The sequence below is a fragment of the Phoca vitulina genome, unplaced genomic scaffold (assembly GCF_004348235.1).
Source record: "Phoca vitulina isolate PV1807 unplaced genomic scaffold, GSC_HSeal_1.0 scaffold54, whole genome shotgun sequence".
NCBI classification, from domain to species: domain Eukaryota; kingdom Metazoa; phylum Chordata; class Mammalia; order Carnivora; family Phocidae; genus Phoca; species Phoca vitulina.
The window spans coordinates 784,704-856,792 of NW_022589757.1; the positions used below are offsets into that span (position 1 = coordinate 784,704).

A 72,089-nucleotide genomic window follows, 5' to 3' on the forward strand; every position below is an offset into this window, starting at 1 on the left:
AGCAAAAGGCTAAACGGACATGTTTTTTGTAGACCACCTCAAATCAAATATCAGAACTTTATATGAAGTTGCTCAAGTTAGAACAGGAGATGGAACTGCTCAGAAACGTTAACAGAGCCTTGAGAGAGGAAAATGTGCTGCTCAAACACTCACTTGAGAAAGCTGGTTCTGCTCAACAAGGTGAGAGGCAACCCAAGTCTTGGTTGTTTACTTTCTAAACTCCTACATCTGAGAGGTGTGTTTGTATTTCTAAGAAATTTACTTTTTAATGAGTTGGCCTAGATCTTGTTTCATTAAAAAATGCAGAATTTTTTTTTCCTTCTGCCGGGTAAGATTTCTCTGGAGGAGTCTCCGTCGGGTGTTTGATAAACGCTGCTGGTGGAATGCCACCAAAGTAAATACACAGACACTTGGAGGAACAGATGATTAAATAAATATTATCTTTTCCCGCTACCTCAGCACAGAAGCCTTCAGATAGCGGGAAGGTCACTCAGATGCCAATACAACTCCCCGCAGCCGGAGAGATTCATCACACGTCCGCTCAGCAAGCCAGCTCTGACAGAGAGTTGGCCAAAGCTCTGAAGGTCTTCTACCAAAGCCTGAATGCGGCAAGAGGACAGTTTCTCAGACTGAGACATTATAAACCTCCTGTGAGTAACCAGAATCCTGGGAGCAAAAGCAATCTTTCTCCATTAAATTCAGGCATTTGAGGGAACGGCATTGCTTGAGCTTGGGGAGGGGTGTGTGTGTTTCAGCAAAAGCAGGGCTGGGGGCCTGAACCGTGTGTCCCCTGCTTTCTTGGGCAGCCATCTTTGCTCTTGCTTTTTTGTTCCAGTGGGACATCTGGCTGCTTCCAGGTATTGGCATTCATTGACTTTGTGATTAACAGAGTATCCCCGAAATGCAAATTGGGTTTATTGTTATAAACCAAATAAGATACTTTAGGAGAAAAATCATGACTAATTCAAGAGATTCAGAAAAAGCATATGATAAAATTCAGCATCTTACCATGATAAAAACTCTTAGCATATTAGGAATAAAATGTGCATTCCTTAATTTGATGAAGGCCATCTTAAACACAGAGCAAGCATGAGGCTGAGTGGCGAATCACTGAATGCTCTCCCTTTTACATCAGGAAGAAGTCCGAGATGCTAGCAAAATTTACTGCTGTTTCCCACTGTACCTGAGGCTCTAGCCAGTGCCACAAGGCAAGAAATATAAGGTAGAAAGATTGAAAAGGGGGAAAAAAGTCATAGGAACAATAGCACATATTTATACATTATTTACTAAGTGCTTTACAGTTACTACCTCAATTCCACAACAACTTGATGCAGTAGGAACTAAGATTAGCCTTATTTTACAGTTCAAGGGTCTCAGGCACAAGAAGGGTTAAGTAACTTGTGTGAGGATACACGACTAGTTAAGTAGCAGGCCCAACCTCCAAACCCAGCAAGGGGCACTTCACAGTCTATATTCCTTCCTTCTACCCCAGGCTGCCTCTGTTTTTATTCCCAGATGATATGTTTATGTAAATTAAAAATCCAGAAGAATCTAGAAATTAACTAATAGAATTGCAAAGTTGCTGGAAAGAAAATCAGTATTTAAAAATTAACTGCAGGGCGCCTGGGTGGCTCAGTTGGTTAAGCGACTGCCTTCGGCTCAGGTCATGATCCTGGAGTCCCTGGATCGAGTCCCGCATCGGGCTCCCTGCTCGGCAGGGAGTCTGCTTCTCCCTCTGACCCTCCCCCCTCTCATGTGCTTGCTCTCTCTCATTCTCTCTCAAATAAATAAATAAATAATAAATAAATAAAAATTAACTGCATTTGAATATAACAGCATCAACCAGAACTGCCTGTATAAGAGATGCCATTTATAATTGTGTCAAATATATAAAGTACTCAGGCCTACAACTAACATAAAACTATGTTTAAAAAGCCCATAAAACTATGGACTTCTATGGAGAGCATTTTAAAACTCGCTTGAGAGATGTTAAGGAAGATCTCAATAAAGGACGAAACATGCCATGTCTGCATGGTTGGGAAGATTTGCTCTTGCAAATCTGTCACGTCTCCCTGAGATTCCATATAATCCCAATCAAATGGAATGGGGTCTGACAAGATGATTCTGTAATTTAGATGGAATCGCAAAAGCAAAGAATGGCCAAGACCAAGACCCCAAAACAGCATGGGAAGATTGGCCACCTAACACCAAGGTCTGTTTTAATGCTACTGTACCAGACGGTAACACATCGGCCCCGATACACATAAAATAACCAAAGGAAAAGGACAGAAGGCCCAGAAATAGATTCACTCAAGACTAGAGACTTGATAGGTGACTGATGAGGAGCCGCAGTGGATGTGGTGAGGATGGATTTTTCAACAAACGGTGCTAGAATACATACACAAAAGGAAAAACGAAACTGGAGTCTCACCTAAGACGATACCCAGAAATCACTTTCAGTTGACAACCAAGGACCCAACCACAGAAGGAAAGAGCCTGGACACACCCATGAGCTCACAGTGGGACAGGACAGGAAAGCAGCCGCTGTCAAGAAAAACACTGATGGACGCACCTACATTAAAATGGTAAACTTTGGCCCAGATACCCAAATAAAGCCAAAAGAAGTTCGGAAGGGTTATTTACAACACATTTAACATACAGCGAACTAATATCCAAAGTAGGGAATTACACAAATCAAAAAGAGAAACAGCCCAGCGGAAACAAGAATAAAAAAAAAAGGGATCAAAAAACCGAAACAGGAACTTCACAAAAGAAACAAAAAAGCCTATAAATATACGGAAAAGTGCTTAACATCATTAGAAGTTCGGAAAACACTACCTGAAACCACAATGAAACAGTACCATAAACCCAACCGTACTGGCAAAATTTAGAAGTCTCAAAACCCCGAGTTGTGGCGATGGTCTGGAAAGAATGGAAATTGGAACGACCACTTAAAACACTTTTTTGTCATTTACCCTATAAAAGTTGAAGCTGCACCTACCCCAGCAGCCTGCCACTCTCCTCGAGTCCGCTGGTCCTGCAGAGGATTCAGCCCCAGTGCCCTGAAGCAGAGGTTCTCAAAGTGTGGTCCCCGGCCAACAGCTCCCGAACCATCGGGGTCTCAGAAATACAAACCCAGGGCCCCTGCCAGCCCTCCTAAACCAGACCCCTGATGTGCAGCCCCAGAGTCTGTGCTTTCACCAGCCCTCCAGGTGACTCTGCCTTAAACAAGTTTGAGAACCATCTCGCGAGGCATTCAATGTATGGAATGAATTCATTTCTCTCCTTCGCGTCCAGAATGGTACTCGTTATGCACCATTCTTGAGAGAATTGAGAAAACAGTCACACAGATCATTTCCTGGTCTGTGGTTCAATGAGGAACCGGCTGAAAAACTCTGCAGACACCCACACCTACACGCACTGGCTGTTCTTACCACCACCCCCAAAGTAGCCCCAAACTGGAAACGTCCCAATGCACACCCAGCGAAGACAGGTAAAGTACCTCACCCTTCATACCATGGAACTCCATCCTGCTGTGAAAGCAAACATGCAACACAGGGAGTCTCAGCCCCGACCATGCTGACCTGCAAGTTACAAAAGGTACCACCCAGTAGGATTCCATAAATGATCAAGAAACAGGCAAAATAGACTGTTTAGGGGTGCATTGCGGGTAGCGAGTCAGGCTAGCAGTTGTGCCTGGGGGGAGAGTAGAGGGTGCGACCAGGAGGGGCTTGAGAGGCAGAGCTCTTTCTGGAGCAGGTGAATTCACTCTAACACATTACAGGTACTTGTGTGTTTATCTCACAATAAAAAGAAAGAAAAGCTTGTAGGTGAAAAGCTAAAAATAAGCCATAGCCTGTTTGTATTATTTCTCATCAAATAGTATTCAGAATATATAAACAAATACCTTTAAGAGAATGAGGTGGTCAGAAAACACATTGGAGAAAATGGCTATGGTACCTGAGCATCCATTTCATGAGTGATCCAGGAGGCAGAAACCGAAAGGCCCTGCAGGGATGGGCTGCGCGCCCACTGCCCCCTCCCATCTCAGCACTGCCACCCTCCAGCCCGCCTGCACCCCGGCAGCCTCTTCTCAGGCACCTGCTTCCCTGGGCGGGGGGACATGGCAGCCCACCCTCCCCTACCCACAGGAGAACCCCCAGCCCCACAGGGTCCTTGGCAGACCTCAGAACTTCTCCAGTATTGGAGGAATGTTGATGATTCCAACCTGAGAAACTTGCATCAGCTCCACATGTCTCCCTATTAGCAGCATCTTCTAGAGGCTGAGTGACTCACCACCTCCACCAGCAGCTCTCAGCCACAGCGCCGGGAGAACTTCCTGGGCACCACACTCACGCCCGCACACGTTTTCACTCTAATCACGTGAGGCGACTGTCCTTTTTTCCCCTTTATTTTCAGGAAGACGATGGATTGCTTCGACCGTTTGTACACCAACAGTCACAGAGGTTAAAGGACTTTGGGGAGCTGCTGGAATCCAGCTTGTGGAGACTGAAAAGCGATGTTGCTCGTATAGTGAAAGAAAAGAGAGCGTGTTCGCTGCATCCTGGATAGTGTGGGCTCGCCGACCGAAAACACCTGAGCTGTGGGAGAAGCTGGCTTGTGCAGCCCCCAAGCTTGATGAACTTGGCTCTCAGCTGAGCTGTGCACTCAACGTACCCAACCCATTTCTCGTACTGTTTCTGTCCTTCAGTTTGATTTCAAAACATGTAAAAATGAATCCACATCCAGGGTGAAGGTGAGCTGGGACTGGACTGTCTCGGGCTAAATCCTGTTTAATCGGTCACTTCCCAACTGCAGTTTGAGGGAAGTGCCTTCCCCTCGACAGCTAAGCCTCTGGTTCCTTATTATAGGGGAATGACAACAGTACTAATTGCAGATGGTTAACGAACATAAAGAAATACAGGGGTGCCTGGGTGGCTCAGTTGGTTAAGCGTCTGCCTTCGGCTCAGGTCATGATCTCGGGGCCCTGGGATCGAGCCCCACATCGGGCTCCCTGCTCAGGGGGAGGCCTGCTTCTTCCTCTCCCTCTGCCCTTCCCCTGCTCATGCTCTCTCACTCTCTCTGACTTGCTCTCTCAAAATCTTTTAAAAGTTTATAAAGGAATATAAAGCACTTAGAACAGTGCCTGGCACACTGAAGCAATTGAGAAGCATCGGTATCTTTACAGTAAACAGTCTGAAAGTTCAAATAAAGCTGTTTTGATACATTTCTTGCTGTCAGACCTGGAGACAAATGGTTATTTCAAGCCCCTCATTTTGTATCCTTGCTCGGGACAGAGTTGATATTCTGTCTCCGCGAGTTTATCTGCAAACTGTCCCGCGCACCGCACCGGTCTGCTGGTCTGCTGGGGTCAGTCAGGCCCAGGTGATCTTGGTTCCACACAGAGCTGCCTGCCCGGGCTCCGCGGGGCCAACGAGCACCGAGCACCAGGCGCTCTGGGAAAGGCTGCAGAGAGCCCCTGATAGGGACGGCAGGAGTACTAATACCGAGGTTCCGCGAGCACAACATGGCAGCTCACGTGTCCTTTGTTACAGTCCCATGAGTATGGCACAGTTACCTCCATGTTGAGGCTTTAAAGGATAAATGAACAAGGCCTGTCCAGGCCTCTGTGAGTGAGCGGTGGGCTGCCTCGGGATGGTGTTCCTGCGGCAGAACTGCCCTGGGGGGCGGGGGTTGTGTGGCGCTGGGCTGATTTGCATAAGAAACCAGGAAGGAGGAAACAGAGACAACAAGCCCAGTCCTTGCTCCCTAAAGAGTAAAGTTAGGGAGATCAAACAGGACACCGAAACTCCACTGGCAGGACGGGCTAGCGAGGGCTTCCAAAAGGAGTCTCCCTAGGAAGGCGGGGAATCTGGTGATTTCTGCTAAATAACAGGTCCCAAGGGCTTATCAGGGAGGCTTGGGTTTTCCCTGCAGCTCAGGTTCGGGACTAGGACACACATCAACTAAAAAATAACCTGAAAGCTTGCAGCCCGAGTGTGGAGCTCCGCATGGGGATGGCGGGGGTCCGGGGTCTGCCAAGCCGCACAGAGTCCCTGAGAGCCTGTCAGTGAGGCAGACCAGCAGTGAGGCCCCAGGAAGCAGGAAAGGCTTCTACCCCTTGGACTGAGCCTCAAAGTTCTCTAACAATTTGCAGAAATAACTGCAGAAGGAATGTACTTCCAACTAGAGGAGCCTTGGGGGGTTACAACGAAAATCTGGATGAGACACACTTGTACACAGGTTGTATACACATCAGTGTCCACTTTAGAGCCAGACACGGCACACATCGCCAAGCTGCAAAGAACACTGACACAGCATGCAGCTTCACCCAAGTGGCTCCCAAATGCACATCTAAACCACTGACTCCTGCAGGCCACGGGGGCCCACTGGGGAGCCCACTGTTGCGTTAGGATTCTGCCATGTGGCTAGTCGTGAGATCTGCTGCTCCCATACACCTTCCTGATTTTAAAGAGGATAAGAACTTTTCTAAGGGCCCACCAATGAGGGCACAGCTGAGCCTAGTTCCCAACCAGGCGGGGCAGAGGATGGACGAGACCCCAACACCACCACCACCACGAACCTCCCTCTTCAAGTTAGATACCCCCTCAGTACAGGCAGCACAGAGGGTCCCTCCACACGAATAAGGTTTCTATCCACGTCACGCTTCTCATTGAAGAGTAGAAATTTCATAAAGGCAGTGGCCATCCTCTTTATGTAATGAATGGCACAGAAGACTATGTATGTGTTTATTATATGCTTATTACAAAAGGAAAAGTCCTTTGCCTTATTTTAGGGCTTCAGGGGACAACCTAGTTTTCTAGGAAAACCTAGTTAAAATACAAAAAATTTGTGTTTTTTGGGACCTGTTTGGGACCTGTTATTTAGCAGAAATCACCAGACTGTTTTCTAGGAAAACCTAGTTAAAATACAAAAAATAAATTAGAGGAAAATTCTGGTCAGGCAGTGAAAATCAACAGAAACTGGCCAGCTAGATCTTTAAAACCAATCTCACGTACAGAACCAGAGAAAAGAAATGACAGGCCCAATTCTAGCAATACCCGGGCCAGACTCCAACTCAAATACCTACGCAGGTCCAAACACAAAACCACTGTTCAAGTGACAACCCTTTATTATTCAACTTAGGTAACAGTCAAAAAATCAGTGTCTATGGGTGAAAAACTAGGCTAAAATAGCAAAAAATGCAGTTTCATTTGGCAAAGGCCCGAAGAGTATGTAGAGAAACTTAGAAGGTGAGGTCCCGTTCAACACCATGGCAAAAGGAGAGTGGCGGTTACCGCCTCCCAAGACCACCAGCCTGAGCACCTCATCTGGGGCCTGTCAGTAGCACAGAGGGAGACCCCCACCCCAGCCTCTGATCTGCCAGCTCATGTTTAAAAATTGACCATGAATTCTTCAGTGAAAAAGTCAAAGATTAGCTCTCTCTCACGAGCAATAAAATCATGAAATCAGCTAAGATTTGAAATTTAGGGTAAGCTAGTACAATTTCCTGCTTTTAATGTGTACATATTTTAGATTTGACAATCTTTGACATATAGTCAGACAGGATATAGAAGAATTTAAAATTTAAAATTTAAAAAAGCCGTTAATTCATGCATTTTATGCCTTCAGGTAATTCTTCAACTGTTTAGACTTCAGAGCTGCTAATGACACTAAATTCAATGCCGCGTTGGTTGAGTCTGTCAATCAACTTTGTTCTGGAGAAGGCTGCTCCAGGGGTGAAGACCCCGCCCCTGTAAGACAAGAACAAGGTCAAACCGTGCACAAAGCAAGCTCCAGCCCTCTCCTCTGGGAGTGTGATTCGCTGGAGGACTAGCCATCAAGCCATGCAGAGAACTCATGAAAACCTTCATTCCATCATGGACTACTTTGGGTTCCTTTCTTAAAATAAGCCAAATGAGCAAAGGCGCTATAAGCCAGGAAGAAACTAGCACCCAGCAAACCCATCTAGAAGGGCTCAGCTCCCAGGGAGACTGTCTCCGTGGACTGCTGAGTGTTCGACTGAGGGTCATCAACCTAAGGGGCTGCTGCTGTCGGTAGAGACAGTCCTCAGACTCAGGAGGACAAAAAAGGACCTGAGTGAAATAAATTTAGGCAATAAATTATATGAAAGCATAAATAAGACAAAGTGGATGAAAAAGAAGTTTCTTTAAATCTATTGACTAACATTTATAAAATGCTAAGTATTTTCAAAGGGTATACAGTTGACTCGAACAACATGGGTTTGAACTGCATGGGTCCACTTATATGTGATTTTTTTACAGTACTATAAATGTATTTTCTCTTATGATTTAACATTTTCTTTTCTTTAGCTTACTTTATTATACGAATATAGTATATAATATATATGTCAACAGTAAGCTATTATTTAAATGTGGGGGGAGTTAAACATTACACATGGGTTTTCAACTATGCAGGGGGTCAACTGTAGAATTATTTGGAAAAATTTAATTAGGCTTCACTTTATACCATTTTTATGTTTGTTACTTAATATTGTTTCAGGTCATGTCTATATTTATTTGCTTCTAAGCCTGCAGGCCTAGGACTCATCTGTAAAGTTGGCCTACTTTTACAGTAACAGCTAAATGCTCCAGTAACTGAGTCCACTTGATAATCCTCTAGCTGAGATGCCATGCATCAGTTCCCACTTGGTATCACAGCTTCCCACTGCTGGCTGGGTGTCATCATTACTGACTAGAGGCTCCTGATAATACTATTTAACAACAGGGACCTTTTCTGAGTAGCTGACTCCGGCCCTGCACTACTTTTACAAGGAATGAAAGTCAGCCTACATAACGCTCAAACTTCTCTGTCTCTTATTTATCTGTGCATTGTTCTCAGAGGCCAGTAAGAAACTGCCCTCCTCACAATTTTAATTTACCTTTATCTTTGGATCAGAGGTACTGTAATTGCTTATGTGCAGACCCAATGTCTGAAAACTGAATCAAAATAAGCTAAAATATAGATGAAAACGACATCTTCGAATTAGAAAAAAACCAGACTCACGTCTTCGGAAGATCAGAGATATCATTTAGAAGAGTCATGGCTGCCTGGACCATGGCTATGGAGGTGGCCACATAGCCAGCCTCTGTAGAAGATAGGTGATCAAAGAAAACTATTAATGAAGTGTGCATTCGACAACACCCAAAAACCAAATGGTCGGTTTGATATCTAACTCTAGGTATATAGAATTTTCTCAATAAATACTCTGTTCACTTAAAACTAATAATTAATATTCATATAGTACTTACTAAGTTAGGATCTGTTAGTAAGTGCTTTAATTTTATTAACCTCATTTAATTCTCCCAGCAATGACATGAAGTTAGTCCTATTTTTTAATCCCCATTTTACAGGGGAGGACACTGAGGCACAGACTCGAAGTCAGGCAGTGGCTGAGCTGGGAGCACATGGAGCTGCCGCGGTCCGTGGCTTGTGCCCTCTGCACTGCCCCTGGGCAACAACTGAAGCCAATGAGCCTCATTTCTTGTTTCTCTATTCACACACCAGGCTCCACTTAAAAAAAAATTCAATTTCTTTAAGAAAAACAACTGAGTAACTTTAAAAGAAGTCTAATTTTAAGAAGTAGCTTTAAAAGAAGTCTATAAGCAAGTGTAACTTTAGTGTTTACAATTCTGTCAAATAATAAAAATATGGTGAATTTATCTTAAAAAGCCTGGTGGGAATCTGAAAAGAAGGCAAGATACAAAGATATCTTTGCCATCTGGCTTGATTGAAACTGCAAAACAAGACCCCCTCTGATCTATCAGAGGTGATGGTAATTAAACTGGTAATTATACTAGAATTCACAAGTAGGACTGTCTCTGTAGAGTTCTGTAAAATTCATACCAAAAGTTCTTGAACTTTTTTGGGTGACAGATCCTTTCAACCACCTATCAAAACTCCTTTACCCTCTCCAGAAAAATGCACATAGGCACACACATTTTACAAACAATGTCAGCATGTTCACTTGGCCCACAGCTTTGTTATAACTTCACTGCTTTAAAGTGACCCTTGAGTATGAGAATAAATGTCAACCAGCCCCTTTTCTTAATATTAAAATATGCTACTCAGAATTACTAAATTATCCTAAAAAACAAAACCAGGGGGATGGATGTAATAATAAAATTAGATTATAACAATTTCAATCCTTCCTTTAACAGAATAATTTATATTATTAAATAATTTGTGCAAGTTTATTTCTAAAACAATGAAGCTTTAGGAAAAAACCTCGCAATACTGCTTTATACCTTAAGACAATGAAAAACTCCCCAGCAATCTTAAGTCATATGTGAAATACCTGGTCCTTTCACCTGAGTACAAATTCTCATGTTTGGTTTGTTCTTCTCAGGACTAAAGCCTTGGCTGTATCCTTGACCAAAGAATGTCAAAGTAAACGATGAGGCATCAATCTGAGAAGAAAGCAAAGGCCTTATTTAATAAATATGTCATTTCCTCCCTGAACATGGTAAAACCTACTACTCTACTTAATATGAGACATTTTCAATAGAAGAAAACACCACTCTTCTGCCAGAACACCCTATCAGCCTTTAAGCATGGGGCAAAAATCAATTCTTGGAAGATGCAAGTTTTGATGCCTGGTTGGTGCTGGGGGAGGGAGGTGGTGACGAAGAGGGGTGCAGGACAGACGGTCCTTAGCCGTGAAAACAGCAGTTCCAGAGGAAAAGCTAGGATGGTGGTGGTGGTAGATTGTGGTAATCAGGTATCTGAGGAGACAAGACCAAACTAGCCAACAAGTAATGGAAACACAGACCAGACAGAATTGCTCCACTTGGAGATATAAAAACCTGATTCAAAACATTCAATTCTAGAAGACTTATCCGAGCATCTTTCACAATCACTAAATTCAGAAATAAGATAATGAAGAATTCAGTTGTGGTAAAAAAAATTGTTATTAATGAGACCACTAAAATACGGTTCCTGTTTTTCTGGAGCTGACAGCTTAGTGGGGGATACAAATATATGTATGTGTGTAAATATACACATGTAGATCTAATAACAATGTGAGACATGAATTAAAAGATGCCAGACTATTCAAAGGAGGGTATTATTAAATCTGTTCGGTAGGATGGGGCAGGGTTTTGAAATGTGTACACACACACACACACACACACACACTCTAATGGAAGTGTACGACACAGAAAGTGAGGTGGGCACCAGAAAGGAGAAACCATCGTGGAAAGGCAAGAAGGGATGCAGTATCACAGTGGACCAGGGAACAGGGTGGCACTTGAGTATTAAAGGTGCAGACAAGGTCAGACGCACTTGTCCCCACCCCACCTGCCTGGGGCACACGGGCTAGCTGAGCATAACCCTCTCAGGCGGGGCACATATTCAGCTTTAGAACAAATGTCTTTTTTTTTTTTAAGATTTTATTTATTTGAGTGAGAGAGTGAGTGAGAGAGAGAGAGAAAGAGAGAGAGCGTGCACAAACTGTGGCAGAGGGAGAGAGAGAGAAGCAGGTTTCCCACCAAGCAGGGAGCCCGATGCGGGACTCAATCCCAGGACCCTGGAATCATGACCTGAGCTGCAGGCAGACGCTTCACCAACTGAGCCACCCAGGTGCTCCTAGAAAAATTTTCAAACACGGTCTCCAGGCTGCTACTACCAACTAATCAGAGTTGGCATGAAAACTGAAACCTATCTGCCACCCAGGACTAGATCATGAAGGACCTCGCTCCTCTGGAGATAGACTTCCAGCCAGTGGGACTCTCGGGGTGTGAATCAAAATCACCCAAACCGGACTTGGAGCCTGCCCACCTCCACCCCAGGGATCACAGCGTTGGCAGCACATTAACACAACTGGTTTTTAAAGAAAGCCCAATATTCAGGCCACATTCCAGACCAATCACACTTGAATCTCTGGTCATCAGTTTTAGGCTCTTTGTCAAAGGTGAGAACCACGGCTCTGTACTTCCAGGCCCTACTCCACACCTACTGCATCAGAATGTCCAGACTCAGGGTCGGGATGTGTATATGGAAAACTTCCTGGGGCATTCTCATACACAAACTCCCAGGTAAGAATCACTGCCCATGCAGTACGTCAAGGAACCAGGTTATGAAGATGACGACCAGGTCAGATCTGTCTTCCATCTTGGACAGCGGTGGGAAGAAATATTTGCAAATCACATACCTGATAAGGGATTAATATCCATTTACAGAGAACCCCTAAAACTCAACAAGAAAAACACAAACAACCAATTCAAAATGGGCAAAGGACTTGAATAGACATTCTCCAAAGAAGACCTACAAATGGCCAATAAGCACATGAAAAGATGCTCCACACCACGAATCGCTGAGAAGTACAGATCAAAACACAAGGAGATATCACTTCACACCTGTGAGAAGAACGACTATAAAAAATAACAGGGTGCAGCTGGCTGGCTCCATTGGTGGAGCATGTGACTCTTGATCTCAGGGTCATGGATTTGAGCCCCACCCTGGGTATAGAGATTACTAAAAAATAAACCTTAAAAAAGGCCTGGGAAACAAGTGTTGGCAAGCATATGGAGCAAAGAGCACACTCGTGCACTGCTGGTGGGAAAATAACATGGTGGGGAGCCGTGGAAGAGTCTGGTGGCTCCTCAAAAAATTACAAATAGAATTCCCATAGGATCCAGCAATTGCACTTCAGGATATTTATCCCAAAGAATTCAAAGGAGGATCCTGAAGATGTATTTGCACCCATGTTCACAGCAGCACTATTCAAAATAGCTGAAAGGTGGAAGTAACCCAAGGATGGATGGATGGATGGATGGAGATGGGGGACGTATGAATGGGGGGGTTGTGTGCATGTGTGTGTGTGTCTGCGGGTGTCTGTGCATGTGTGGTGTGTGTGTATAAGTGTATGAAAAGGAACTACTATTCAGCCTTAAAAAGGCATGAAGTCTGACACCTGCTACAACACGGAGGAACCTTGAAGACATCGTGCTCAGTGACATAAGCCAGTCACAGAAGGACAAATACTGCCTGACCACTTGTATGAGGCACCCAGAGTGGACACATTCATAGAGACAGAGAGAACGATGGTGGCCAGGGGCAGGGGGAAGAGGGGAAAGGCGAGTTATTGTTTAATGGGGACAGAGTTTCAGTTTTGTGAAAGGAAAAAGCCCTGGAGGTGGATGGTGGGGATGGTTGCACAAATGTGCTGCAAACCAACGTGAATTTGTATAAAACGAATGTTTTGAATAACAATATGGTATTGATACCACCGAACACTTAAAAATGGTTAAGATGGTACATTTTATGTTATGTGCATTTTACCACAACTTCGGGAAGAGAGGGAAAAGAAAAGGAGAGCGGGGCAAGAGCCTTGGCTAAGGTGGGTATGATGGGTTTGGAGAAAAATCTAGAATGATGCCTACGTTCATGACTGGGCAGATGACAGTGCCACCAACTGAGATGGAAAACAAAGGAAGAGGAGTGTTTGAGGGAAAGAAGTTCAGATCATGACGCGTGCAATTTCAAGTACCCGAGGGACATCCAGGTCAAGATGTCCAGGAAAACAGGACAGGTAATCGGCAGATCTAAGCGGGTCTGCTGAGAACACTGCCGAGATCGCTTGGGGACAGTGGGAGGGAAGCGGACCCTCAGAAGTGCGGGGACGGCAGAGGAAGAGAGTGGACACTTGGAAGAGCGTTGGTCTCAGAAGCCAAGGGAGCGAGTATTTCAAGAAGAACAATAATGTCAGACATAACAGACTGAATAGGGACTCACAGCATTCAAAGCACTTAGCAGTATTAAGACCAACGTCAACTCTAGCGAGGGGAAGACAGGGTGAAGGAGGGTCGAGGACTCCTCTCTGGGTTGGCATGTGCACAGGATGAGGAGAGGCAGGAGGAGAATGGCAGGAGAGACCACAAGGAAGTCCGCAGTAAAGGTTAAGGCTCAGGCCGGTGTGGTTCTTGGGTCCACCGCATTCTAGCCACATGAACTTGGGCAGGTAACACCTGCTCTGATGACCTCCTCAGCTGGAAAAAGTGGCTAATACCTTTACCTACATGATCACAGGAGGACTAAATGCGACGTAAAGCACTTAGCTCTGTGCCTGCCACACAAGAAGTGCTTGATTTTTAAAGAGCACAGGTGGCGGGATTTGTCTTGTACAGAATCCTTCCCTGAGAAGCGGAGAAGGTGGAGATGAGAGCAGTTGGACAGCAGGACTCCACAGGGTGCACAACCCACGTTCTCAACTCCCATCAGTGAAGCAGGAGTTGAAACTGCGGGGGGGGGGGGTGGTTTAGATCGTGAGGAAAGCCCGTGAGAGGAGATGGACAGATGGGTACATTAAAAGCAACAGGATCAGCAAATGCTGCTCAAGTTCCAGCGAGAGGGGAAGCTCATTCGGTGGGGGGGCCTCCCAGGTGGTGCCCCGTGCAAGCGGGCGGAGCTCATGACCCGGGCCTGGGCCTGACTCGGGGTCTGTGAACCACCACATGGCAGGAAGGAGGCGCCGGCATGTGTGGAAGGGGAGGGGAAGCGCTGGGAAGGAGGGGGTACAGAGGAGAAAAATGAAGACTAAATGTTTCTGAGATCTCTATGAAGTAAGGAGAATAAAACTTCGGAGCCAGGGTGCCTGGGTGGCTCAGTTGGTTAAGCGACTGCCTTCAGCTCAGGTCATGATCCTGGAGTCCCGGGATCGAGTCCCGCATCGGGCTCCCTGCTGAACGGGGAGCCTGCTTCTCCCTCTGACCCTCCCCCCTCTCATGCTCTCTCTATCTCATTCTCTCTCTCAAATAAATAAATAAAATCTTTAAAAAAAATAAAATAAAATAAAATAAAAAAAAAAAGAGAATACCTACGTTAAGGGTGTTGGGAAAAGACAGAGTCACCTAATTTACATAAAGAACATAAAAGCACATCTGAAACATAGTAAGTGCTCCATCAAGTTTTACCTGTTCTAGTAAATGCACTGAGGAAAAGTAAAAACAAAATAAAGAAAATTATTTAAGAGCTGTATACAAAAGAAAGGGTTACCTGTTTTTGTGTTGGACCTTGTTTTGAAAAATAACCAAAGGAGAAGAGCCATGGGAACTAAAGGAAAAAATAAAAAAAACCCTCAGTGATATTTTTAAAAACTCATGGAAAATACTTCTAAAGACCTAATTTCATAAAAATATCACTTACTTTTATGAGAAGCTGCCTTCCAATGCCAAACTTCACAAAGAATAAAAAGAAAAGTCCCGCAAACATCAGCTTAATAACAGAGGTGATGCCTCCCACCGTCATATAAGCGGCGTACTGGACCTAGATGAGGACGTAAAGTCAGAGTGTCACTCCCTACTTCTGTAGACTACGTAATACAAGAATGTTAGCTATTTAGAACTTCCTCTGTGGTCATAAACAGTGCGCAAAAGCAGTTTCCACTTTATGAACGTGTTATGTTCTAAAAGCTTGTTCAGAAACCAGACATTGGGAGCCTATTTTTTAAAGAAATTGTTGCAAATGGTAATTAGCTTCCTTGACCTGAACACAAAAGTCCCCATGATCCATACATAAAAAGCCCACAAGAATGTACCTAAATTTAGTAACTACACATTGTAAGACACAGATTCTACTTACAACCTCTTCTATGAGAAAATGATCTTTTAAATTGAGATACAGTTTCCTCTTTTTCCCCCCTGTGGCATGCTTTAGCTCTGGTCCTGCTTTCTTTCTTTTTCTTTCTTTCATTTTTTTAATTTAAATTCAATTAATTAATATATAATGTATTATTAGTTTCAGAAGTAGAGGTCAGTGATTCATCATCTTATATAATACCCAGGGCTCATATAACACATATCCTCGTTAATGTCCATCACCCAGTTACCCTATCCCCCCACCCCCACCCCTCCAGCAACCCTCAGTTTGTTTCCTATGATTAAGAGTCTCTTGTGGTTTATCTCCCTCTCTGATTTTGCCTTGTTTTAATTTTTCCTATCTTCCCCTATGATCCTCTGTTTTGTTTCCACATATGATAGCTGTCTTTCTCTGAATGATTTATTTCACTCAGCATAATACCCTCTAGTTTCATCCACGTTGTTGCAAATGGCAAGATTTCATTCTTTTTGATGGCTGCGTAATACTCCACTGTACATATTTACCACATCTTCTTTAACTACTCATCTGTTGATGGACATCTAGGCTCTTTCCATAGTTTGGCTATTGTGGACATTGCTGCTGTAAACAGTGGGGTGCAGGTGCCCCTTCGGATCATTATATTTGTATCTTTGGGGTAAATACCTAGTAGTGCAATTGCTGGGTCGTTAGGGTAGCTCTATTTTCAACTTTTTGAGGAACATAGTTTCCTCTTCAAGTCTCAGAAGTCGGAGCAGTTATTTCCCACACCAAAAGGAATAAGATGTTACTCCAGAGATCGGAGGTCGCAAGGAGAGGCGAACCCAGACATCTCACAAGCAACAGAGTACCCTAGCAGCTAAAGCTTGCAGGAGGGGTTGCTGGGTGTTTATGACACCAGCATTCCCTGGACTAAATTTGCTTCTGTTCCGTTTCATTAACAAGGTATGCAGCTGGCCAGATGTGAATTATGGGGGAGGCTATCTCTAGCCCCATAAAATGCAAAATGCTTTATGCTACTGATTCTTACCCTTCCAGAAACTGAACCCTGCATTATTTAGCCTGCTTTTCTTTTTTTTTCTTTTTTTGCTTTGTAAACATAAAAATCCTACATTAAACAAGTACGGGAACGATAATGAACAGTATACTCTTCATTAAAAATTAAATCGCATGCACTTACAGGTGATTGCTCTAAATTCTCGAGCAAGTAACGCTGAGTCCGCCTCACAACAGACACATCTGATCCCAAGAAAGGAATAGAATAGCTGTTCAGTTCTCTGCAGTAAGAAATCGGCCACCTGCAAGACAGACCCACAGACCCAAGAATATGCTGCATTTTCTCCACTTAGTTAACTCGGCAAAGTTCTGAATAAAAAATGTAATTTTCTTGAGGCAGTAATGACAACAAAGATGGCAGATCTGCTCTCAGTTAAAATTCATCTATCTGTCCTGTGTTCTCCACACCTACACCAAACAAGTGACGACTGGGAGAGCAGTATTCTTCACGCCAAGGGCACTTAACACATATGTTCTACCCCCTCAATCTCCTTAGATAGTACACTCATTTCAACAGCCAAGCCCTAGTATGAGTTTAGAGTTCTCACATAAAAAAAGTTTTCACATAAAAGTGCTATTAATAGGGGCGCCTGGGTGGCTCAATCGTCTGCCTTCAGCTCACGTCATGATCCCAGGGTCCTGGGATCGAGCCCCGCATCAGGCTCCCTGCTCAGCGGCAAGTCGGCTTCTCCCTACTTCTGTACCTCCCACTCCCCTGCGTGTGTTCCCTCTCTTGCTGTGTCCCTCTCTGTCAAATAAATAAATAAAATCTTTTAAAAAAATAAGTGCTAATTATAGATAATCTACATAAGATCATCACACTTATTAAAATGGTGGTTTTACTGCACAAAACTTAACTGATGTTTGATTTTGATAATGATAGTAAAAAGGCACAAAATTCATTTTCTCCCAGAGTCCAAATATGTTATTATATATGAAGTACTTAAGCTTAAGATAATATATTAATTATATTTTATTTAGCTAGGAAGACAACCCTGAATTCACTACAAAACAGTCTCAGGCTTTTCTAAGTCGCATACTTTATAAACCACATCACCAGCAATATACTTAGACTTGATATACTAAAGAATAGACTTTGAGGCACCTGGGTGGCTCAGTCGGTTGGGCATCTACCTTCAGCTCAGGTCATCATCTTGGGTCCTGGGATTGAGTCCCGCATCAGGCTCTCTGCTCAGCAGGGAGTCTGCTTCTCCCTCTCTCTCTGCCCCTCCCCCTGCTTGTGCTCTCTCACTCTCTCTCTCAAATAAATAAATAAAATCTTAAAAAAAAGAATAGATTTTAAGTTACTATACCTTCTTTTCAATTTTGAACCAACAATTGGGACAGGTTTCAGATTTGACTCATTTCTCAGTTTTTTCAAATTACTTTGATCTCCAAAACCATAAACTGCAGACTTCCAAGTACCATCGTGAATGCACAACCCCTAATAAAAATTCAAAAGGTAAAGAAACATGACTTAAGGGATAATTACTAAAATGTAAAACCAAGAAATGTATAATTGTTTACAAAGAACATTTCGCCTCTATTTGAGCTAGCCATAATCCCTTACTTAATAATCTTGAGATGAATTTTCAGGCAGGACTAACACTCATTAGCTTGATCATACTCGATATTTATACCCACGTATGCTCTTTCTTCTTCCTTCCTACCATCATTTATGCTCCTTTTAAATGCCACTGAGTTTTACCTCTGCATTTTCACTCAACTAACTGACCATATTCCTTCAAATTAACCCTTCTAATTCCTATCCCTATGCGGATTCCTCAAAATCTCAAGATGTGTTCCTGAGCACGTTTACGCAACAGACACAACGTACATACCTATCCCGGCCCCGGCATACCTGTTGCCCCACCACCCCCAACGCCCCTTACTCTAGCCCCAAGTTATATAAATGCCTTCCACATAAGTCTTGTTAAAATATTTTTTTAATTTTAAGGCTCATTAATATGATTTATATTTCAATTTCTTTCCCCACTTCTTCAATTTCTTTCTGGAACTGTAGCCAGCAGAGAATCCTTGCTTGATCTTGACCAGACTCATCCGTTCCCTTATTTCTCATCCTTCAGTGCTTTCCATTCTTCCAACATAATTACACCCTCCACGACCCTCACCTCCAATGCCCATTAGATGTGAGCAGCAGAAAGGAGAACACGGCAAGGATATAACCTTGGAACTCAATGTCTTAGTGCTGACTCTTCTTTACCTAACTTCTAGAAGGGCCTTTTAATTCTCTGTTATGTAAATACTTTAAATTTCATTTATAATTCTGATTGTATATAGCTGTTTTAAGTCCTGCCTTACATGTAGTTTACCTTGTTTGAATGAACAAAGTTATTTAGAAATATTCAAAACCAACTTTGTCACAAGATTTTGAAAGAGGAGTATCAGTAAAGCTGATGTGAAGATACTGTTGCTTGTTAATAAGCACAGTAAGAGAAACAAGAAAACCATCAGAAGATTCAGGTGTTTATATCAGAGCTTTGATGACACTGGAAGACAGAGAGACACCAAACTTAATTTCCATTTTGATATCTATTAGTATCTTCTATAGTGTTAAAACAAACAGAGCTACAAGTCTGAGGGGTTTCTATGTGAAACTACTCTAAATCTGGGCCCAGTCAATGTGACCTATTTGCAAATATAAAGATTCCCAGGGGCACCTTGCTGGCTCTGTCGGCAGAGCACGTGACTCTTAATCTTGGGTATAGAAATTACTTGAAAATAAAAGCTTTAAATAAAAATAAAAAAATAAAAGATTTCCAAATACCAGGAGAAAACAGCTTTTTGAAAACCTAAGAATATCTTCTTATACAAATAAGCCATCAAAAAGGCACAAATCACATTCCATTTTTAAAAACTGTTTATCTTATTGAAAAACATAAAGTACACAAAACATAAATATACAATTTAATGAAATTATGAAACAAATATCCCTGTAGCACAGAAGGCCCTCCTTCTGTCCTGCTTCATGGTAATAAAGACAAATACTTGCTTTCCTTAGAGTTTTACCACCTAAGTATTCATTCCTAAATTCACTTACTGTGAATTTTGCCTGTTTCTAAACTTTACAGAAATGGAAGCACACAGCCTTTGAGTTCGGCCTTTTATGCTCAAAACTGTGATGTTAAGATTCATCATGTGTTAGAAATAACTCCTACTTTGGAAATCAAAAATTACACGGAAAAATATGAAAATGAAAACATGACAGTCCAAAACCTTTGGGACACAGCAAAAGCAGTTCTAAGAGGGAAGTTCATAGCAATACAGGCCCACCTCAAGAAGCAAGAAAAATCTCAAATACACAACCTAACCTTACTCCTAAAGGAGCTAGAAAAAGAACAAACAAAACCCAAAACCAGCAGAAGGAAGGAAATAATAAAAATTAGAGCAGAAACAAATGATACAGAAACTAAAAAGCAATAGAAGCGATTGATGAAACCAGGAACTGGTTCTTTGAAAAGATCAACAAAATTGATAAGTCTCTAGCCAGAACCATAAAAAGAAAGGACTCAAACAAAATCACAAAAGAAAGAAGATAAATAATAACCAACACCACAAAAATACAAACAATTGTAAGAGAATATTATGAAAAACTTGGGATGCCTGGGTGGCTCAATTGGTTAAGCGTCTGCCCTCAGCTCAGGTCATGATCCCGGGGTCCTGGGATCGAGTCCTGCATCGGAATCCTTGCTCAGTGGGGAGCCTGCTTCTCCCTCTGCCTGCAGTTCCCCCTGCTTGTGCTCTCTCTCTCTCTCTGACAAATTTTAAAAAAAGATTATTATGAAAAACTATATGCCAACAAACTGGACAACCTCGATGAAATGGATAAATTCCTAGAAACATATAACCTACCAAAACTGAAACAGGAAGAAACAGAAAATTTGAACAGACTCATTACCAGCAATTAAATTGATCAGTAATCAAAAGACTCCCAATAAACAAAAGTCCAGGACCAGACAGCTTCACAGGTGAATTCCACCAAACACCCATTCTTCTCAAACTATTGCAAAAAATGGAAAAGAAAGGAAAACTTACAAATTGATTCTGAGGCCAGCATTACCCTGATACCAAAGCCAGATAAAGACTACACACACAAAAAAGAACTACAGGCCAGGGGCGCCTGGGTGGCTCAGTCGTTAAGCGTCTGCCTTCGGCTCAGGTCATGATCCCAGGGTTCTGGGATCGAGCCCCGCATCAGGCTCCCTGCTCCGCAGGAAGCCTGCTTCTCCCTCTCCCACTCCCCCTATTTGTGTTCCCTCTCTGGCTGTCTTTCTCTCTGTCAAATAAATAAAACCTTAAAAAAAAAAAAAAAAGAACTACAGGCCAGTAGCTCTGATGAACATAGATGCAAAATCCTCAACAAAATACTAGCAAACCAAATCCAACAATACATTAGAAAGTCATTCCCCACAATCAAGTGGGATTTATTCCTGGGATGCAAGGGTGGTTCAATATTCACAAATCAATCATGATATATCACATCAATAAGAGAAAGGATAAAACCATATGATCATTTCAACAGATGCAGAAAACACACTTGATAAGGTACAACATCCATTCATGATAAAAACCCTCAATAAAGTAGGCTTAGAAGGAACATACCTCAAAATAATAAAGACCATCTATGAAAAACCCACAGCTAACATCACCCATAATGGGGAAAAACTGAGAGCTCTTCCCCTAAGATCAGGAACAAGACAAAGATGTCCACTCTCATCAGTTTTATTCAACTTAGTACTGGAAGTCCTGTCCTAGCCACAGCAATCAGACAACAAAAAGAAATAAAAGGCATCCCAACTGGTAAGGAAGAAGTAAAACATCTACTATTTGCAGAGGACATGATACACTACGTAGAAAACCTGAAAGACTCCATCAAAACACTGCTGGAACTGATAAAAGAATTCAGTTAAGGGGCGCCTGGCTGGCTCTGTCAGTTAAGCAGCAGCTCTTGATTTCGGCTCAGGTCATGATCTCAGGATCCTGGGATCGAGCCCCGTGTGAGGCTCTGTGCTCAGTGCAGAGTATGCTTGAGGATTCCCTCTCTCCCTCTGCCCCTCCCCCTGCTCTCTCCCTCTCTCTCTCAAATTAAAACAAAACAAAACAAAACAAAAAAATGTATTCAGTTAAAGTCTCAGGACCCAAAATCAGTTATGCAGAAAGAGAAATCAAGGAATTGATCCTATTTATAATTGTACCAAAAATAATAAAATACCTAGGAATAAACTTAACCAAAGAGGTTAAACACCTGTACTCTGAAAACTATAAAACACCAAGGAAAGAGATTGAAGATGACACAAAGAAATGGAAAGACATTCTATGCTCATGGGTTTGAAGAACAAATATTGTTAAAATGTCTATACTACCCAAAGCAATCTACAGATTTAATGCAATCCCTATCGAAATAGCAACAGCATTTTTCAGAGAACTGGAACAAACAATCCTAAAATTTGTATGGAATCTCTGGGGCGCCTGGGTGGCTCAGTCAGTTAAGCATCCAACTCTTGGTTTCAGCTCAGTCATGAGCTCAGGGTCCTGGGATCGAGCCCAGTGTTGGGCTCCGTGCTGAGCATGGAGTCTGCTTGAGATTCTCTCTCTCTCTCCCCCTCTGTTCCTCCCTGCTCTCACTCTCTCTCTCTCAAAACTTAAAATTACAATTAAAATTAAAAAATAAAATTTGTACGAAATCTCGAAAGACCCTGAATAGCCAAAGCAATCTTGAAAAAGAAAAACAAAACTGGAGATATCACAATTCCAGACTTCAAGTTATATAACAAAGCTATAGTAATCAAAACAGTATGGTACTGGCACAAAAATAGACACAGATCAGGGGAACAGAACAGAAAACCCAAAAATAAACCCACAGTTATATGGTCAATTAATCTTTGACAAAGCAGGAAAGTATCCAGTGGAAAAACACAGTCTCTTCAACAATGGTGTTGGGAAAACTGCACAGCTACATGCAAAAGAATGAAACTGGACCACTTTCTTACACCATACACAAAAATAAACTCAAAATGGATGAAAGACCGAAATGTGAGACCTGAAACCATAAAACTCCTAGAAGAGAGCACAGGGAATAATGTCTCTGACATCGGCCGTAGCAACATTTTTCTAGATATGTCTCCCAAGGAAAGGGAAATAAAAGCAAAAATAAACTATTGGGACTGCATCAAAATAAAAGGCTTCTGCACAGTAAAGGAAACAATCAACAAAACCAAAAGATAACCTACTGAATGGGAGAAGATATTTGCCAATGACATATGCATTAGGGGGTTAGTATCCAAAATACACAAAAAAACTGACACAACTCAGGACAAATAATGCAATTAAAAAATGGGCAGAAGACATGAACAGACATTTCTCCAAAGAAGACACACAGATGGCCAATAGACAAACTCATAAAAAGATCTCATTATCACTCATCATCAGGAAAATGCAAATCAAGGGGCACCTTGGGGGCTCAGTTGGTTAAGCCATCTGCCTTTGGCTCAGGTCATGATCCTGGAGTGCCAGGATCGAGTTCCACATCAGACTCCCTGCTCAACGGGTATCCTGCTTCTCCCTCTGACCCTCCCCATTCTCGTGCTCCCTCTCTCTCATTCTTTCTCTCTCAAATGAATAAAATCTTAAAAAAAAAAAAAAAAGGAAAATGCAAATCAAAATTACAATGAGATATCATTTCACACCTGGCAGAATGGCCAAAATCAACAACACAAGAAACAAGTGTTGGCGAGGATGTAGAGAAAGGGGAACCCTCATGCTCTGTTGGTAGGAATGCAAACTGGTGCAGTCACTGTGGAAAACAGTATGGAGGTTCCTCAAAAAGTTAAAAATAGAACTAACATACGATCCAGCAATTGCACCACTGCATATCTACCCAAAGAATACAAAGACACTAATTCAAAGGGATACATGGACCCCGATGTTTATTGCAGCATTATCTGCAATAGTCAAATTATGGAAGCAGCCCAAGTGTCCACTGATAAGATGAATGGATAAAGAAGACACACACATACACACACACTGGAGTATTACTCAGCCATAAAAAAAGAATGAAATCTTGCCATTTACAACAACATGGATGGAGCTAGAGGGTATTATGCTAAGCTAAATAAGTCAGAGAAAGACAAATACCATATGATTTCACTCGCAGGTGGAATTTAAGAAAGAAAACAAACAAGCAAAGAAAAAAAAAAAAGAGACAAACCAAGAAACAGACTTTTGAATTACTATATTGTATTGAATCACTATATTATACACCTGAAACTAATATAACACTGTATGTTAACTATACTGGAAAATTAAAAAAAAAAAAAGAAAGAAAGAATTCCTGCTCTACAGCTGGTCTTTCCATTTTCTAAATGGTATCTTTTGATAAACAGACATTCTCAATTTTAAATGTATACAGATTTACCACTTTTTCTTTATATCTAATGCCTTCTATGTCTCTTTTAACAAACCATTCCCTAAACAGCCTGGTGACTACAGTTAATACTGTGTTCCCTATGTGAAAGTTGCTAAGAGAGATCTTAAAAGTTTTTATCACAAGGGGAACCTGGGTGGCTCAGTTGGTTAAACATCAGACTCTTGGTTTCAGCTCAAGTCTTGATCTTAGGGTCATGAGTTCAAGCCCCATGTTGGGCTCCACGTTGGGCATGGAGCCTACTTAAAAAAAGAAAAATTCATCACAAGAAAAATAAATTTGCAAGTATGTATGGAGATGGATGTTACCTAGACTTATTGTGGTAAGCATTTTGCAATATACTACAGTATATACAAATGTCAAATCATTATGTTGTACACCTGAAACTAATGTTATGTCAATTATACTTCATTAAAAAAATAATAAAATATATGTGTGGGGGAAAAAAAAAGAAGCCATTCCCAACCCTGAGGCCATGAAAGACACATCATCTTCAAGAAGCTTCACCATGTTGCCTTTCACACTTAGATCTATAATCCACCTAAACTTGACTTTTTGTACACAGTGCAAGTACGAATTCAATTTCATTTCTCTCCATCTGGATACCCAGTTGTCCCAGCATCACCTCCTGAAAAGCCCCTCTCCCATAAATCAAGTGCTCACACACGCATGAATTACTCTGAGCTCTTTACTCTGTTCCAGGCCTACTGATGTCCCACTGCCAATGTAATGCACTGAATTAATAATAAGTCTTGATACCCAAGAGCATCTTTCTATCTTTTTCTCCTTCAAGAATGTCTTGGTTATTCTCAGCCCACCGCATTTCCATATATATTTTAGAATTAGCTTGTCAAGTTGCACACCAAAACAAAGCAAAACAAACAAAAACCTGTTTCAGATTTTTATTGGAATTACATGGGATTATAAATCAATTTGAGGAAAACTGACATCTTAACAAAATTGAGTCCTCCAATCCATGAATATGGTGGATCCTTCTATTTATTTGTCTTCCTTAAGGTCTCCAATCATGTGTTATAGTTTTCGTCACAGAAATATTGCACATTTTTCTATTACTATTTTTAGGTACTTAATTTTTTCTATGCTATTAAAAATGGTCACTTTTAAAAAAATTCATTTTCTAACTGTAGCTGGTATATAGAAATGCAACTAATTTTTATATTAATTCTGTCCAGCAACAATAAAGACTAGAATGGAAATAAATGAAACAGAGAATAGAAAAATAGAGAAAATCAATGAAACCAAAAAAAATTTTTTTTAAGATTATTTATTTATTTATTTGACAGAGAGAGACACAGCAAGAGAGGGAACACAAGCAGGGGGAGTGGGAGAGGGAGAAGCAGGCTTCCCGCCAAGCAGGGAGCCCGATGTGGGGCTCGATCCCAGGACCCCGGGATCATGACCCGAGCCGAAGGCAGACGCCTAACGACTGAGCCACCCAGGCGCCCCCCAAATTTCTTTCTTTGAAGAAATCAACCAAATTGACAAACTTTTAGCCAGACTGATAAAAAGAAGGAAAGAGAAAAAGAGAAAGCACTCAAATTACTAAAATCAGAAATGAAAGAAGGAACATTACTACCAACCTTACAGAAACAAAAAGGAGTATAAGGGAATACCATGAACAACTGTATGCCAACAAATGAGACAACCTAGATGAAATGGACAAACTCCTAGAAAGACACTATTACGAATTGAACCGTGTCTCCCCAAATTCATAGGCTGAAGTCCTAACCGCTAATACCTTAAAATGTGACCTTATTTGAAAACAGGGTTGTTGTAGACGTAATTAGTTGATATGAGGTCATACTGGAGTAGGTAAGCCCCTGTCCTTAACAGACAGGTGAAATGTGGACACAGCATGCCCAGAGGGAGCAGAGATCAGAGCGCAGCATCTACATGTCCCAGATGCCCAAGACAGCCAGCAAACCACCAGAAGCCAGAAGAGAACTATGGAGCAGATTCTCCTCAAAGTCTCTGAAGGAAAAAACTCTACCAACACCTTCATCTCCAACTTCTAGCCTCCAGAACTGTGAGAATAATAAATTTCTGTTTTTTAAGCAACCCAGTTTGTTATGGCAGAAAACTAATGCAGATGCAAACTACCAAAACTGACTAAAGAGGAAATAGAAAATCCTAGTCAACCTATAAGAAGTAAAGAGATTGAATTAATAATCAAAAAACTTCCCACAAAGAAAAGCCCAGACCCAGATGATCTCATTGATGAATTCTACCAAACATTTAAAGAATTAATACCAATTCTTTGCAAACTCTTCCTAAAAGGCCAGTACTAATTGCCCTGATAACAAAACCAGACAAAAGACATTACCAGAAGACTACAGACCAATATTCCTTAGGAACATAGATGCAAAAATCATCAACAAAATACTAGCAAACTAAATCCAGCAATATATAAAAAGGATTATATACTATGACCAAGTGGGATTTACCCCAGCAATGTAAGGTTGGTTCAACTATGAAAATCAATCTTAAGTAATACAATGTATGAAGAGAAGAAAAAACAAAAACCACATGATCATCTCAATAGATACAGAAAAGGCATTTGATCAAATATAACACCCTTCAGGTTAAAAACACTCAACAAACTAGGAATAGAAGGAAATTTCCTCAACCTGATAAAGAGCATCTATAAAAACCCACAGCTACACAAGGATGTCAGCTCTCGCCACTTCTACTGCCCATTGTACTGGAGGATCTAGCCAAGGAAATCAGGTAAGAAAAAGAATTTTTCCAGTAATCTATGAAACTCATTTATTAATTCTAATAATATTGCCTATAGATTTCTTTGGAATTTCCTACACTCACAATTACATCATCTGCTGAAAATAGTTTTGTTTATTCCTTTCTTTTTTTTTAATAAAGATTTTATTTATTTATTTGAGAGACAGAGATAGCAAGAGAGAGCACGAGTGAGTAGGAGAAGGAGAAGCAGGCTCCCCGCTGAGCAGGGAGCCCGACTCGGGACTCCATTCCAGAATCCCAGGATCATGACCTGAGCCAAAGGCGGACGCTTAACCGACTAAGCCGCCCAGGCACCCCTTGTTTCTTCCTTTCTAACCTATATACAGTTTCTTTTTTCCTGCATTACTGTTCTGGCTACAATCTGGCTGAAGTAATGGGCACCCAGGTCTTATTCCTGAACTGAGAGCAATAAGTTTTCAATGTTAAGCACTGGGTATCATTTTTATTATAGCTTTTTTAAAAAAAGATAATCTTCCCTTCTACTCCTGGCTTGCTGTAAGTTTTAATCATGAGTAGATAGTACATTTTACCACACTTTTTCTCTCTTTATCAAGATGATCATAAGACTGTCCTCCTTTAACCTGTTAGTGAGGTGGATTATAGTGATTACATAATATTAACCCTTCCATTCCTCTCTAAAACTAACTTGGTCAAAATGTATTCTTCTTGGGACACCTGGGTGGCTCAGTCATTAAGCGTCTGCCTTTGGCTCAGGTCATGATCCCAGGGTCCTGGGATCAAGCCCCGCATTGGGCTCCCTACTCAACGGGAGGCCTGCTTCTCCCTCTCCCGCTCCCCCTGCTTGTGTTCCCTCTCTCACTGTCTGTAAAAAAATAAATAAAATCTTTAAAAAAAAAAAGTGTATTCTTCTTATGTATTACTGCTTTTAATTTGCTAATATTTTATTTAGGATTTTTTACATCTATGTTCCTAGAACATGAAACTGGACTGGACTTTTGCCTTCTGGAATTGTTCTTGTAGGGTTTTAGAATTAAGGTTAAGTTAGCCTTGTCCAGTCAAGTCAGCCAACAAACACTTACTGAGCTCCTACTATGTGACCAGCACTATTCTGGGTGCTTGGTAAATTAAAAAGACAAAAATCCTTCTTTTTGTGGTGCTCACATTCCAGAGAGGGTGACAAACTCAATAAAAAATACAATACATAGGATTTAGAAGGTGCGAAGTACTATAGGAAAAAAGAAAAAGAGTAGATATGATGAACTGAAAATGATGGGCAAAGGAATTAAGTTTGCAGTTTTAAATGGGACTTCATCAGGAAAATGGCATTTGAGAAGACTTGAGGGAGATGAGGGTGTCAGTCATGTAAACATCTCTGAGAAGTGTTTTCAGGAAAAGGAGAGAGCCAGCACAAAAGCAGACAGGCTGCAGTGTGCTGGCGTGTTCGAGGAGGGCACAAAGGTCAGTGTAAATGAGGGAGAATGCACAGACGTGTGGGAGAGGAGGCTGGAGAGGGGACAGGGGCCACGTCACTTATATACTTGCACACGACTGGAAGGACAAGATCCGAGTGAGGTCTGAAAAGGATCATCCTGGCTGTCGAGCATGGACTCTACAGGAACAGGTGGTAGCAAGAATCAGGTGGGAGAAAGAGAGATGGTGAAGAGTGATCAGATTCTCACATATTGTGAAGGCAGAATCAACAGGATTTCCTGACAGACAGGATCTAGGTTTCAGAGAACAGAGATAGCAATGCCCACACTGTTTGATCTGTGTGGAAGGACACGCTACTACCAACTGAAATGGATACAAATGACCTGAGGCTGGAGCACATTTGGAAAGGAGAAACAAGAGGTCAGTATGGACAAGACACAGTCTGAGAGATCTATTGAGTGTTCAAGTGGAGATGTCAGCTAGGTGATTGGATGTTTTAAGTCTGAGTTTAGAAAAAAAGGTCTGGATTAATGACATAAATTTAAAATACATTTCATCATATGCAAATATACAGAGATTTTCATGCTATCTCTTCATTGATTTCTAGCATAACTGCACCGTAGTCTAAAACACACTCTAGGGGCGCCTGGGTGGCTCAGTCGTTAAGCGTCTGCCTCCGGCTCAGATCATGATCCCAGGGTCCAGGGATCAAGCCCCCCATCAGGCTCCCTGCTCGGCGGGAGGCCTGCTTCTCCCTCTCCCACTCCCCCTGCTTGTGTTCCCTCTCTCGCTGTCTCTCTCTCTGTCAAAAAATAAATAAAAAGTCTCTAAAAAAGAAAAAATAAAACACACTCTAGGACAGGTTGGCAAACGGTCTCTGAAAGGTCCAACTTGTAGGTTTTACAGGCACAGATGGTCTCTACTACATATTCATCTTTGTGTTTCTACTATAGCCCTTTAAAAATGTAAAACCATCCTTAGCTCATGGACATATAAAAAAGGCCATGGGCTCGGGGCACCTGGGTGGATCAGTCGGTTAAACATCCAGCTCTTGGTTTCTGCTCAGGTCGTGATCTCAGGGTCATGAGATCGAGCCCCGTGTTGGGCTCCACGCTCAGCACGGAGTCTGCTTGAGATTCTCTTTCCCTCTCCCTCTGCCCCTCCCACTCATGCTTGCTCTCTCTCTAATAAATAAATCTTAAAAAAAAAAAAAAGGCCACAGGCTGACCTGCTCTAGAGCCGCAACAGCCACGATGTAATAAGCCCCCACACAGCACACACGGGACATTTCCATCACTGTGGGAAGGCCGGCCAGACTGACAGGACTATTCTACAGTGTATGATTTCAATCCTCTGAAATTCAAGCATGTGGTCTGTGGTACAATTTTGTGTGTAAAATAAAAAACCTCCAGGGGAAAAGAAAGATAAGGAGGGGCAGGACAATTCAGTGACTAGGGATACACAAAATCTGTCCCATCCTTGTAAAATTCAGACTGTGGATTTTGCTTTAGGGGGAATGAGAGAGGGAGCTGCACTCGTATGGATGCTTCAACTCTCTTGTCCTGAGTTAAGCCCCAACTTTAAGTTTGAATAATATTAATAAAAATAATACTTAATAACACTCACTGAGCAATTTGCTAACTGCCCACCTCTGCTCTGATTTATACTCATTGACTCAGTGACCATATGAAGTAGATACTATCACCATCTCCTTTTACAGATGGAGGAAGTAAGGCACCGTGAGGATAGTGTGGTACTTGCCCACGCTCACGTCACTGGTAAGTGGCAGAGCCAGAATTTGAGGCCAGGCAGTCCTGCTTCAAAATCTGGCTCGACTCAGTAAGAACCATCAGGGGCTCTTCTATCCCTCTAGTAAAGGGAAGACACTTTCTTTACATCAGCTCATCTTTCCAATTCATCTCCTGCTGCTCTTTCAAAAGCAGCCTCTTTTCTCCTCTACCAATTTTCTCACAATCTCCCTGTTGTGACATCTGGGTTTTGTCAGTCCTGCAGCAATTCCCTGCAACCCTCTACCTCATCTTCTGCTTATAAAACTCTCCTTCCTATCTGGAACATGTTCTATGTTGGAGAGATGGGCCTGACTCTGTGGTCCCCCCTCCAGAGGCCTGTGACCCAGGCCTAGGCAATCTGACTGCACCGTTACACCAGGTCATACTGATGGGCTCAAGAATAGCCGAATGGCCCAATACTTGACTGATCTTTCCTATCACGTGATAAATCAACTCTGCTAGCTGTTCCCAGGAAATGAGGAACTTTAAGGACAATGTACCCCTGACTGCCAGCACCTTCCATGCCATGCTGAGAGGCACACAAAGGGACCCAGCAGAAATGAATGCAGACATCAGTAAATTCCACACTATCCACCTGCAGAATCAGTCAGCTCCTTTTCATGCTGCTGGTTTAAACTGGGTGGAGCTGGGTTTCTACCCATGCTCCCCAGATTCAAGTACGTATCTCATTCTTGCTTCTGAGCCTATGTTCAGGTGACTGCCTCTGATCTTCCAAATGCTATTCCCTTCTCACAGCTAAACTCCACAAGGCCTCTAGGAGGCCTTCCCCAGTTACTCAGGCCCTCTGTCACTTCCCTTTATTCTGATTCTCCAGTGGGCATTCTCTGTAACTACGGATTTTAGCATGTGTTATATAGCTCTTTGTGTTTATTAACCTGATCCCACAATCTGGACGACTAGAACCATTACTCTTACCCGCACATGCCCCATCCCTCCCACAGCTATGTCCTGAAAATGCTACTCCCTCCCCCTTAGCCCAGCTCCACGGCACCAACCTCCAAAACTCAGTCCATGCCCAGCTTCTCCAGACAGCTCTTACCTCTGGCCTCCCAGCTGGATTTACTCTCCATTCTCAAAAAATACAGTATTTTATCTGATCTCTTTAACATTTCTCTCTCCTGCCAAGCTACGTTATTATCTCTTTCAGGACAGGTTTGCATCTTCTTCGTTTCTGTGTCACACTACCTTACACTCCTATATATATTTGCACCACCACAGAAGACTTGCTGGATGAATGGATTTTAAAGAGAACCTTAAGTGTAGACCTAGAATTGGGTCAAACACTACTGATGATAAAAGTCCTATCGTAAACATGGGCCTCTGGGAACGCAGCCATTTCAGGTCTCATGTCCCAAACAGGCTGGACAGTCGGTGATGACATCATCCATCTCTTTACGGCCACGACAGCACCGGGCTATGAGTGAGGCGCACAACACAAGTGCACAGACTTGGACTAAGGTGAGGACTGAAATGGCTGACAGCGTTTATTACACAACGAGAGATATTTTGGTGCTGGGATCATGGTAACTCATTCTAATACAGTGACCTGTGCAGCTGTTTTTAACAAAATTCTATTTTTGAGTCTAACTAATTCCCAGCAAGCTACCATCTTTACTTTTTAAAATCAAACATAGTGACTCTCACACCCTAAAAATTACAAATATATATGAAATTTAATTCATCTAAATCTTTTTAGGAGGCATGTGTCATTTCCAAAATGTTTTTATTAATTTTAAAAAACACCTGAGAAACAGAAAAACTAACCTCAGGTCCGGAATGTAGAGTCAGGAAACTTTCCACAGCAGTCAGAGTGCCTACGAGAGCAGCAGAACAGGAAAGTCAAATCAGATAAAATCCATGTGACTAAGACATGCAGTAATAAATTATTCCTATTTTTTAAAGATTTTATTTATTTATTAGAGAGAGAGCATGAGCAGGGGGAGGGGCAGAGAGAGACGCAGACTCCCCACTGAGCAGGGAGCCCGATGCAGGGCTCGATCCCAGGACCCCGAGATCATGACCTGAGCTGAAGGCAGATGCTTAACTGACTGAGCCACCCAGGTGCCCCAAATTATTCCTATTTATTTAAGGACCACTTTTACCAAGCCTACAGCAGATACAGTCAGAAAATCTGTACTGGTAATAGGTTCATTATGTGACTGAAAACAGACTTACGAAGCAGCTGAAGCGAGGTAAATTGTCAGAAAGAGCAGTTTAGAATAAAGTCTAAGTGTTAATACTGGCAAAATCTTTTCTAGTATTCAAACTGCCACCAAAGATCTCTTCCAACAAGGCAACAATTTAGTTCACTCATTCGCTGGAAGGCCATCAGCACACAGTTCTCAAAATTACATCTGTGGGATGAATTCTGTTTTCCAGTATGACTGCTTTCAAGGTGGCTTCATAGTAGTGATTTGTAATGAATGTGCAGAAAACCTATCGAAATGGCCTCTGTGATGGCTTATAAAATACTTAAAATAAGGCTGTTAAAATGAAATAAAAAGGGGCGCCTGGGTGGCTCAGTCATTAAGCGTCTGCCTTCGGCTCAGGTCATGATCCCAGGGTCCTGGGATCGAGCCCCGCATCGGGCTCCCTGCTTGGCGGGAAGCCTGCTTCTCCCTCTCCCACTCCCCCCTGCTTGTGTTCCCTCTCTCGCTGTGTCTCTGTCATAATAGGGCACCTGGGTGACTCAGTCAGTTAAGCGTCTGCCCTCGGCTCTGGTCATGATCTCAGGGATCTCAGCGTCCTGGGATCGAGCCCCACATTGGGCTCCCTGCTCAGTGGGAGTCTGTCTCTCCCTCTCCATTTGCCTCTCCCCTAGTTCATGCTCTCTTTCTCTCTCGCTCTCTCTCTCTCAAATAAATAAAATCTTTTAAAAAAGTTAAACCTTTGGGGCGCCTGGGTGGCTCAGTCATTAAGCGTCTGCCTTCAGTTCAGGTCATGATCCCAGGGTCCTGGGATCGAGCCCCACGTCAGGTTCCCTGCTCAGCGGGAAGCCTGCTTCTCCTTCTCCCACACCCCCTGCTTGTGTTCCCTCTCTGTGTCTCTCTCTGTCAAATAAGTAAATAAATAAATAAATAAATAATCTTAAAAAAAAAATAAAGATTAAGTTTAAAAAAAAAAAAGTTAAACCTTTAATTATAATAGCTTCAAAAATTATATTCTTAAATGTGTTAGTTCCTAAACCAAGCAAGTTTGAATTATAATGGCTGTCAGAAATTCTTTTTCCAGAAATTTTACAGCTTTAACCATAACTAAGTTGAGACAATGGATAATTCCTCACTTTGGAATACACACAGTACTAACCACATCTCAAAAAATTGTGTCAATAGGATTTTATAACAAGTATAGCTGTATTAAACACTAAAGCATGTGGAGTTTTTTTATTTTTAAATTTTTTTTAATTTTTATTTTTTTTTAGAGAGGGAGAGCGGGGGTGGGAGGAGAAAGAATCCCAAGCAGGCTCCACACCCAGCGCAGAGCCTGACACGGGGCTTGATCCCACAACCCTGAGATCACAACCCAGACGAAATCAAAATTTGGATGCCTAACCCACTGAGCCACCCAGGTGCCCTGAACAAATCATGTGTTTAACATTACCCATTTATAGTTATGTTTCTCTTCCCAACTAGTTTTTAGTTCATCACAGTTATAAACATGAAGATTTTCTATTGTTAAATTCAATTACTGCTTAGTGATTGATAGTTACCGTTCATCTTATTTCTGGTATATATTACGCCCAGATCTGCTGGAATGGAGTCAAAACCACTGCTTCCAATGATATAAGACCCTTTTTCTGCAGCTTTCTCATGATACTTCCAATACATTAATTCCAGAAACTAAAAAATTCAGGACAAAAATCTGAATCAGAGCTATACAGAAACATTTAAATCAGCATTAAATGATAGACCTTAAAAGACAAAGGAATTACATTTTGAAAATGCTAACCAATGTGGCTTTTAGTGAAATATTAACTGTGGAAATGTTTTTCACTTATTTGGCAAATATTTACTGTATATCTACCACGTGCCAAGCAGTGTGGGGGCACAGGCTGATCTGACTTAATGACACTAGTAACTTTTTCAGAATGAGTTTTAAATGCAAAAGTAATATTATGAAAAACTGAATTAATATACAAAAAAATACAAAGACAGCAAGAAAACAACACCCAAATCGTATTCCTCAGAGGGACATTATTAGAGACATGCATCGGCACACATATATTTAGTTAGGATGAAGCAAGTGGTAGGAGAGGAGGGGATGGAAGAGGAGAATAATGTCTGTTCAAGTCCTCTGTCTGTTTTTAGAAATTACTTTTAGAACAGTTTTAGATTCACAGAAAAGATTCACAGAAAATTTGAGTAGTGGAGAGTTCCCATGTACCCCGACCCAGTTTCTCCTATTGTTAGAGCTTTTCCATTAACATCTGCTACACTTAATGAATGAATATTGATAACATTATCATTAGCTAAAGACCATACTTTAGCCAGATCTCCCTAGTTTTTACCTAATGTCCTTTTTCTCCACCAGGATGCCACATTACATTTAGCTGTCATGTGTCCCAAGGCTCCTCTTGGGAGCTGTGACAGTCTCCTCGGACTCTCAGGACCCTGATAGTTTTGAGAACTTTTGATCAGGTATTTTGTAGCGTGCCCCTCTACTGGAATTTTTCTCCTGACTAGCGTGGGATTACGGCTTTGAGGAGGGAGGGGAGACCGCAGGGGTAAAGTGCATTTTGTGACATTCTATCAAGGGTACATACCATCACCGTGACTTATCAGTGTGGATGGTGGCCCTAAACACCCGGCTGAGGTAGTGTTTGTCAGGTTTCGCCACCATAAAGTTATTCTCTTCTTCCCTCCCATCCGTACTGTTCTTTTGGGGAGGGAGTGACCATGTGTGGTGCCCAAAGAAGGGGTGATGAGTCATGCTCCCCTCCTCGAGGGTGGAGTAGTTACACAAGCTTTTTGGGATTCTTCTGCACAGAACATTTGTCTCTACTCATCCCTTTTCCCATTTTTAATTGGGTGATTTGAATTTGTATTATTGCCTTTTAAGAGTCCTTTATATAGTCTGGATCTTTACTAGGTTTTGATATCACTTTTATTGTAGTTTATAGGATACCTTAGAAATGTTTCATCATTTTCTTTGCTCTGGGATTTTTTTTTTTTTTTAATAAGAGAGGAATTGGTTTCTGTTTCATTCAGGTTTCCTACCTCTTCTTGAATCACTTTTGGTAATTCATACTTTCCTAGTATTTTCCAGTACGTTACTATATTGCCATATTGGTGATGATAACAGCAGAGACCACAGGGACAGATGAGGTGACGGTTTTCAAGGAGCTGGGGTAGCTTGGTGCTTACTGACATCCACTTCCTGCAATCAGGCAAACCTCAGTTGGAGTCCTGTTCTTCTACTGAGTGGTGGCAGGACTCTGAGCTGCATGACTTAACCCCCCTCAGCTTCAGTTTCCTCATCCACAAAATAGGCAAGACGATACCGACTTTATGGGAATGTGGAACATTCAGATGACATAAAATGCTGTATTAGCAGAGTGTCGGGTGTGGGGTGAGCACTCGAGTGTGAATATCTAAAATGTTTACGTTTGGAGGATTTTACACTTCCTTTTCTGCATTGTTATAAAGGTGTCTGACTACAAAAACGGAATTCATAAGAAAAAGTGAGATTCAAAGAATTTACACATAGCGCACCATTTTAATTAAACCCTTTCACAGCATGCGGCAGCTACAGAAACCAGCACATCCTACATACAAAAGACCTGGAATAAATGAGGTGGTAAGGAAGAAAAAACTTCAAGAAAACAGAAGAAAAGACCTGACCATCGCACTCTCCTTCAAGCCGTCAGCACGAGGGAGGAGTCACCGACTTCTAAAATAGTCTGCAAGGCGGCACTAAATATTTTCCACTCTAACAGAAAGTTGTGTTGTTAACACCATTCTTTCTTTTTCCTTTTACATACCTGAGGTTCTCCACAGATGTCAATACAGCTGGTTCCATTTTCAATACATGCTTTTACTACAGGTTCTCCATAAAATCGATACTGGGGGGAATAAAGAAAACCAACTGTTTACTCTTATTTAGCAAGCTTGAAGATTTATTTATTTATTTGAGAGAGAGAATGCATGCACATAAGGGGGCGGGGCAGAGGGAGAGAGAGAATCTCACACAGACTCTGGGCTGAGCGCAGAGCCCAACTTGGGGCTCGATCCCATGACCCTGAGATCATGACCTGAGCCTAAATCAAGAGTCGGACACAGAACTGACTGAGCTACCCAGGCGCCCCTTACTTAGCAATCTTGAATGAAATACCATTGAGTTTTGCAAGTACAGTCTTGGTTATTAAGAATCAAATATTAATAAAGGAGCCAAAAGATAAATTGAGGAAAATCACGTAACAGCGCCATGCCACTTTTCAGTGTAAAGGAAGGCACGATGGAATTAAAGGAACATGTGCTAACCTCTAACTGAAAACCAAATGGAAAGTTTTATAGAACAAGTGATTCATTTGAGTTGAATTCTGAAGAATAAGGATTTGCCAGGAAAAAGAAAAATCCAGAAAAAGGAAAAGTATATGTGAAGGTGTGAGAGAGGGTAAAGGCACCCAAAGCTCAGAGTAGTTGGAAGGGAAGTGACAAGAGATGGGCCTGGAAAGGAACGCTGGGGCCAGATCAGGATTACTAGGCTCTCCTGGAGAATTTTAAATAGGACAGTGGTGTAAGGCTTCTAGAAAACACACGTCACTCTGCCCACACTACCAGAAAATGAAACCCATGGCTGGAAGAAATGACAAAGGGCTAAACGAAGAAGGGGATGGATACACCAAGGATGAGATCATTGAAGAGGTAGAAATGACTGGGCTTGCTGATTAGACAGACAAGGGGGCCAACGGACACGGGGCTACTGGTCCTATTAGCCAAAATGAAGACTAACAGGAAGAGAAGAACGTTTCTTTGTTGCTGTGAATGGCGTCACTCTCCACAAAATTCTCAAGTGAGAAACGCAGAAGCTGTTTTCACTCCACCTACCCTGGAAGTCACCAAGTTTTATCGAATTAGTTCCCTAAAAATCTCAGATCAGTTCCCTCCCCTCTACACATCCAAATCTGAGTTCACACCCTTACCACCTCTCATGCGATTTACTACACACAGTAATTGGCTTCCCTGCAGCCAAGGTAGCCCCATGTCCAAAGAAACACCAAATTATTATTCTAAAATAGCAATCTGATGTCATCTTTGCTTCCATCACATACACACACACACACACACAGGCACGCACGTGCATACGTACACATGTATACCTCTTAAAATCCTTCGCTAGCTCCGCAGTGCCTGTATTTACTATAGTGTGAAGTCCAAATGTCTTAGCATGTCACAAAAAGCATCAGGTCACACCACAACCCCTTCATCCCCATATTCCAGCAGCTCGCAACTCCCTATAGTTTCCTAATCGTGCTATTTCTTCACCCTCCACTACCTGGAGCCCCCTCCTCTGCTCTGGCTGCCAGGCTACCTCCTGACCCCTCCAGTATCAGCCTTCTGGCCTTGGGTTAACTCCCCATGCTCAGATAGTGAGCTACAGCCTGTCAGCTACTCGGTTTATCTAGAAGTACTGGTGAGCTGCAGTAAAGCATTAATGAGCTTTTTGAAATAATAACAGCTACTTCTGGAAAGAGTATGTGTCTCCCTATTCGCCACAATCCCCTCACTCCCTACATTGTATTCTGTCTCAACTGGCCCACCTTCTCTCTCCTCCAGGCAATCTGAGGTTGAGACTTCGGCACTAACGTCCTTATGTTGATACATTTTTTTTTTTGGTTTTTCTCTACTTTCTACCCTTGTGCTTTTATGAGATAAATGGACAAACGGTAACAATCCTTGATCTCAGAGGAGACATTTCTCCCCAGCAAAGCCAATTAGCTTACAGATCAAAACCGAATACTGTTCTCAGCATTCCATGTTCTAACGCGGGGGTCTCCTACGTGGGCAGGCTTGCATCAAGGGGCCCACAGACCCATTCCCTCAGTTATGGAAATAAATATCAGTATTTTTATTCATGCTACTTTTTATAGGAAACACAAAGAAAAAAATGAAGTTTTATTAACAGTTAATACATGAATTGACTTGGGCACGTTCCTTGGGCCACATGATGTGGTCCCTTGTTGAATGAAAGCTACACAAGGGACTCTGAGGGCAGCGTGGGAGCGTCCCACATGCAGAGGGGCCCACAGCAACTCCCTCATTCATTCATTTTAGGTATATTTCAACCTAATGCTTGTTTACATATGCCTAAGTAGTTTTACAGATATCATCTGTTTTTTAACTAAATAAATCTTCACAAAATGGACAAAGAAGTAAAAACAAAGAAAAACCTGCAAAGAAACTGGTAATGATCCCAAACTGGCAAAGTGAAAAATGCCAATCCCAGGACAGCCTAGGAAGGAGCAGGTTTGGGGGCAAAAACCTAGAGACTCATGCCCATGAACCATCCAAGTGGAAACATCAAGAAGGTAACTGGATCTACCAATCTGGAGTGTAGGGGGCAGTCCTCACTGGAAGTAATGTTGGCATCATCAGCATACAAATGGCATTCAAAACCTTTTTGACCACAACCCACGCTGAGAAATCCACTTCACGTGGCAGCCAATATCTACCAAATATATCAAACTGAAACGCAAGTTTCATGAACCAGCACTTACCCATATTATGTATAATTCACACTACTTTCTATTCTAGGCTATCTGATCGTTTTCTTTTTAATGCTTGAGTCTCACTCACTACACTACGCTGTTCAAAAATGCTGGCCCAAAATAGTCAGGTAGGAAGCACCAAAGATCTCTCTTCAAAAAAAACACAAACGAAAACAAACCTGACCCAGTTAGAGTTTCTGTCTGGGATGATGACAAATTCTGGAGATAAGATGGTGAGGGTTACACAACACTGTCAATGTACCAAATGCCACTGATTCGTACACTGAGAAATGGCTAAAATAGTCATTTTGGTTATGTGTATTTTATTACAATACTAATAATATACTTTTTAAAAGCCTGGCTCAGAGAGTGTAAACAGAGAAGAGTTTGTAAGGTTCGAGCTCTGAGCCTCTGATACTTAGAGGAAGATGAGAAGATCCAACAGAAGGGATGGGGACAGAGCTGGCAGAAAACCAGGGAAGGGCCAGACCCCAGAAGCCAAAAGCAGGAGGACGTGACCGAAGGGGACAAATGCCGAGAGCTCGGATTAAGGGGAGCGCAAGGAGCTGGTGAGGGCGAAGCACAGCAGGCTCCCTGAAGCAGGGACGCTTACAGAGGCCTGGCAAGAGTGGCTTAGTGGGAGCTGAGGAAGTGGATATAGAAGGAGAGAGAACGATTTCAAGGAGCTTAGCTGAAAAGGGGGCAAAGAAACAGTCCAGTAGAAGGGAAAATGTGATAAAAATGTCAACATGAGGTCCTCAAATCCTGCACCCATGAGGAGCAGGGACCGTTTTTCCTCAAAACAGGTAGGGCAGAGTCAGGGTAATGCAGGTGTGCAGGTGAAGAAATTCTCCTTCAACAGCTTCTAATGTCATAGTAAAAAAAAAAAAAAAAGGAAATAAAATCATCAGATGAGTGAGGAAAGAGGGATGGGAGGCTAAAAACGTGAAGAAAAAGGACACAGAGCTGCTGCTTCACACAGCAGGAGAGAGAACAGTCTGGGCAAGTGGAGCAGGGTTGCTGGATGTGCTGAGGCCCCACGTGAGGTTTGTCACCACATATTTAAAGCAGGACCGTCAGCAAGGGAATACACGTTTCTCCAGACACGCAGAGCTACTGGATTACTGGCTAACACGGGGTTTAAGTTCAGGTAAGGTACATGAAGCTGGAATAGCTGGAAACATCAGTTTGGGTGATTCGAAGGGGCACCTGCACCCCAATGTTTATAGCAGCAATATCCACAATAGACAAACTGTGGAAGGAGCCCAGATGTCCACCGACAGATGAATGGTGGTATATATATGTGTGTGTGTGTATATATACACACACACACAATGGAATATTACTCAACCATCCAAAAGAATGAAATCTTGCCATTTACAATGACATGGATGGAACTAGAGGGTACTATGCTAAGAGAAATAAGTCAGTCAGAGAAAGACAAATACCGTATGATTTCACTCACATGTGGAATTTAAGAAACAAAACAGAGGCTCATAGGGGAAGGGAAGGAAAAGTAAGATGAAAATGGAAAGGGAGGCAAACCATAAGAGATGCTGAACTCTAGGGAACAAACTGAGGGTTGCTGGAGGGGAGGTGGGTAGAGGAATGAGGTAACTGGGTGATGGGCATTAAGGAGGGCACATGATGTAACGAGCACAGGGTGTTATATGCAACTGATGAATCACTGAACTCTACCTCTGAAACTAACTTAAAAAATAAATAATAAATAAAATACATACACACACACACACACACACACACAAATACCAGTTTTGGGTCTCTCCAGAGCACTGGGGTGGGAAGGGCAAGGAGGCTGGCCGAGGATATACATAAGAGAATGGTTGCAGCAAGAGAGCACAGAACCAAAGCTAATTAGGAATAATTAGGAATGAGATTAATCTAAACAATTTAAATACATTTTTACTGGATAATCAAAAAACCTTTCTGCTTTCATTTAAAACATTATTATCAATCTCCTAGATGCTTAGTTTTCAAATGTCTTGGCAATTGTGATGGCTTCCTCAGATCAGTAAATGTCACCAACACTCACCCTGTGACACAGACCAAAAGTGTGTCCTCCACGTCCAGAACAACAAAAGCTGGTGGTTTTCCTCTCAAAGCATCCTCTGACTCCAACCGCTCTCACCACCCTTCCAAACCCCCATCCTGTGCTCCACTTGCCTAGACCACTCCCGTGCGGGTCTTCCACTTCCCCTTTTTCCTCTCTCAGAAGACAAAGAACTACAAAACTGTAAATCAGCTCATGCTCTTGCTTTCAACCATTCAAAGACTCTGCGATACTTCAAACCCTCTGACCTAACTCTTGGGTTCCTCTCCCTCCTACCTTCCAACCTCTGCCCTCTCTCAAACACATGTTCATCTCAGAATGTCTGTAGCTGCCCTTCCCTGGAGCAACTTTCTCCTCAACTACTCCTGCACCTCACCCCCTCACCTCACTCAGGGCTCGACACAAATGTCAGGTCCTGACCATCCACCTCACAGAGACTCATGCGCCAATCTCTCTGTCTCCTTATCCTGCTTGATTTTTCTTCAAAGCGCTTATCACTACCTACAACTATAACCTTATTTTTCTGTCTCACCCACTGGACTGTAAGCTCCATGAGGGATTTTCAGTTTTGTTCGCCCTTATGTCCCAGGTACCCACACTAGAGCTGTTTACATGTAATAAACATTCAATGAATATGTATTGAATAAATAATACAGGAATATCATTCATCAGTAAGTAAAAAATATATTAGGGATATATGCTCAAGCATTTTTTACTTAAGAAGCATTCTGTAAGAAAAAAAAAGCTGGCAGTTATAGCTGTAACCAATGAAGGACCCAGCACCCAGTCCCTGAGGTGGTGTCACAGAAAGCCTGTCTCTCTCTCAGGAGACTTTGGTCACATCCACTGGCTCCTCATGAGGAGTGAAAACTCCCCCACACAGGGTTGAAGCCCTGAACCAACTCTTCTGTCCCCTGTCCTTATGTTCCTCTGGAATATCAAATACCAGATTCTGCTGGAAATGAATACATTGCTTGTTCCGACACAAAACGGGGTGGATGACTTACTGGTCCCACACAATTGAGGACAACTGCTGCCTGTTTAGCCATTTCATCTAGTGAGGCTGGATTCGTGATATCACAAATTATTATTCCAACTTCAGATGGGAGTGTCGGTCTTCCTGAAATAAGAAATAACTATTTGAAGCAAATCCTGATACAGTATTATATCTTCCAGATTGTGTTTTTATAGTAATCAGGGATGGCAGATTTACTAAATATACTGACAAGAGATAAAACTTTTTTAAATTAGGTAATAAAAAAAGAGAAAAAGCTATGAGGAAAATGGAGTTAACACTACGGATTGCTAGAAAAAAAAATCATTAAACTTACAAAAAAAATCTAACTTAAGCAACGTGCAAATGATAACCCTGTGTAAAATGACAATTTTACAATCATTTAGATACTGAATAGATGACAGTCCTGATTTCCTCTCCGCCAAGAATCCATTATAAAAAGTTGCTCATCAATTACTAACCAATTATATATGACAAAATACGGGGGTAAAAAGGGGTTCTTAACATCAACATGAGAACAAAAAAGACTCTGAGGTAGAAAGCACAGTCTAGGTAAGAACACTCATTATAGGCTTATAATAAGTAAATCACTGGAATTAGCGGAATGCAGGTTTGATGGATCAAAGTGTACGTCCCACAATAACTGAACCTGGGCATTACAGATGCTAGGTAGGTAGGCTGCACCTGTACAGTCTTGTTGAGCAGGAAAAAGAAATGGAAGAATATATTTTAACAGTGAAATTATTTCTTCTGAAAAAGTAAAACAAACAAAAAACACCAAAAAGCTCTTTGATCAAGACTCTGTATATTGGTGGTGGCAGCAAAAGGGCTCAGTGTGGACTCAGCAGTGAGATGAAGATGAAACAGAAGAATGCAGGTGCACCTGTCTGTATGAGGGACACTCGGGTGGGCAGGAGCCACAGTTAAAGGCTCCTGAGTCCTAAATGTGTGTGTGCGGTCTCGCTCCGTCACATCCGTATCCCCAGCACTTAGGACAGGACCCGGCACGGAAAAGACCACGCAGTAAAACTATGTTGAACGAATGCTAAAAGAGTAAGTAAACGCAGCAAAGAGTAAGCCCGCTGGCGAATTCTTACAAGCAAAAAATAAATTGAAAAACGAAGGCCACAACGTTACCGAAACCTGGGAAGCTTCCTCGCCCACCGCCAAAACCCAAGGCGAGGGGAGAGGACAAACAGTCCCGAGGAAACCAATGTCCTCCTTTCCCGTCCGACCCCATGACCAAGAGCCGTCCAGCCCCACCAGGGACCCCTGCCCTAGAGGGAGACGGGGCCGGCCAGGGAAGAACTGAAGTCCTCGGCTGCTTGGCCAGCGGGACCCGCCACGCCAATGAGGGAATTCAACAGAGGAGACATGCATTTATTGCTGTGCTTCGTGTGGGGAGTGGCACAAAGCCACATCCCCAAGCACCGCTCCTGACGTCCGGCGGGCCCGGGCAGCCCTCGGGGTGCCCCCCCCCAAGGACAAACTCTCGCTGCGGGCGACCCGAACCCCTGGACCGAGCGGGAAGCCGCCCCCCCCCCTTACCCAGCTTCAGGGCAGCCCTCTCCAGCACTCGCTGCAGCTTCTCCCAGGAGCGGCCCGCCACGGCCCATGGCAGGCGGGGGCTCTGCTCCGGGACCACCTGCTCCCGGGCCACCTCCTGGGCCACGAACTGGCCGGTGAAGCCAGACGCGCCCAACACCACCAGGTGGAAGGGCCTCGCCTCTGTCGCCATGACGAGCCCACAGCGAGCCGAAGCCCGGGGAGGGCGGAGTCCACCGCGCCTGCGCCTCACGCAGCGACCTCAGTACCGGGCGCAGCAACTGCCTCTGCCGTGGCCGCCGCCGCCGCCGCCGTCGCCGCCGCAGCCAGCACGCCGCGCTCCCGACGTCCCGCGCGCGCCGCCGCGCCAGCGCCCGCGCCTGTTGCGCCCGGGAGGGCGTTGCACAAGGAAGGAGTTGGCAGCAATTCCTGATGTGTGGAGGGACCCCGCACCCCAGAACTGTTTTCCAAGCGCCACGGCCGAGGAGTGTTCGCGAAGCCAGAGCAGGTGGAGGGCGAGTGGGTTCTGGGGCCCAAGGCCGCAGCGCCCTGGTGCCCCTCCGCCCTCCGCCCAGGGACTTGGGGACCCCCTTCATGGTTGTCACTGCCCTGCCGCTCCCTGGGGAAAAACAACTCCCAGAGCTAGCCTGCCTTTGAGCTGCGAGGTTAGGGAGATCCTCCAAAGGCAAAAGAAGTAAGTTTCTTGAGCTGTGTTATTCATATATCCGGAAACATTTTAATACACATAAATGAATTAGTAAATGCATGGAGGGAGAAGAGACATCTCCCAGCACAGAAGAATTCCAAATAATTGGGTAGTTACTACCTCCTCCAGGAGAGGAGCTTACCTCCTCCCCTTTGGATATAGGGTTTGCTTAGTGACTTGTGCCAGCTATTTCAGTAGTAAAAATGGGTTTATTCGGAAATAGCAGAGAATTGCAATCCCGGACAAATGAGCTATGGCAAAATCAGATGCAAGTCTCCAGAACAAAGGAGGGGAGGCCTTATTTATAGAAGAAAAGGGGAGACCGGGAAGGATTTTATAAACAAAAAGTCCTTTGAAATAAACTGGGAGCTCAGAGTGTAATAGCTTCTCATTGGCTGAGCATGACAGTCTTTCATTGGCTGGCCTTTTCCAGGGAAGTCTATCTTCCTCCCGTTGGGATAGCAACCACCGCAAAGGTCCTTCTGTCCCTGTTGGGTCTGCAGTTGACAAGAGTGGCAGGGAGTGAGACCTCCCCCTGCTGGCCTCCCCCATTCCATTCTAGAGGAGGTTCCCTTTTATTAATGTTCACACTTGTTCCAAAGAGTAGAATATGGAAAGAGGAGGGAGGGGATAGCTTTACAATGGGGAAACCTGGTAAACATTTCTCCAGCCAAATGATCAAGGTTAACATCATCAATGATGAGGCATGTTAATGGCACGTATTTTTGATATGATGTGATAAGACTTCATCTCTGTGAGCTTCCTTCCAAAAACCCATAACCACAGTCTAAGCATGATGAATATTCTACAAAATACCTGACCAGTGCTCCTCAAAACTGCCAGGGCCATCCAAAACAAGGACTATCTGAGAAGACATCACAGACTCAAGGAGCCTCAAGAGACACGACAAAATGTAATGTGGTATCCTGGATGGGACGCTGCCACGGAAAAAGGACATCAGAGGAAAGCTAGTGAAATCCGAACAAAGTGGGGCATGTAATTAATAGCAGTGTGCCAATACTGGTTTCTTAGATGTGGCAAATGTACCAAAGTAGTATAAGATGTTAACAATGGGGAAAACTAGTGAGGGATAAAAGGGAACACTCTGTACTAGCTTTTTAACTTTTCTGTAAATCTAAAACTACTCAAAAAACAAAAAATATTTTTAAAACTATTTGTATGCCTTTGTATCAGACACATGGAAATATCTTGTTTCATTCAATGCTGTTCAGCAAGCATTTCCAGGGAACCTGCTATGTGTCAAGACTTCAAATAGACACAGTGATTAATAAGACAAGGTCCTTGCCCTCCCTAGTTGGGAGATAAATAGTTTAATTGCAGAACACATGGTAAATGAGGAAAGGAACTATCTCTGGGGCAGAAGAAATAAGAAAAGACTGTTGTCCTCGGTTACAGCCTATTGGTCATGTCTAACACTCCTCTCAAAGAGGGAGTCTTCAGGAGGAAGTTGGCCTAGACTCTAATTAGTAGGGCTTCGATGTAGAAAGATTGAGAGAGACAGGTATTCATTTATTCAACCAACATTTATTGTGTGTACATCAGGTGCAGAAACCATGGCCAGATTTTGAAGTAAAGTGATACTTTTTTTTTTTTTTAAGATTTTATTTAGTCATTTGAGATACAGAGAGATAGAGAGAGCATGAGCAGGGGGAGAGGCAGAGGGAGAAGCAGGCTCCCCGCCGAGCCAGGAGCCGGACGTGGGGCTTGATCCCAGGACCCTGGGATCATGACCTGAGCTAAAGGCAGATGCTTAACCATCTGAGCCACCCAGGCATCCCAGTAAAGTGATACATTTTTTAAAGATTTTATTTGTCAGAGAGAGAGAGCGAGTGAGCGCATGAGCAGGGGAAGTGGCAGGGGGCAGAGGGAGAAGCAGACTCCCCACTGAGCAAGGAGCCCAATGCAGGACTCAATTCCAGGACCCCGGGATCATGACCTGAGCCAAAGGCAGATGCCTAACCGACTGAGCCACCCAGGCATCCTGTAAAGTGGTATTTTAATAAACACCAAGAAGTCACTTGATGAGACTTAACATGCTGCCTCGATTTTTTTTTATTTAAATTTTTTATTGTTATGTTAATCCCCATACATTACATCATTAGTTTTAGATATAGTGTTCCATGATTCATTGTTTGTGCATAACACCCAGTGCTCCATGCAGAACGTGCCCTCCTCAATACCCATCACCAGGCTAACCCATCCTCCCAACCCCCTCCCCTCTAGAACCCTCAGTTTGTTTTTCAGAGTCCATTGTCTCTCATGGTTCTTCTCCCCCTCCGATTTCCCCCCCTTCATTCTTCCCCTGCTGCTACATTCTTCTTCTTCTCTTTTTCTTTCTTAACATATATTGCATTATTTGTTTCAGAGGTACAGATCTGAGATTCAACAGTCTTGCACAATTCACAGCGCTTACCAGAACACATACCCTCCCCAGTGTCCATCACCCAGTCACCCCATCCCTCCCACCCCACCCCCCACTCCAGCAACCCTCAGTTTGTTTCCTGAGATTAAGAATTCCTCATATCAGTGAGGTCATATGATACATGTCTTTCTCTGCTTGACTTATTTCACTCAGCATAATACCCTCCAGTTCCATCCACGTCGTTGCAAATGGCAAGATCTCATTCCTTTTGATGGCTGCATAATATTCCATTGTATATATATACCACATCTTCTTTATCCATTCATCTGTTGATGGACATCTTGGCTCTTTCCACAGTTTGGCTATTGTGGACATTGCTGCTATAAACATCGGGGTGCACGTAGCCTTTCGGGTCCCTACTTTTGTATCTTTGGGGTAAATACCCAGTAGTGCAATTGCTGAATCGTATGGTAGCTCTATTTTCAACTTTTTGAGGAACCTCCATACTGTTTTCCAGAGTGGCTGCACCAGCTTGCATTCCCACCAACAGTGTAGGAGGGTTCCCCTTTCTCCGCATCCCCGCCAACATCTGTCATTTCCTGACTTGTTAATTTTAGCCATTCTGACTGGTGTGAGGTGGTATCTCATTGAGGTTTTGATTTGGATTTCCCTGATGCCGAGCGATATTGAACACTTTTTCATGTGTCTGTTGGCCATTTGGATGTCTTCTTTGGAAAAATGTCTGTTCATGTCTTCTGCCCATTTCTTGATTGGATTCTTTGTTCTTTTGGTGTTGAGTTTGATGAGTTCTTTATAGATTTTGGATACTAGCCCTTTATCTGATATGTCATTTGCAAATATCTTCTCCCATTCTGTCAGTTGTCTTTTGGTTTTGTTGACTGTTTCCTTTGCTTTGCAAAAGCTTTTTATCTTGATGAAGTCCCAATAGTTCATTTTTGCCCTTGCTTCCCTTGCCTTTGGTGATGTTTCTAGGAAGAAGTTGCTGCGGCTGAGGTCGAAGAGGTTGCTGCCTGTGTTCTCCTTTAGGATTTTGATGGACTCCTGTCTCACATTGAGGTCTTTCAACCATTTGGAGTCTATTTTTGTGTGTGGTGTAAGGAAATGGTCCAGTTTCATTCTTCTGCATGTGGCTGTCCAATTTTCCCAACACCATTTGTTGAAGAGACTGTCTTTTTTCCATTGGACATTCTTTCCTGCTTTGTCAAAGATTAGTTGACCATAGAGTTGAGGGTCCATTTCTGGGCTCTCTATTCTGTTCCATTGATCTATGTGTCTGTTTTTGTGCCAGTACCATACTGTTTTGATGATGACAGCTTTGTAGTAGAGCTGGAAGTCCGGGATTGTGATGCCGCCAGCTTTGCTTTTCTTTTTCAGCATTCCTCTGGCTATGCGGGGCCTTTTCTGGTTCCATACAAATTTGAGGATTATTTGTTCCATTTCTTTGAAGAAAGTGGATGGTATTTTGATGGGGATTGCATTGAATGTGTAGATTGCTCTAGGTAGGATTGACATCTTCACAATATTTGTTCTTCCAATCCATGAGCATGGAACGTTTTTCCATTTCTTTGTGTCTTCCTCAATTTCTTTCATGAGTATTTTATAGTTTTCTGAGTACAGATCCTTTGCCTCTTTGGTTAGATTTATTCCTAGATATCTTATGGTTTTGGGTGCAATTGTAAATGGGATCGACTCCTTAATTTCTCTTTCTTCTGACTTGTTGTTGGTGTATAGGAATGCCACTGACTTCTGTGCATTGATTTTATATCCTGCCACTTGACTGAATTCCTGTATGAGTTCTAGCAGTTTTGGGGTGGAGTCTTTGGGATTTTCCACATAAAGTATCATATCATCTGCAAAGAGTGAGAGTTTGACTTCTTCTTTGCCAATTTGGATGCCTTTGATTTCTTTTTGTTGTCTGATTGCTGTGGCTAGGACTTCCAATACTATGTTGAATAGCAGTCTGCCTCGATTTTTTTAAAAAGATTTTATTTATTTATTTGACACAGAGAGAGAGAGTGAGAAGGGGGGGCACAAGCAGGGGGAGCAGCGGAGGGAGAAGCAGACTCCCCGCTGAGCAGGGAACCCCATATGGGGCTCGATCCCAGGACCCTGAGATCACAATCCAAGCTGAAGGCAGACACTTAACCCACTGAACCACCCAGGTGCCCACAGAGGACTTGTTTAGTAAAATACGGTTTTATATCCATTCAATACCAACTATGCAAGTGAAGAGGAATGAGGGAGGCATACGTGTCGTGACATGGAAATTGTCCAAGATACACTGTAAGTGAAAAGAACAAGTTCACTAACAATATGAGAGCATAAACCCTTTAAGATGAAAAGGATATGTGTATATCCCTATAAGAGCTTGGGAAGAACACATAACAAATCTTCATACAGCAATCACTGTAAAATGCTTGGGAACATGCCTGACACATAGGAACTCCTCAATAAATGTACGCTATCATTTAGCAGCAGAGCCAGTGATTATGACTGGGAAGTGGATTTGCATGAATTATGCAAGCAGAAAGGGACTTCTACTTTAAAATTTTTACCTTTCTATACTGTTGAAAGTTTTGGGCTTTTTAAACAAGTATGTGTTAGTTTTAGAATCATAATCTGTAAAGAGGGGCAGAGACTGGCTTTGCAGAAGGGCCAAAGGAGCAGTGTGGGGATCATGCGTCACCATCGGCAGTCCTGCCCCTGATGCCAGGTTCCTGTGGCCCCCAGAGCACGTGTTGGGGTCCATTTCAACACACAACAATATGCATAAATCTCACAAATGCTCATCTGAGCAGGGAAAATCCAGGAAAGAAAGAGTAAATCTGCACAAGTCCATTTATTCAAACTCCAAAAGCAGGCCTGATCTACGGTGACAGGTGTCTTGGAAGAATTTGCTTTTGCGGGCGCCTGGGTGGCTCAGTTCTTTAAGCAACTGCCTTTGGCTCAGGTCATGATCCCAGAGTCCCGGGATCGAGTCCCGCATCGGTCTCCCTGCTCAGCGGGGAGCCTGCTTCTCCCTCTGACCCTACCCCCTCTTGTGCTCTCTCTCTCTCTCTCAAATAAATAAAATAAAATCTTAAAAAAAAAAAAAAAAAGAATTTGCTTTTGCATGGAGCAGTCCCAGAAGGTGAGGCTCTTCCTGAAAGAATCCTCCACCCGAAGCATTGCCAAAGGATACGGTCTCCCCCAGGGATCAGCACAGAGGGTCATTTCAGCTCTAAAGGTAGCACCAAGGAGAAGGAAAACCCCCTTGTCCTACAAGAGAAGACAAGTTTGGCTTGTAGACAAGGCCGCTGGCCACCATCATCATGAAGTCAGAGACCCAGCCCTCTGTGACTTGGGGCCTGAAAAGAGAGGAGAATGCCTGGAATATCAGCTCAAATGTTTGCCAGGTGACACGGCTTCTCCAGCCAGGCCCCTCTGAGCCCTCCCCTCAACCTTGGCCTCTAAAGACTTGAACAAACACTGATACAGTTTATAACAACTCAAGGCCGCCTTCCAAGGATGATGCTGGACTCCCTTAAAGTGCCTGCCTGAGAAAACTCAAGGCTGCCAAAAGAATTCACTGTTTGTTCCAACCAACTCTGAAGATAGGGCCCCAGATTCCCAGCCTCTGCAGGAGGGTAGTAAGCTCTAATTAGCAAGCCCCGATGAGCTTCACATAGACCAACCCCTTCGTCCCACTTTTTGTCATTCTTCACTTCCCTGACTCTACGGAGCTCCCTATTCCTTCACAGGCCACCTCGGTTGAGTTCAGTTCACACTGGACTCTTTCCCTAGTGCAATAATGTATTACTGATTAAAATCTGCCCTTACCACTTCACCTAGTGTCTGGCTTTGTTTATCTTTTTCTTAAAGTAGGCTCTACACCCAACATGGAGCTTGAACTCAAGACCCTGAGATCAAGAGTCACACGTTCTACTGACTGAGCCAGCCAGGTGCCCCCTGGCTTTGTGTATCTTTGACACAGCACCTCAGAAAGAGAGAAATAAAGGAACACAGAGGTGGTTCTAAGGCTATTCCAGAAGAGAACTATACTTTCGAGGTGGGGGCTGTAGGAAGGAGGCAGAAAGCAGATGTAGGTAGGACCCATACTTGAGAACCACTATGACAGTTATGGCTGAATGTGAAGGGAAGAAGTAAAGGAAAGTCACCTCTAAGTTGCCTTGATTGCCAGAATCATTTGTTAATCTTCAGTGGATAAAGCCATGCTCCCAAATGTAAACAGAAGGCAGGCAAAGTAGCCAATACAATCAGAAAATCCTTCATGTGCAACCCCATTTTAGAACAGGTGTTCTCAGCACACAAGAAGTTGCTAAATAGTACAACACAGGCCCATTTCTAAATACCCATTGTCTCTACCAGCCTCCGCCCATCATGCTAAAAATGACTCAGTGAAAAGAAATTAGTCTGGGTTGATCTTTTAGGAAAGTCCTTTTTTTTTAATCAATTAGGTGCTATTTCTATCTTTTTCTTTCCCTTTTACATATCACTTTCTCTTTTTTTCTAACTAAAAAGCTGTTAACCAAAAGGTCTCTGTGCAAATCCTCGGACATTTATTCTTTAACATCTTTAATGCTTTTATTTTTAATAAACTATGTCTCCAATGGTACGAATGAGGCCATTCATACTGGCTCACGAGAGCCAACTGTTCGATTTTCAGGAATTTTATGAGCCAGTTGAAGTCACATTGGCAACTTGAACCCCACCATGGTGGGAGTCTTAGTAGCACAGACCCCACAGGTGCTCAGTCCCCAAGATGGCCCCCACTTCAGATGCCTGTCATCAGCCCTGGGCCATCCGTACTTGTGACTCACTGGCTGTAAACCCCCTTCTCAGGTTTGATCATTTGCTATAGAGGCTCACGGAATATCAAGGAAACACCTTACTTATTATTCCAGGTTTATTATCAAGGATATTTTAAAGGATACAAATGAACGTCCAGATGAAGAGGTACATGGAACGAGGTCCAAAAGGGTCCCAAGCACAGAGCTTCTATTCCTGTGGAGTTGGGTGTCTCGTGCTCCCAGCATGTGGATACGTTCACCAACCAGCCTGGAAGCATGATCGATAAAATCACTGGCGATGGGTGGTGGAACCCAAAATTCCAACTCTCTGGCGACATGGTTGTTTCCTCTGGAGTGGGGGGTGGGAGGTGGGGGACCAGGCCCCACCCAGCAGCTCTCTAGGGACCCTCCAAGACTCAGTTCATTAGCATAAACTCAGGTACCTTTGAAAGGTGCTTATTATGAATAACAAAAGATGCTCCTCTCATTTCTTTCATTCAGGAAATTACAGGAGTTTAAGGGTCTCTGTGCCAGGAACCAGCGATGAAGGCCAATTATTATTTCTCATTATATCAAAAGATCACATGTCACAGGCACTCTTAAAAGTGCCAAGGCCAGGACTAGGGGGCCTCTCTGGGCCTTTAGTACAAAATTTAAGGAGCCATCAAAAAAAAAAAAACCCTCAATAATCAAGATAAATAATATTTTTTAAAAATCAGTGCAGGGTCACCTGGCTGGCTCAGTCGGTAGAGCATGGGGCTCTTGATCTCCGGGTTGTGAGTTCAAGCCCATGTTGGGCATAGAGCTTACTTAAAAATAAATTAATTCATTAAAAATAATTTTAAAGAATGTAAAATATCCATAATGAACAAAATATGAAAATCTCAATAAGGATAGGAGCAGGGTTATTGATTTTTACTTTGACCTCAGACTCCAGTCGGCTCAGCACAGCTCTGCCACCGACACAGCATCCAAAACATACTTGATGACCCAAGTGTCATGGGTTTGATCCCCCTACGAATGTCCTTCCTGCCTGCCTGCCTGCATTTTCTCAACACTGACTCATCGAGACCCTACTCTGTGCCATACACTGCTCTGGGCACCAGGGATCTAGCAGTAGAAAAAGAAAAAAAGATGAAATTCTCTGCCCTCATGAAGCTCACATTCTAGTAAGGAAGACGTAATAAGATAACAGAATAGGACATACAGAATGGTAGGTAGTTGGTGGAGGCAATAAAAGCAGGGAAGGGAGATGTGAACAGTCAAGGTGGGGTTGTGCGTGAGATCTTGGACGGAATGGCCAGAGAAGACCTCAATCAGAAGGTGGTGTGGAGAGAAGCCCGGAAGGAGAGGAGGGAGCTGGCTGTGCAGAGATCTGGAAGAACATTCCAGACTGATGATGCAACAAGGGCCCTAAGGTGGGAACTCACCAGGTGCGTTGGAGGAACTATGAGAAGACTAGTTTGAGCAGATGGATGAGGGGACAATGGGAGTTTATGAGGTCAGACAAAAGACAGGAGGACACAGCACATAGGAGCTTTAGATCACAGTAAGGACCCTGACTTTTCCTCTGAGTGAGACGGGGGTCCCTTTGGGGCAGAAAAGGCACTCTACTTTTTTTTCAAACCCCCGGCTTGCTGATGTAAGGCCCTTGATCCATAACAGAACTAATTTCATTTCTTTGGGATTTGCAGACCTCTGGCCTTGAGGAATAAGATACCAGAACGTTCCCAGGCTACGGAGGCCAGAGCCTGTTTGAAGTCACCTTGGCTTTCTGATGAGCCCAGCAATCGTTTAGCAAAATGTTTTTCTTCTTTAAGGCCACACAAAGGACTTTATTAACCAACCTTTGCACATCCGTAGACCTTTCCCTCCTTTTCAGAAAGAACAGACTACTCTTGCATCATCCCCAGGTACCAAGGAACCAGACCTTCATACACAACCACCCCCAGGTACCCAGGAACCAGACCTTCTTACACAACCACCCCCAGGTACCCAGGAACCAGATCTTCTTACACAACCACCCCCAGGTACCAAGGAACCAGACCTTCTTGGTCAAACCCTCCCTGGGCACCAAGAAATTAGAATTTCTTGCACAACCTCCAAGCCCCAAGATTACTCTGTAGCTGGCATCATTGAGGCTGCAAGTAACCAAGAAATGTCACAGACCACAACACAATGCCCTTTAGGGGTGCCTGGGCTGTGCAGTCGATTAAGCATCCAACTCTTGGTTTCAACTCAGGTCGTGATCTCAGGGTCATGAGATTGAGCCCCTCATGGGGTTCCACACTCAGCGGGGAGTCTGCTGGAGATTCTCTCTCCCTTTCCCTCTGCCCCTCCCACTCTCTCTCTTTCTCTCTCTCTAAAATAAATAAGTAAATCTTAAAAAAAAATAAAGCCCTTTAAAAATGTCTGGGCCAGGCAGAAACCTCAGAGTTGGCCTTTGGACAAGGGTCCACCTTCTCCCCAGGTGGCCAGCCTCCTGAATAAAGCTCATATTCTTTTCCAATCAAAACTCTCTTGAGTCTTGGCCTTTGGAGAGCAATGGGTGGCCAAACTTGGATATAAGTAACACAAGAACTGAGTCCTGTGACATTCCCATATCTAGAGCTACACTGTTCAGTCCAATAGTCTCTGGCCACATGTGGTTATTACAATTAAATTTTAAACTAAATTAAATCTCAAATTCAGTTCCTCAAGCACACTAGCCACATTTTAAGTGGTTAACAGCCACACAGGCCTACAATACTGGAGAGTGCAGATACAGAACATCTCCATCGGTGCAGAAAGTTCCATCAGACAGCGAGGAAGGTGAGAGGAATCAGCAAAGGAGAATCACAAAGAACTAGAAAGGTACAGATGAAACCAGGGGAGTGTGGTATCTTGGAAGCCAACTAAAGAACAATATTTCTAGAAGAAGACACTTCATGGGGACAAATGCTCTGAGGACTGAGAATGACCACTGGCTCAGCAACGCAGTGGCCGCTGGGGATCTCGACACGGGCAGAGGGGGCGAAAATCTCACAGTGAATTCAAGCAGTTTTATTGTTAAGGGGGAAAGAGATCAAGGGCAATAGCTGGAGGGGGAAAGCAGATCTGAAGAGCTTTTTTTGGTTTGTTTCCTTGGTTGGTTGGTTGGTTGGTTGGTTGGTTGGCTGGCTTGTAGGACAATTCAGTGGAGAGAAACTGATGATACGGGAGAGAAAGGGGAAGTACCGGGGAATGACCTTGAATCAAAGACAGGATGGAGGTTAGTGCACCCCGGGCACCCCAGACAGTGTGTCAGAGATGGTGGGGGGCAATAATAGCATTGGGGCATAGACGCAGGTGTACAGATAGGTGTATGAGCTTATGAAAATCCCCGTCTGATTATGTGACTTTTTGCAGTGATGTCCGAAGCCAAGTCTCCACCTGGGAGGGAGACTTGAGGAAACAGAAGCAGGAAAGAAGGTATCATCTAGGAGGGAAGGGGCACTCCTGCTGGGCTGGGGTAAGACAGCATGACCAGCCTCCCGAGGTGAGGGTTCACACATTTACGGCAAGCGTCATCCCGCCACTGCTGTTTCTCTCAGCCAAGTTCAGCTGCACACGTGTGGAGTTGGGTCAGCCAAGTGCTGGATCCCTGCAGGATTCAGGCCCCACAGGTGGTGTCTCAGGGTTCTGATCACAAACATGTGCTTGTCTTCTGCTTCACAAAAGTGGGGTGAGGCTTTCTTTTTTGCCTGTTGCTCCCAACAGTAAGTACAGAGAAATTTTATTTTTGTTTAATGGGGAGCCTGGCAAAACATCAAAATTTGAAATAACACAGGGCATATGTTATCATGTGTTTGGAGAAAGGAATGTATATGCAAATTAAATAAGGAGGCTGGGGCTCCAGCTCTTTAAAAAGAAAGACAGAGGGACGCCCAGGAGGCTCAGTGGGTTAAGCATCCGACTCTCGCTTTTGGCTCAGGTCATGACCTCAGGGTTGTTGAATCAAGCTCCATGTTGGGCTCCACGCTCAGCACGGAGTCTGCTTCTCCCTCTCTCCCTCCCCCCACCCGTGTTCTTCCCCCCAAATAAATAATAAAATCTTTAAAAAAAAAATCTCAGAACAGTCCACTACCTGGTGCCCAAAAGCCTAATGACTATCAATAGAAAATGTACAGATAACAGATTGCTTCTCAGGGCAGGGGTGTGTGATGCTACTTGAGGAGGCATATTTAGAAACCAGAGGCTCTCAAACTGCAGCATGCATCAGAACCACCTGAAGGTTTTGTTGAGGCACAGACTGCTGGCCCAATCCACAGTTCCTGATTCAGTAGGTGTGGGGAGAGTTTGAGATTCTGCGTTTCCAGCAGGCTTGCAGGTGACGTTGCTGCTCCCAGACCACCCATTGAGGACTGCTGGTAGAGAAGACTGCTTCAAGAGAAAAACCAGAGAGAACAGGATCAGAGACTGTCTGCCTGCTGGCTATCTCTAGCACTCACCAGAAACCCTCATGTCAAGGTGCTAAATTATTTCAGTACACTGATCATTTATTGAGCATCGGCTAGGTACAAGCGGTAAGCTGGAGTATATTAAAAATATCAGCGCAAGGCCTGCCTTCTCCCTCTGATTACCCCTCCTGACTTGACAGGGGAATCTAGACTGTTATTTGATCCCCAGTGGGTGTACACCACCCTCCATAACCTGACCCCCAAGTACAATGCCACCCCTTCCTCCCTGGCACTTAATAATATCAAAATGCTTCCAGTTCCCATGCTCACAAAGTTATTTCATGCCTTCATGATTACGTCCATATTCTTCCTTCTGAGAAAAGGTCCCTTCTGTTTCCTCTTGCCTGAATAAAACTCACCTCAAAACTTACCTCAGGCTTCCTGGAACCACTGGGTTGGCGCCCAGGTGCCCCACAAGACGCTGTACCCACCTTGCTCCACGTCATCAGGGAAGCACCTCTTGCCCATGCTCTGAAGCTTCCGTGTGGAGAGGGCTCCCAAGAGCACCACTCCTAGCCTCCTTTCCCACCTCCCTCCCAGCAGAGGAGAACGCTTACCTGACTGGTGAGTCAGGAGAAGGAACGGGTCTTCCCCTCTCTTTGCAGATGTCCGTGCACAGAGTTGGTTCTGCTCCGCCGTGTCTAACTGTGTCAGTGCCCGGATGGCAACACCTGTCTAACTCAGGGGTGAAGGATCAGCTAGCCCACTGTGGCCACACATCCGGCCCTCAGAGAGCTGATCATTGCGACCTCCACCTGTCTGACTCCATGCCTGATCCCTTAATTAGCCCAGTTTGGGCTGGGAAGAGGAAGTTACTTACCAGGTTTCTCCAATGCTAACATACATTATCAGCCCATTACACATTCATCAAGCTCATTAAGACCAATATCTTATTCAATCCCTGTCAAAATACCAACAGCATTTTTCATAAAAGTAGAACAAATAATACTAAAATTTGTATGGAACCACAAAAGACTCCAAATGGGTTAGGCAATCTTGAGAAAGAAGAGCAAAGCTGGAGGCATCACAATTCCAGATTTCAAGATATACTACAAAGCTGTAGTAACCAAAACAGTATGGTGCTGGCACAAAAATAGACACACAGATCAATGGTACAGAACAGAGAGCCCAGAAATAAACCCACGACTATGTTGTCAATCTATGACAAAGGAGGCAAGAATATACAATGTGGAAAAGACCGTCTCTTCAGTAAACGGTGTTGGGAAACTGGACAGCCATATGCTGAATTCTTGCTGAATCATTTGTAAGTAAGTGGCAGACATAATAACTTTTGCCCCTAAATTTTCCAGCATTTTTTCCCAGAGAACAAAGACATTCTCCTACATAACCATATACCATTATCACACCCAAGAAATTTTACATTTATAATGTAATAATTTATAATATTAGCTAATATTTGGGGCATATTTAAATTTGAGATTTAAATATGTCTCCAAAATGTCTCAATAGGGACCCAATTGATGATCATGCATTGCATTTGGCTGTTAAATCTCTTTAATCTCCTTGAATCTAGAAGAGTCACCTCACCTTTTTTTTAATCTTTCATGACACTGACATCTTTGAAGAGTTCAAGTCAGTGGTCATGTAGAATGTCACATAATCTGGATCTGTCTGATGATATACTCAGGACTGGATTCAGGTTAAACATTTTTGGTGAGTTATACTACATTGGTGATTCTGGTAGGATTTCTCAGCAACCCTTGCAGTTGCGTAATTCCCTCCCTTTGAGTGTGAGCAGAATTCGTGACTATGATGAGCTATCACTCCTTTCTTATACGGCAACAGGGATTTTGCAGATGTAATTAAAGTGCCAAATCACTGGACTTTAAGATAGAGATCATCCAAGTGGGCCTGACCTCAACACATGAGAGCTTTAAATCAGAAATGGGGGGACCCAAAGATTTGAATTACTAGAGTTTAGAAGCAGATTTTCCCCAGAGGCACCAGACAAAATCTCACCCTGGTTCATACATTGATTTCAGTCTCCTAATGTCCTGAACAGAGCACCCAGGCAAGCTGGGCCTTTGAGTGCTGAGCTAACAGGTGGGTATTGCCTTAAGCCGCTAAATGTGTGGAACTTCGTTCCGCAGCCATAGAGAACTAGTCCAGCGTTGTTGCATACCTCTGTGGTGCTCTGCAGCACCCCAAAGGGACACAGTGTCAGCTTGTCTCAATGCTGGGGATATCTAGACTTCAGGATCTGAATGTCCTCATTGTTATTGGGATATCAGTGTTTCTTAGCCTTTTCAATGGACAGAATCAGGAAACCACAAACTTACAGAAAAGCTAGAAGAACATTACAAAACCAACTGAAAATAAGTAGCTGACCTGATGTTGCGCCACCCTGAATACATGCATACACATAGTGTATACATTATCAGTATCAGTCTGGACTCGTGTATTTTTATTTGATTCAATGGCTTATGAGCTTTTACTAGCATTATTTATGCTGATATTCAAATTGTTCCATATTTAGCCAGTGGGAGCCTTTCATACTGGCTCCTGTATCAATAAGGAACTTTTAAAATCTTTTTTAAAAAGATTTATTTATTTGTTTGTTATTTGTTTGAGAGAGAGAGCACACGAGCAGTGGGAGGGGCAGAGGAAGAGGAAGAGGGAGAGAATCTCAAGTAAACTCCCCACTGAGCACAGAGCCCCATGCAGGGCTCAATCCCATGACCCCAAGATCATGACCTGAGGCAAAATCGAGTCAGACACCCAACCGACTGAACCACCCAGGCGCCTCTTTTTGAAAAAATCTTAAGCCCCAGGGTGCCTGGGTGGTTCAGTCGGTTAAGTGTCTCAGATTCTTGATGTCAGGGTTGTGAGTTCAAGCCCCGCGTTGGGCTCCACACTGGGCATGAAGCCTACTTAAAAAAAAAAATCTTAAGCCCCAAAGTCTCTCCACAATTAATATGAACAATAATTCCTTAACATAATGTCATATCCAGTTCACATTCAAGTTTCAGGATTGGCTTCATGCTATCTTTTTATAGTTCAGTTTAAATCAGCATCCAAACAATATGCATTATTTGTTGATAAAACTTGTAAGTCTCTTAATCTATAACGAATCCTTCTACCCTTATTTATTTTCATGCCATTTATTTGTTGATGAAATCACATCTCCTGTCCTACAGAATCACCCACATTCTGGATTTGGTTGATTGCATCCTCGATATGTCATTTAATACTTTCCTCTATTCCCCCGGTTTCCTGTGCATGAATAGGTAGACCTAGATGCTTGATTACATTCAGGGCAATTCCTCGCACGAGAATGCTTTGTAGTTGGCGCTCTGTATTCCCTATCATATCACACCATGAGGTGCAGAGCATCAGACTCTCCCACCTGTAGTGATGTTCAGTTCGGTCTTTGGGTCAAGGTGGGGTCAGCGCAATTTCCCCACGACAAAGTGTCCCATCAACCTTTCACCCGATTGGCAAGCATTGATAATCATTATTTCACTAGCATTGCAAAGCAGCAAGGTTCGAATTCTGTTGTGCCTCCTGCAATTATTATGCTGGGATTTACCAACTATGGAATATTGTTGGTAAGAAAAAAATGAAAGAGGGGCACCTGGGTGGCTCAATCAGTTGAGCATCTGACTTGTTTTCAGCCCAAGTCATGATCTCAGGGTCTTAAGATTGAGCCCTGTGTCCTGCTCAGCCCTCAGTGGGAGTCGCCTTGTCCCTCTCCCTCTGCTCTCTGCTCCCCCATAAATAAAATCTTTTTTTATTTTTTTTATTTTTTTTGTAACCAAAACTTTAATCCCAAAGATTCTCACAAACATATTACAAATGACAGCATGAAAAAAAATAAATCTTGCACAGTAACTCAAAGTTCAGCTCTACAATGTACCCTTAAACTGGCAGGACATTGGTATCTTGAATAGTTTCAAATGACCAAACAGAGAACGTTACAAAGAGCTGTGTGTTCATACACAGCAATCACATCAGGAAATTACGACCTAAAGCAAAGGTAAACTAACTTTCTTGCAACTTCCAATTCTACACCAACTGGACACCCCTGCCCAGTATGAAGAATAGTTGGTTCTTTTTTTTTTTTTAACCTCTAACCTAGTTTAACAGTGCAGCTTAATTTTTACCTGCTGGCTTGTGTTCACACCAGCTTTTAAAGACTGCTTCTTCAACTACAGCTGCATACTATTATCCCAGCTATGGAAAGACTTTGTTCAATTTTTGCCAGTTTTCATAATATTAAATGTCAAGCTTTAGCTGGGCAGGAGTTAGAGGCTTATTATCAGTCTATGTGAGACTAAACTTCAAACCAAATTCAATTTTGCTTAAGGGAACATTGTAAAGTAAGAATTCTTGATATTACATGCCTCATATGATCCATTCAAATCATAGAGAATTACATCTTTGTCGCTGTTCTAAGAGACAAACAAATGTGAACAGCTAAAACATCTTAAAAATGCACCAAGCTTATGAAGTCTCAAACAAAACTTGAATTTTCTGTACATACTCCTGTCAAATGAAGTTATTTCCTGTACACCACTCCTCTTGCAAACTGGTCTTCTATTTCCTTTCATTTGACCTAGATCGGCTACAAGACCTAGAGAAGGATCGGGAAGGCTTGTGATTTCTCTCCCGAGACAGTGATCTCTCTCTCCTCCTATCTCTAGAAAGGGACCTGCTCCGGCTGCGGGAGAAGCTTCTCCGTCTTGGAGATCTGCGGCGAGGTGGAGGACTCCTTCTCCGATAATCATCTCGAGGGCGACGACCCCAAGACGGTGGTGGGCCACGATTTCGACTTCTCTTTTCACCATTCGAGAGTTCCACTCCTACTCGGCAGTCACATAATGTTCTCCCATCTAGTTCTCCAACAGCATCGGCTGCATCTCGGGGATCTTCAAATTCAACAAAAGCAAAGCCGGGAGGGTTTCTAGCAACCCACACACTTCGGAGTGGTCCATAATAGCCAAAAGCTCGTTCCAATTCAGTCTTGTTACCATTGTTTCCAAGATTACCTACATAAACCTTACAGGGCAATGGACAGGTATCATGATGCATTTCGAGATCTTGGGTTGGAAAGTGGACGCTCAAATCCACACACCCTCAGATGGGTCTTCCCGCTTCCTGCTCCCCTCCACGCCCGGCTCCCGCAGATGCTCTCGCTGACCTGGCTTCCACGAAATGGTGGATAAAATCTTTTTTTAAAAAATGAAAGAAATGCTTGATTCCTTCCCTTCATCGATTTTCAGAATAATAACACAGTGACCGATGAATACTGTTAGAATTGCTATAAATTCATGAATTTTTATTTAATATGTTTCAACACATCACAGTCAGAATCGTTTGGATGTTCAAACTCTCCGATTTTTGAACAGTAGGATTCCCTTCGAGTTGCCTTCTGTATTCTTTTTTTTTTCTTCTTAATTGAGGTATAAAATAAACATATTATGGGCGCCTGGGTGGCTCAGTCGTTAAGCGTCTGCCTTCAGCTCAGGTCATGGTTTTACTATTATGAATAAAGCTACCCTGACCTTTCTAATACATATTTCATATGGCTCATGTATACTCATGTCTGTGGGATATTTATCTAGCAGTGAAATTGCTGGATTAAAAGACTGGCCCGTGTTTGGCCACAGTGGATAATGCTAAGCAATTTTTACAGGCAGCTGTTTCAGTTAACACTCCAGCCAGTGACTTTGGAGAGTTCTAGTTGCCCCTATCCTCACCAACACCTGGTATTGTCAGCCTTTTTCATTTTTAAGCCATTGCTGCTGTTGGTATGTAGTGGTCCTTCATCGTGTTTTTAATTTTTAATTTGTATTTACCTCGTAATTAATGATATAGATTGGCTTTTCACATATTTCTCGGTCATTTACACATCCTCTTTTGTGAGGTACCTATTCAAGTATTTCCTCTCCTCTCATGGTTTCGTCTTCTTGGTGATGTTACTTTTGATCACTTGATTAAGGCGTCATCTGACCTATTTCCCACATATTCGAGGCTCCTTTCCTGCTTTGTCCCGGGTAAGTGATCTGTGGGGAGAGACGTGATGACCGCATGAGCGTCCGGTTCAATGTTTTGCATCCACTGATGACCTTCGCTTGGATGAATGATAGCAGTGGTTGTTGGTGGGCATCCGCATGGTCTTGACAGGAGTTTGCATTTTCACTGTCTCAGTAGTATCTTTTATTGAACAGAATGGCTTAATTCGAATGAAGCTCAATTCGTCACTTTTCTTCTCTTAAGTTGGTGCTTTCTGTTTTCTGTTTAACAAATTTGGGGGTGCTGGGGCGCCTGGGTGGTTCAGTCAGTTCAGCGTCTGACTCTTGATTTCTGCTCAGGTCATGATCTCAGGGTCATGAGATCGAGCCCCGCATCAGGCTCTGCCCCAGGCCTGGAGCCTGCTTGAGATTCTCTCTCCCTCTCCCTCTGCCCCGCTATCCCTCTCTCCCTCTCTAGAAAGAAAGAAAGAGAAAAAGAAATCTTTGTGAACTCCAAATCTGTATGTTCTTCTAAAATGTTATTGTTTTACCTGACACATTTTTGTCCATGATTCATCTTAAAATTTTTTTAGGGTATCAAGATTCACTTTTTGTTCTCATGCAAATATCCAGTGATCCCATCAACATTTGTTGAAATAAATAGGTATATTTTAAACTCGTAAGGGTGCCCGGCTGGTTCAGTTGGTAGAGTGTGTGACTCTTGATCTCAGGGTCATGGGTTGGAGCCCCATGTTGGGTATAGAGCCTACTTAAAAAAATAAAATAAAATGTGTGACAAACGTGACATCTGAACAAGTTGATGAACCGAGTGGGGGAAATTTGAACACTGAATATTTGATGATATTCAAGTGTTAATGTTACTTTTCTCAAGTGTGATAATAGTATTGTTGCTAAATTTTTAAAATTCTTATCTTTTAGAGATATATAGTGAATTTTTTTTACAGGTAAAATGGTATGATGTCTGGGATGGCTTCAAAATAATCCAGGATATGTATTGACATCAAAAGTGAAAACATCTTTGTACCCCAACTGTAATGGTTATTTCTTCTAATCTATTTGAATAAATTCGTCATGAAAATTAAAGTATCCTCAAGAGAGTAAGGAAGGTTAATGTGTTACATCGCATAACACATGCTTACTTAGCAGTGTATTGACTCCAGCTGGTTGCACACCCACGTGCAGCAGTCAGGCACGCTGGTGCTGCGTGCACACGAGGGGCCCGCCTCCAAACAGGAGGTGATGCAGAGTCATCGGGGGGCTGTGCCTGGTGGCTTGATGATGCTTCTCATCTCTGCTTTCCAGGAGTATCAGTGGACATGTGTGGAATCCAGGTTTGGTCTCATCCAAACCCAGGCTTGCCTTTGTTCCATGGGACATACATTCAGACCTCCTGACATTTGTGAATATTCCAGAAGATGGTGGGTTTTGCTGATTTTTAGGCCTTGCTTTGTGTTATTCCTTGTATCTTCAGGCTCTCTCCCTCCCCCCACACACAGGCATTCAAACACCCGCACATGCATAAACTTCACTTCCAACATAGTTCTTACCAATTTTTTCTACATTTTAGGTTTTCTCTGAACCCAATAACGTTGCTTTGTATAAGATTTTCCCTAAATTCTAGTAGGAAACCACCCACCCCCATGCACAATTATATCAAACTGGAATATTTCAAATAATAAACATTCCATAATCACAAAGATGATACAACATATCAAACTAAGTGATAAATACATTGGCCCATGGCTGGGATTCCCAAATTAATGAAGATTACTTAGTTGCCACTTTTGCTTTATGAACACAAAACATTTCATATACAAAGAAAATACCTCATGTAATTATCAAACAACCTTGTGCAACGGATACTCTGACCTCTGTTTTACGCGTGTGGAAGGCACTGTCCTTTGGCACTCGGGCTTCTGACCCTCTGTGAGAAGTGAGTCTTGATCGCTCTTCCCAGACTTTCACCAGGAACAGGACTAGCAGGGGCCGCTAGGTGGCGCTCCTCCGCTCCTCTTGCCCAAAGGCTGCAGGGTTTGATTGGCTTGTGTGTTCCCCTAACACCGCCGCCCACCCCTCCCACCCCCGCCCCGCCCACGCATCCTCATATAACCCTTTCCACCGTTTTGGCTATAAATAGTGGCTCTCACAGCGCAGGGCCCTGAGCCTAAGCCGTGTTTTAATCCTATGGCCTTCACTCAGGAGACAGTCCAAATCTGTGTTTCACTCTCTTCCTGAGATCATCCTTGCACACATAAAAATGAACGTTTTTATTTTTATTTTTTAACTCTAGCTTTATTTTTTTAAGATTTTATTTATTTGAGAGAGAGAGAGTGAGAGAGAGAGCACAAGTGGGGAGGGTGGGGGAGGGTGGGAGAGGGAGAAGCAGGCTTCCCGCTGAGCAGGGAGCCCAATGCGGGCCTCGATCCCAGGATTCCGGGATCGTGACCTGAGCCGAAGGCAGACGCCTAACCGACTGAGCCACCCAGGCCCCAAAATGCACATTTTTACACCAGTATAAATACTTACTAAAAGTGAGTCTCATTAGCCTTTGCCATGTTTTTAAGCATGCTGCCACGTAAGGAAGAGTGACGAGATGGAGGAATACGGCGCGAGCACCGAGGGCCACAGTGGGCATTTCTGTTATACCAGCTTCTGTCATTTCATGTGCGTGTGGCAGGGGGAACACAGAGGGCCTGCCCTGCTCTCACCCCAGTGGGGGTGGGGGGGGTCTCCTAGCATTGGCAAACATCCTAAGAACACTTATTAATATCTAGCAATCAAGGTTAATGTGAAAGAGATTTATCTTCTTGGGGCTCATCTCTGAAGTACCGACAGTAGGGACAAGCAGGGAAGGGTCTTCCAGAATGGCTGGATTGCAGGAGGCCGTGGGAGGTGAAGCAGGACGGGTAGAGGGAGACAGAGCAGAAAAGGAAGAGGGTACCTCAGGGTACCCGCCCCCCCATGGTGGTCTGAGCACCTAAAAGGTGGAAGGTCACCAAAGACGAATAATAGAGAAATATTTGCACCATCACCCAGCCCTTGAGTGTGTCTTTGGTCCTCAGGGGGTAGGAACGAGTTCTGAACGCCTTTTCCAGGAGTAGAGGGACAGTAATAGTGAGGGGGTGACTGCCATTTTTGCTTGGCTGACACAATTCTCCCAGACCAGTTTCTTTCCAATTCTCTCTCCAGCCACACGCCTTGGAATCAAGGCAGAGAAACTGATGTTAGTGGCCAGATCTATGTGAGCCACTATCAAACACATCTACTAGTTATCTGGAGACCCAGATTGTCCAAATTAGACTGAAAACATCTGCTTGTCTATATGAAGTAAGAATAAGAATAAATGAGGAAGAGTGTCAGCCTCAAGATGGAGGCGTAGGTTGTTCATGACTTCAGTCCCCCTCACAAGAAGACCAACTAGCAAGTAAACATGGACAAGACATCATCATTAAAAAGTCCCAGAACATAGGGGTGAGGCTGAAGCAGTCCCTGGAACACAGAGCAAGAAGGACCGCATTCAAAGAGGAAGAGGAGGGGTTCCATTTTGATCCCTTCCTTCCCCTGGCCAACATGGCGCAATATCAAGAGGGCCCCCTGGGCCCACCTTTTCTCCAGTGGGAAAAAGAGGGCCTAAGGTGGACACCCAGCTCTCCAATGTTATGGGACGCTTTGGGGGAAGCCCACTGGGTCTTGCTTCATGGAGATCACCATGGGAACCCATGGGCCTCAACCACTGGGGATCAGAGAGAGACAGACAAGGGGGCAGGGCTTACAGCAACCGGTGCTTAGATCTTGGAGGACCACATTCCTGCAGGCAGCTGTCCCCCAACCAGATACTAGCCAGCAGCTCTGCCCATCTACAGAGCTAAGCTGGTGGCCCCTTCCAGCCGGGGACCTCGGTTGTAGTTCTGCCTGATTTGGATCCCCAGTCCACTGGGCTGAACCCGATATGGAACACGTCCTACAACCCTGCTTGGGCAGGGAAGCAAATTCACCATCCCACCCAACTGCTCAGCATAGCCTCCAGTCTTGCCCCTCCTGGAAGCATGGCCACAGATGCCTGGCAGCCATGGCCCGCTGAGGCAGGGAACCGAGCCAGCAGCCCTGCCCAGCTGTTGAGCGTAGCCTCTGGCCCCACTTGACAGGAAGCGCAGACAGTCTCCAGCCCCACCCAACATGACTGTAGGATCCGGCCCGCAGAGCAGCCAGTAGGGGCGCACAGTCTGAGACCCCACCCAACCAGGAGCTGTCGCAGAGCTTGGCCCCTAGCCCTGCCCTGTGGCGGCATCGATCGATGGCACTGCCACACCTGGGACTTTGCCCAACCAGAGGAGGCTGCAGAGCCTGGTGGGGGCTCCACATGGCCCCAGAGCCCAGCGGGCAGCCCTGCCCAGCCGGGGAGCCCACCCCAGGGCCCCACTCGAACCCGGAGCCTAGCAGCAGCCCCAAAGCAAGCCCCGCCTGCCTGTGAATGCTACCAGCTGACCCATACAGTGCGCCCAGCTGAGCCCACTGGCGGAGCTCTTTCCCTGCCGAGACGTACCTGTAAAGCCTGGAAGAGGAGATTATGCGCTCAAAGACACAGAGAACAATGCAAGGACGCGGGGATCACGAAGACTCAGGTAAATAGGACACCACCATAGAAAACAAACGAAGCTCCATTAACTGACCCTAAAGAAATGGAGATCAGGGGCGCCTGGGTGGCTCAGTTGGTTAAGCGACTGCCTTCGGCTCAGGTCATGATCCCAGAGTCCAGGGATCAAGTCCCGCATCGGGCTCCCTGCTCGGTGGGGAGTCTGCTTCTCCCTCTGACCCTCCCCCTTCTCATGCTCTCCGTCTCTCATTCTCTCTCTCTCAAATAAATAAAATCTTAAAAAAAAAAAAGAAATGGAGATCAGGGCGCCTGGGGGGGCTCAGTCAGTTGGGCGTCTGCCTTCAGCTCAGGTCATGATCCCAGGGTCCTGGGATCGAGCCTCGCATCGGGCTCCCTGCTCAGAGGGGAGCCTGCTTCTCCCTCTCCCTCTGCCCCACCCCCTGCCTGTGCACTCTCTCTCTCTCAAATAAATAAATAAAATCTTTAAAAAAATAATAATTTAATAGAGAGGCTGGCCTGGGGGCTGGATCAGAAAGGGCCTTTTCCCCGGTAACTTCTGGGCTGCTCAGTGTTCTTGGGAACAAGGTGCCTTATTTCTGCTTGGCCACGTCCTCACCTCCGACTCCAGGGCTAGGCTCTGCAGTCCTTGAGCCCTCCCAGCCCCCAGCCTGGGCCTGCCTCCTCCTCTCTCATTCCTGGAGGAAGCAGAGCAGGGGAGGCGGGACAGGTCCCCCAGCCAGCGCACCATTGCTGTAGATGGGTCTGGGTCCACCTGTACTCATCTTGGTCGTCTCAGTCTCATGCCATTAGCTAAAGAAAACGGGTCCAGAGCATGTCATCTGTTTCTCTAACAAATTCTTGGTGTGTAGTTGCCATTTGGAATTTTCAGAGGATTCTCCACATTCCCGGTGGGCGTAGGAAAATCTTTTTTGTTCACTCGTCAGCGTTATTTTCCTCCTGGGAGGCTGGGCCCCTCCATAAAGTAGGTGGGAAAAATAGACAAGATGCTGGGGCCCCAGGAGAGGTTTGCAAAGCAGCGAGCACTGCTCCCTTAGTGGGGGCCCAACCCCCTGCCCTCGCGCTCCCCAGTGGCTCTGGCTGGCGCCCCTGAGCCCAAACTGCCTAAGTTCCTCTTGGAACCCAGGAGGGGGCGCTCCTGAGCACCAAAGCCGGAGCGAGGCACCCACCTCCTCCAAGTACCCAGCACATCCCCCCCACCTGGCTGGCTGTTCGTGCTTTGGAGTAGTCGTTGATTTTTCCACCTCTTCAAGTAGACATTTGCTGAGTGCTACCAGGAGTCAAGGAATGGAAACTGCTGAGAATTAACAGCAGTGCACTACCTGACCATTTACAAGCGCTTTCCCTGCTGAGACACGCCGGTAAAGCCTGGAAGGGGAGACTATTGACTCAAAAACACCCGTAGCTACCAGGCCCACAGGTGGTGCTGGCGTCAGGGAAGACCAGAGCTTGAGGGATCAGGAGGGTTTTTTCTTTTTGTTGTTGGTTTGTTTGTTTTTTAGATTTCATTGATTTATTGAGAGAGTGAGAGAGAGGAAGCATGAGCAGGGGGAGGGGGAGAGAGAATCTCAAGCAGACTCTGCACTGTCAGGAAGCCCCACTTGGGGCTCGATCTCACAACCCCGAGATCATGACCTGAGCTGAAACCAAGACCGGGGAGCTTAACCCACTGCACCACCCAGGCGCCCCGAGGGATGAGTAAGTTTTATAGGCAGTGGGACTAGAGGGGGCTTGTGGGTGAGGGCAAGCCTGGGCACAGGGTGGGACTGAGAGCGAGGACAGGGGCCTGGAATGAGCTTCTCTGGGCCTCAGGGTTATCTTCTCAGGAGGCCCAGTGGGCGCCTCACCAAATGGGGGGCATGAGCCGAGAAGCCCGATCCTTCAGATGTGTCACTCACGTTTGCCCTTCTCTGCTCTAACAGAAGGGCCTGAGACCATGAGGTACAGGGACCCACATGCAAATCCCAGCCTGGCCACCTACTATTTAGGTGACCTTGGACAAGTGACTTGACTTCTCTGACCTCCAGCTTCCTCTTCCAGAGGATGGGGTTGCTTTTATCAGGGAAGAGGTTTCCTGCGGGGCATAAGAGCCAGGAGGCCTGGGTTCAAGTGTGGCTCAGCCACTTACTGACTGTGTGTCCTGGGGCAGTTTCTTCACCTCTAAAATGGGGACCTGAGGTGCCTGGGTGGCTCAGTTGGTTACGCGACTGCCTTCGGCTTGGGTTGTGGTCCCAGAGTCCTGGGATCAAGCCCTGCATCGGGCTCCCAGCTGGACGGGGAGCCTGCTTCTCCCTCTGACCCTCTCCCCTCTCATGCTGTTTCTCTCTCTCTCTCTCAAATAAATAATAAAAAATAAATAAATAAAAAATAAAATGGGGACCTAAGATCTACCTCATAGGATGAATGAAATTTGAATAAGGTGATGCTTTTAATCCAGGGCCTAGAACAGAGTGGGCACTCAGATAGCTGCACTTTTGCCAGAAATACAGTTTGGCCTTATATTGCTCACAAATGTTCTGTTTGCTGGCCTTGTCTCCACAACAAGATCTTAACTCCGTAAGGTCATAGAGTATGTTGCCGAGCACCGTGCAAACCGTAAGCACAGAATAAACAAATCTCCGTGCCCCGGACCAACGCCAGGATACACAGACGTTGGCCCTTTCATTGATCCAGCCAATATTCCCGGAGCTACTGTGGTGGGGCTTATAAATTCTGGAACTTTCCCTTTTAAGGACTTAAACTTTCTCCATAACCATGTTCTGTCACATGAGATGCTCCCAGGATCACAGAGGCATTCTGTGGCGCTGCTAGTTCTAACTAACTAACCTTTATTGAACATCTAATGAGCACCAGACGATATGCTTTCTACACATCAGCTTATTTAATCCTAGTAGCAACTTTATGGGGCGATTTATTATTATTCCCATTTACAGAGAAGGGACCTGAGGCAGGGTAAGGTAAGGAACAAGCTGAGGTCTACACAGCTGGCCAGTCAGTAGGACAACTGGGGTGTAAGTCCAGGTCTTCCCAGTGACGGAGCTCGTGCCCGTGGCTACTGTGCCAAATGCCTCCCGGGGCATCTTGACATACAGGCAGCACCGCACACAGCGTCTGGCACATGATGGCTACTCAGTAAAAGTTGGCTCTCTTCCTTCAATCAAGAAGTGTATATATTGGGGCGCCTGGGTGGCTCAGTCGTTAAGCGTCTGCCTTCAGCTCCGGTCATGATGCCGGGGTCCTGGGATCGAGCCCCACATCGGGCTCCCTGCTCCACAGGAGTCTGCTTCTCACTCTCCCTCTGCTACTCCCCCAGCTTGTGCTCTCGCTCTTCTTCTGTGACAAATAAATAAATAAAATCTTTTAAAAAAAGAAGTGTAGATATTGACTCTAGGTTGAAACAATTCCAGCGGTGAATAGGCTAGGTATAAAACCTTATCTCCGGCCTCAGTTGAACCACTCTCAGTCACAACTTGTAATGTGCTGCAGATACTTGGGGATTTTCCAGCTGGGGCTGGAAGGGGGACAGGATGTGAGAAGGGGCCACTGCTGCTCCTCATCTAAGCACATGGTGCCTCGTGCGATGATGTCAGCATCAGGTACAATTTTCCCAGGGAGGTCCGCTTCCCAGGGGAGCACAGGGGAAGGCAAGCAGAAGGCAGGAGGGCCACACGAGGATCTGGGAGCTGAACTTGATGTTCCTGAGAGATAGATACCTCCGTGTCCTCTGTCCCAACCCTGAAACCCACAGCCTCTGCCCCAGATGCTGGTCTTTGGAATCTCTTCTTTGGGGCAAAAAGAAAGTGAGCCTGCCACGGAGCTTATTTACCACACAGATGCACGGAGCTATTTTGAGCCAACTGTGCCCAAGAATCATTCTAGTGCAACTTGTATAACTGGAACGAGGTCACCAAGTAATCTCGCCAGGGTTGGAAGACGTGCCTCTGGGAGGGAGGACGAGGATGGTGAGAGGCAGCCCTTCCTTTGCCTCTTGTTAATCCATCCACATTACTGGGGAAAGCTGAAGACGTAAGACAGGCAGGAGGTAAGGGGACTGAACATTCTCTGTTAAAATTGGTGATAATCTGACCACAAAATAAAGGCAAAAGCACCACGTCCTCTGGGTTTTGTTTTGGTATTGTAGCCACCGAGGGTCGTCATGGAAACCAGCAGAGGTGTCAAATCCTAGTACTCACAGCTTGGAAAAGAGAGTCTGAAGTTCCTCTGATGGGAGCTTTTTAAAAATAGAAACTGTCTTGGGCCTGGATGAACAGGCCTCAAAGTTCTCCCTCTGCCTAATTTGAAAGGTTGTTTCTGTGTCTCTTTTCTGGTTACAGACTCTAATAATGCAGCAAGATCTGGTTCCGGTGAGGCCTATAGAATGTTCCATTAAGACCTAAGTGGACCTATGCTGAGTAAGAAAGTGGGGAGAGGCAAGGCTCATTCGCTTGCATAGGGGGAAGCCTCAAGCTGTCTTAAACATTACTCAGAGACCCAAAGATGGCGTTAGGAGCATCTCTCTGTTTTGTCACCTGTCATCGTGGGGTCCATGTGTGGATGGCCTTCATTCAAGGCCCCTCCCAGGCAAGGATGTCATTTCCTCACAGTCTGCCCATTTCAGTTCAAGGGAGAGACACTGGCTTTGGGATGAACACACCTCGCAGTCGGGTTTGACTGGTTCGGGCTGGGACCACCTGCACCTTGGGCCAGTTGTCATGAGGGAAGTGTGTGAGGCAGGACCGCACATCATGGAGTCTGGGACAAGGAAAAGGAGCAGCCCCACAAAACCACGGAAGTGGGGTAGGGAAGGGCTACTCCCTGCCTGAGGCCCATCAGCTTCTCTGTCAAAATTTTCTCAGGTGTTGTAAAGGATCTGAAAAACTAATTCTGGGGGCGCGTGGGTGACTCAGTTGGTTAAGCCTCTGGCTTCGGCTCCGGTCATGATCCTGGGGTTCTGGGATCAAGTCCCACCTCAGGCTCCCTGCTCAGCGCAGAACCTGCTTCTCCCTGTGCCTCTCCCCCTGCTCATGCTCTCTCTCTCTGTGTCTCTCTCAAATAAATAAATAAATAAAAATCTTAAAAAAATTCTGTGTAGGATGTGTGTACAGATGATAACTAAATATGTTGTTTCCTCTAGGGGAGCACACCTCTATCAGTCTGGGCCCAATCGGAGAGAAGGGGACATTTAATATAAAGTTCCTAACTACAACAGGGGATTGCAGATGTAAGAACCTGCCGCTGCTACCACAGGGCTGAGATCTCCCACCCAGACTGCGATCCACACTCACGGAACAGCAGGGATGTTACGGTGGTGCCGTGCAGTGGAAGTTTGTGGCAGTGTGTCCCCTGGGGCGTGGAGGAAAGCTGTTCACAGGGAACTGTCTGGAGCACTAGAGGCTCTCTGCTATAAAACTGCAAGGTGTGGGGGATACCCAGTACAGGGCAGGGGAGATGCTGGGTGCTGGGGGCGCTGTGAGTGTGCTAGGAGCCTGGCACTAGAGGATCCCCACACACTCAGGAACCTGCAGAGTGCTCACACCAGAGCCAGGAAGCAAATAAACCCATTTTCCTTCTGTGGTGTCTCTCTGGAGCCCTCTACTGGTAAACTTCAGGGCCAGCTCTGCAAGAAAAAGTCCTTAAAGGCCCAGATCCATTTTCACTCTGAAATCCGAAAGGGTGAATAATTTGGAGCT

The 72,089-nt window shown here is 44.2% G+C and overlaps 2 protein-coding genes across 2 annotated transcripts; both read right to left on the reverse strand.

Moving 5' to 3' along the window:
• Positions 1-7,114: 7,114 nt before the first annotated feature.
• Positions 7,115-43,718, reverse strand: SCCPDH (saccharopine dehydrogenase (putative)). Its single transcript, XM_032389345.1, has 12 exons — positions 43,417-43,718; positions 41,861-41,973; positions 36,056-36,136; positions 33,785-33,914; positions 31,840-31,889; positions 17,964-18,094; positions 16,775-16,892; positions 15,166-15,285; positions 15,016-15,072; positions 10,319-10,430; positions 9,028-9,109; positions 7,115-7,754 (listed from the first exon to the last, which is right to left on the reverse strand). The coding sequence occupies exons 1-12, from the start codon at positions 43,604-43,606 to the stop codon at positions 7,649-7,651; spliced, it is 1,290 nt and encodes a 429-aa protein (XP_032245236.1). The 5' UTR covers positions 43,607-43,718; the 3' UTR covers positions 7,115-7,648.
• A 16,493-nt stretch (positions 43,719-60,211) lies between these two features.
• LOC116622759 (serine/arginine-rich splicing factor 3-like) lies at positions 60,212-60,964 on the reverse strand. Its single transcript, XM_032389402.1, has one exon. The coding sequence runs from the start codon at positions 60,841-60,843 to the stop codon at positions 60,349-60,351; it is 495 nt and encodes a 164-aa protein (XP_032245293.1). The 5' UTR covers positions 60,844-60,964; the 3' UTR covers positions 60,212-60,348.
• Positions 60,965-72,089: the final 11,125 nt, after the last annotated feature.

Excerpts from the sequence above, each read along its gene's own strand:
- LOC116622759 (XM_032389402.1), bottom strand. The coding sequence starts at position 60,843 with ATGCATCATGATACCTGTCCATTGCCCTGTAAGGTTTATGTAGGTAAT.
- SCCPDH (XM_032389345.1), bottom strand. The coding sequence starts at position 43,606 with ATGGCGACAGAGGCGAGGCCCTTCCACCTGGTGGTGTTGGGCGCGTCT. Across the intron at positions 16,893-17,963 it reads GGTTCAAAATTGAAAAGAAG|GTGGCCGATTTCTTACTGCA; the intron begins GTATAGTAACTT and ends TCTGTCTTGCAG. Across the intron at positions 7,755-9,027 it reads ATCTCTGATCTTCCGAAGAC|GGGCGGGGTCTTCACCCCTG; the intron begins GTGAGTCTGGTT and ends CTTGTCTTACAG.